Source organism: Paramacrobiotus metropolitanus, unplaced genomic scaffold (genome assembly GCF_019649055.1).
Source record: "Paramacrobiotus metropolitanus isolate TYO unplaced genomic scaffold, Prichtersi_v1.0 Parri_scaffold0000009, whole genome shotgun sequence".
In the NCBI taxonomy this organism is placed as follows: Eukaryota; Metazoa; Tardigrada; class Eutardigrada; order Parachela; family Macrobiotidae; genus Paramacrobiotus; species Paramacrobiotus metropolitanus.
In genome coordinates this window covers 1,364,608-1,421,452 of record NW_026570229.1, presented here as the reverse complement: position 1 = coordinate 1,421,452, position 56,845 = coordinate 1,364,608, and the positions used below count along the sequence as shown (strand labels likewise).

The 56,845-nt window shown below is 43.8% G+C and overlaps 6 protein-coding genes across 6 annotated transcripts; all 6 read right to left on the bottom strand.

Moving 5' to 3' along the window:
• Positions 1–1,241: 1,241 nt before the first annotated feature.
• Positions 1,242–1,834, bottom strand: LOC129583145 (uncharacterized). Its single transcript, XM_055474863.1, has 3 exons — positions 1,714–1,834; positions 1,479–1,637; positions 1,242–1,369 (listed from the first exon to the last, which is right to left on the bottom strand). Exons 1-3 carry the CDS (start codon positions 1,762–1,764, stop codon positions 1,265–1,267), a joined length of 315 nt encoding a protein of 104 aa, XP_055330838.1. The 5' UTR covers positions 1,765–1,834; the 3' UTR covers positions 1,242–1,264.
• A 3,536-nt stretch (positions 1,835–5,370) lies between these two features.
• Positions 5,371–9,204, bottom strand: LOC129582929 (serpin I2-like). Its single transcript, XM_055474560.1, has 4 exons — positions 8,106–9,204; positions 7,804–7,952; positions 6,255–6,410; positions 5,371–5,550 (listed from the first exon to the last, which is right to left on the bottom strand). Exons 1-4 carry the CDS (start codon positions 9,202–9,204, stop codon positions 5,371–5,373), a joined length of 1,584 nt encoding a protein of 527 aa, XP_055330535.1.
• A 4,510-nt stretch (positions 9,205–13,714) lies between these two features.
• On the bottom strand, positions 13,715–15,056 carry LOC129582928 (uncharacterized). The gene is made up of 2 exons (XM_055474558.1): positions 13,958–15,056; positions 13,715–13,884 (listed from the first exon to the last, which is right to left on the bottom strand). Exons 1-2 carry the CDS (start codon positions 15,054–15,056, stop codon positions 13,715–13,717), a joined length of 1,269 nt encoding a protein of 422 aa, XP_055330533.1.
• Positions 15,057–17,254: 2,198 nt separating this feature from the next.
• On the bottom strand, positions 17,255–18,241 carry LOC129582927 (G-protein coupled receptor 61-like). The gene has a single exon (XM_055474557.1). It carries the CDS (start codon positions 18,239–18,241, stop codon positions 17,255–17,257), a length of 987 nt encoding a protein of 328 aa, XP_055330532.1.
• Positions 18,242–20,249: 2,008 nt separating this feature from the next.
• LOC129582926 (serpin B10-like) lies at positions 20,250–21,534 on the bottom strand. Its single transcript, XM_055474556.1, has 3 exons — positions 21,511–21,534; positions 20,635–21,412; positions 20,250–20,422 (listed from the first exon to the last, which is right to left on the bottom strand). Exons 1-3 carry the CDS (start codon positions 21,532–21,534, stop codon positions 20,250–20,252), a joined length of 975 nt encoding a protein of 324 aa, XP_055330531.1.
• A 26,091-nt stretch (positions 21,535–47,625) lies between these two features.
• On the bottom strand, positions 47,626–50,661 carry LOC129583109 (uncharacterized). The gene is made up of 7 exons (XM_055474824.1): positions 50,540–50,661; positions 49,867–50,006; positions 49,770–49,791; positions 49,454–49,698; positions 49,225–49,364; positions 48,283–48,573; positions 47,626–48,190 (listed from the first exon to the last, which is right to left on the bottom strand). Exons 4-7 carry the CDS (start codon positions 49,533–49,535, stop codon positions 48,032–48,034), a joined length of 672 nt encoding a protein of 223 aa, XP_055330799.1. The 5' UTR covers positions 49,536–49,698; positions 49,770–49,791; positions 49,867–50,006; positions 50,540–50,661; the 3' UTR covers positions 47,626–48,031.
• Positions 50,662–56,845: the final 6,184 nt, after the last annotated feature.

Genomic DNA, 56,845 nt, shown 5'->3' with positions numbered 1-56,845 from the left:
GTTAGGTAAGTAACTCTTTATATATTACCTGCAGCAAATTAAACCGGGTTCATCGGATATCTGTCTGGACAAAGACGTTGGCTGCTTGACTGCCTCCCTTCTGCTTGCTGACGTGTTAATCCTAATTCTTACCCTGTCAGAAACCATAACTGTGATAATTGTTTTTGCCATTGAATCGGTTTTGCGGATTTATCCATGTTACGCAACTGAATTAAAGAGCAGAGACAGAACAGCTGTCGCGCTTGCTGCTCAGTAAGCGGCTATGGTGATGGATATGCGAAGCTCCATCGCAAGCGCTGAAGCCGACAGCGGCTAACGGTCCGATGTCAAATCAATTTTGACGTCCATTGTAATTGTATGTAATGGTATTATAATTGTATAAAATTGCATAATAATTGTAAGAAGATTAAACGACAGCTCATACCTCATCTTCCTGTGATGAAATTATTATGCAACTATTCTTTGACGACGGCGTATCGTCCTTATTGCTACAAACCTCGGCCTCCGGCCTCGGTTTGCATTAACATCGAATTGGTAGAAAATGTTAACTGGGAAAGGGGATTGAGAAATGAGATGAATTCGTACCTGTAGTCCACTGCAATTACAAGAAATTCTCACGTACAGACTGTACGTGATACGGCACAGCAATTGCATTTTTTCTTAACACTATGAAGCAGGTCTAGAAGTTGGAAACGGTTCATGATCTATCAGAAAAACGCGCGGTCACCTCGATTAATTAGAAAGAAAGTTTCCTTCGATTTGCTCGTGGATCGAGTCAGAACTGACGTCAGCCTACTATAATGGCATCCGTTCCACTGCGTTTTAAAATATTATAATTGATGCACGTATCTCAGTACAAGATGAGCGTGAATATCATGCACCAGATAATTAGCTTTTAATTAGTGGTTTCTGGAAATTTGAATATTGCATAATCCATTTCGTTTACAGCCGCATAATTGCATGGTTTCATTTAACTAATCTATGCACAACTGCACATAATTGGTGTCTTTCCTAAACGCGCTTTATAACGTAATGACAATCTCAGCCGGAATAAGGAATGGTAGACCGCGGTGGCCGCCATTCAGATACACCGCAGTCCAGTCGTTGGGTGTCCACTTCTTTGATTTCGAAAGATGATTTTGTGGAGCAGTTTAGACTTTAGATGTTGCGCAAATATGCAAAGTGTTACGCTTTTAGCAGACACAAACTTTAACATTCCCCTCTTCAAATACACTTAGCGAGTAATATACCAAGCTTGTAAAATTTACCGAGCATGGGTAACGTTCACAGGTGAACCCGTTCCAGAATCCGCGCTGGTTTTCCCGCTAGCCAATTCCGCAAAGACCAACAATGCACTTGCCGCAGTTGCCTGAAATGAATAGGATTTTTTTAGAGCTTCCTTTTTTCGTAATATCTCAGAAACTAGGATGGCTGGTGTCCTGGATTCATGTTTATAGAAGAATGTGAGCATACCCCACCTGGAAAGCGCTTTCGCGAGTAACGCTTACACCGGCTACAGTGAAACAATTCGTTTCCTCTCGTCTACGACGAACGTACATCGTGGTCCATTCCTCTCGTTTCCATTTGGTTTCTCCCAGCTGGAAGCATTTATCTGCGACCTCGGACAGCTTTTTTCCCTGGTATTAAATTTTATAACAATTATTTACAGAACAGCATCCGTAATGCAGTCAAAATTACAAAACTTAACCGAACCTGTTCAGAGGAGTACACGCACACACAAGTCAAGACGCCCAAATGCGCCATGTAAGTGAGTAAAGTGATGATCAGTCCCGGCTCAGGCAGATGACCCGGCGGACGCCAGCTAGCTTCGAACGTCTTGTTGATTGCGCCCACTAAAGCCACATAGTAGCAGATACCAGTTATCCACCTCAGACAGTTGTCCAGTTCGCCCACAATGCTGGTCAGCTGTGACTGGTTTACAAAATCATCCAGCGTCACAGACTCCGACTGGAAGAGCTGTTCACGCAGATGCAGCGCTGTCCTGTGAACGATTCTCCCGCTAATGAAAATGATGAAAATAATAAAGCCCAGGGAAAGATCGCGACCAAAAGAAGGTACAGTCCAGAACGGCCCAGTTGATCCGAATAAACCATTCCACAGCAGTGTTGGTGACCTGGGCACGGTGAAGAAAGACGGTGCTCCATGTGTTGATGTGGTCGCTTAGGTTCCAGGTAAATTGTTCAGTGTATAACCAATAAGCATTTCTGAACACCGCAACCGCCACGTAGATGACTATACCGATACTGATGCAAATATCGTAGTGCGTGAGCTCCGAGCCGTACATCCGGTCTAACTTGCCAAGCAATTCCCGAAGGCGTTCACTGCAGCACCACATGAGAACTATGCATAGCAGATTGGCCATCCGATCTGACAAGTTAATGAGCTGGATTAAGATGGCCGTGAACCAACTGGATGTCAGCATTACGGCGTCGAAATACATCCAGCCCTCGTATGTTACACAGGCCTCCACCCAGAGAATAAAGGCTATGTAAACGTACACGATACAGCGCAGGAAGCTGGAACATCGCGGATGGTTGGCAATCTCAGGGCGAAAATACCCACAGAACTGCAACAAGGTCATCCAGATAGCAGTGACCTTCCAAATAAAACCACGCTTAATTTGCGGAACGGCGATGTTTTGCACACAGGACGTAAAAATGGACCCTCTATCCAGGCGATCGCTCCGCTTCGGCATTCGCGCAGATTTATCAATTTCTGTTCCAATATTAAATCCACACGGTCAGAAAAAGCAATATGACGAGACAGTTGCTCTAGGCTCCGTTGTCAGGTTTTCCGCTGCTGCACATGTGTTTAATAAACACACAGAATTTATCTGAAGGCTCTTTTCCTTTGAACGTACGGTCTGATATTTGCAGTATTACATAATAACAGTATGTAAGCGAGATTGAACCAGCACGATGGCAGGGCTTTGACGCACACCCTGTGTGTACTTTGTCCGCTTTTGTACTCGGTGGATTGCTGATTCATGGGAAACACCCGTTATCTGTAAATTCTAGAGATTAACCGCGTTCTTCGGGAGGTGAAATAAACGTAAACGCTTTGACAAATATTATATGTTGACAAGAAATACGGTATCAGTAAACTGTACACCACGTACAGTAAATGCAACCGGAAAATATTCGTTAAACGTTAGTTATGATATGATATTCGTAAACATCATTAACTTATTTGTGAATTGAATTTTGTTTATTTTGTTTTTAACGCACATTAAAATCGGACTGGGGAAATACTCAGGGTTCAGGCCTAACTGACCAGGGACCGGTCAGAGGCTTTCCCCTAACTGGTCAGAAAAATTAAATATTTTGTTCACAATCTAAGACTAAACGGTTCATTATGCGAGTATGTAACCGTTCACTTAGTCCTGGATTGTAGGTAGTGAGAATACTAAAAAGGTAGTTTCATTGGCAGTGTTGCATTGGGCGTAGCCTTTATCAAAATTTAGAGGATACGGATATCGTATGCATTGCCAGTATTGGCAGTGTATTAATTACCCCTACAACCATCTGCAGACTGCCGTTATGGCGCATAATGCGGTCCGTTTTGCATCGCCATTCTGATCAGAATACAATAACTCGTAAAAAAACCGTTCACTTGCAGTCTACATTGGCAGGAGCGTCCGCGAGCCGAGCGCTGGCCGTAACAGCCAGACAAACTGGCGTAAACTGTCAGATCTGCATTATGCTTTCAAAATGCATTTTACGATGTGCCGCTTCACTGCCATCACGCTAGCACAACATCGGTAAACAATTGGTGCACAAACTTCATAAAGTTAGCCGTGTGACTTGTACGCTTCCCCTTCAAAACGGCATACCTGCCTCTAGCATTCATTTATGTGTATGTGCGCACTGCGCAGTGCGAGTATTTGATTCTGTGCTACGTAGTAAGTTTTTCCCATTATGGCAACGGTGAATGCGGTGCAGCGGCACTGAATCCATATTAATGCTACAATGGATCATTTTTAACGACTGCTTGGCCGATGTTGCCAGTTCTCGTGGTGATGTTGCTATTCTCCGGTACTGTCATGTGCCTCAATGTGGCTTAAGCAGTTGTGTTTGGAGATACCGTATCACCCGCATTCCCAGCGATAAGCAGCTTGGTCAGCGACAATTCCATTTCTGATGGCAGCTACAATATTGCGATGAGGATGTTAAACAGCGGCCTATTATCAAATTCCATCGGATGGTCCGACGGAATGTGGTAATACGCGGCTCTTTTGCATTACAGTGCAACCTATATATCGTTTTTGGATCTGGAGAGCTTCCGCCAGAATATTCCCTGCTATACACAAATAACAGGGAATGTTCGGGAGGAAGTTTTTCGGTATTCTGTTTGGAATACTTTATACATACGATACGATACAATACGATACCAATACGATACCAGCACCTATCGTAAGCTGAAAATCGTGCCGTATTTGTAGCTTCTTCCTGGTCCGGGGTTATTGCGGTACAAACAGCCAGACCAAAACAGGACTGCTCTGGCGATTGCGAATCCGTTTGGTGGCGGCTTGACGCCAATCGAGACGCGGTGTCAAACGCATTCACAACCGCCAGAACGGATGGCTATCGGTTATGCCGTTATGGTGCTGAAGGACGGACACTAACCGACAGCGATCCGTTCTGTCAGTTGTAACCACCGCAGCATCGGCCGGTTATACAAAAGCCTATTTCAAACTGTATCCGCTTACAAGAACAGCAAACAATGTCAGCAGAGATGAGATTTCGTATCCTTCTTGAAACAACACATTCTGCATGCCCGGCAAGTTTACCCTGGAGCGGAGCACTCTTGACAGTTGAAAGCGCCCTTACAATCATCGATCTACGCTAAGTACACCGGAAACACTTTGATCGAGGACACGTAGTCAGTAGCTTGCAAATTTAAAGCTCGGTTGTAGACCACACAAGCTGCAGAGTTGTGAGAAAACGTACAGGTGACTGCAAAGAAAATGCCAACCATCCACCGATATTGTAACGCTGCCGATGCTTTTAACGATAGAAGTATGCTGAGACTGTTGTCTTCCTTTTTATCGCATATACTTTGTTGTAACTGCTTATATGACATTTCCGAATGTGCTGTTTTGTGGCTGCACATACTATTCAGCACTATAGAACTGCTCCCACGATTCACTCTACCCTGTAGCTTGGTTATTGCACCGATCACTCTGACGTCGGCTTGGGGAAATCATTGGTGACAGAAACCGGTCATCAAGTTCTGCGGTCAACAAATTCCGCTCTGTGCGTGCAGTATAACTCTTTCTCGGCTTTCTAACCGCAACGCGGCTTGTAATGGACTGTTAGTAGCATACACGAAAGAACGCGGTTAGGTAGTTCAATGTCCGCCAAAACCAACAAGATGGACCACCATGATTGGACCAGATGGACTACTGACCACCACGATTTCACCACAAAGCCGCCGACTGTGAGCGAGAAAATAAAGACGGGTCCACTGTGGATGGCCACCGTTGTCTGGATCACGCTTCTCAGTCTCGGCGGCTACATCTTCTCGCCGCTGCAACAGCATTCGCGATTAACTGCGATTTTATTTATTTTTATGTATATTTATACTGCATTTATTTTCGGGACGAATCTGCTCTATCTATACGAATCTATTAAATTCTACTCAAAGACACAGTTTTCGAATTGGTTTACTTCCGTTGTGAATCGATTAATTACCGCATCGAACATTATCTGTGATTTGCTGTGCATGATCCTTGTTTGCACATCCAGTCGATCGTTTCTGCAGCTGCTGAAGAATCTCGATCAAATGACGTCCGGATTAATCACTCCGACGAAACTGTACGCTTATGTTCTCATCATGTTTCTACACATTTTGAGTGTATTTGCCAAATCAGGCTATTATATATACACGCTGCAATTTGATTTGTCCATTGCGCAGCAAATAACGGATTTTCGTCAGCGGTACTTTTCCAGTTTCCCGGTGTCATATTTAGAAGTGATGTTCCGGGTTTATTCACTGGGCTCATGTTTGCCGTACATCAGCCGCGAAATCGTACTGGGTTTTGTGCTATCCGTAATGTTCATCAGCAGTGAAACTCTCCGTGAGGCTGCACAGCGCTTAAATGGTTCCCTGCTCACAAGTGGAACGGTGTCGTTAAAAGAATATTCCCAAATGATTCAGCTGCGGAGGATAGTCAAAGATCTAGGTGGATGTTTTTCCCCAATGGTCGGCATAATGTGCTATGCATCTCTAACCGGTGCCATTGCTCTGACGCTGGACTGCAGCCGGTATACCGCCGACCAGCAGCCGCCGGTGGGAAACGTCGTCTCGTTAGTAACACACGTGTCTTCTTTCTGTGCCATCATTGCTGTCTGCGCGTACTCCACTGAACAGGTATCTCGAGGAATGAACTGTTAATAGTACGGTTTCATTAATGAAAACAGTGATGTTAATGGTACTATGTGTTTCTAACTGACCGTTTTAGAGTCAAAAACTCGCCAGCGTAGCTGAAATGTGTTTACGCATGGGAGAAAAGCACTGGAATAGCGATGAGTGGGCAGCCATGTATCTCCGTGGGAAGCAGACCGAACCTTGCGGCTTTACTGCAGGTGGCGTAGTGATTACGCGAGAAGGCGCTGTTCAGGTACTCGTACTCTGACAACAATCAGTGTTGGTTAGCAGGATAACACCCTGCTCTTAAATTCAACGGCAGAGCGCACTTTGTACGGTATTGCAAAAATTGTATTTCTTGGCGGAATCGTTTTACGAGAGCTCTTAGTTTGTGTAGGCAAATACGCATCCCGTGCTGTAAGGTCTTTGTTTGTCTCGTACAACAGGCCGGTGCCGCTTTGATCAGCACGTTGCTAGTGTTTGCGGAACTGGCTGGTGGCGGTAAAATTGGGGCAATGGCGAAGGAGTACGCAAACATCACACAGGTACGAAGTTCTTGCTAGAGGAATACTCGTATGGTGCGAATGTGTCTATTAGGTTTTTCAGGCCATCTAAAGCTGTCCAAAGGCCGCGTGAAGCATCTGAAACAAGCAACGTGTTACCCAGCGCTTCCGGGACAGAAGGAGCAAAACACAGTTTATGTGACCGGAACTCAGTGGACTCGTGTTGCTCATGGAACAGTCAGAGGATGAAAATTTTGCCGTACTTAGCGGGATTTGTATTGCTGTTTGGATTGCTCTGTAATCTAAATGCGGCCGATGTTCTCGGTACATTGAATATGTGGCCAATTAAGCGGGACAGCACTAATGATTTTGGTCGTTACCTTAACCTTTAAATTTAATTGTTTTTAAGGAGTGTAACTGATGTTATTGTTCTACGTTGCTTTGATGGCTGTTGCCGAATGAAGGTAATAAAAGGTCTAAAATTACTACTTTTTCACAATTTAAAGCGCTTAAATTAATTTATTAATTAGTACTTAATCAATTATATAGTTTAAATTAGTATATTTAAATAAACTTTATTGCAGCCGGACATTTCTGCTTGGTCGCATAGTGCACGGCGCCGCATGCCTTCGGAATGAATCTGCGGAGGGGCTGAAATGCTAACTTTCGGCGGTGAAATAATTGAAGCGTGTACGAAAATATATGTATATGGTATCTTTGACCATGTAGCCTGCTCTTGTTGTTGTACTCGTAAAAAATTAAATTTTTGCTCTTGTAAGAAAACCAGAATAATTTTTTGTATCAGACTGTCAGGCCACTCCCAAGAATCAAGAACACGCCACGCCACGAACCACAATAATCTACTACGAGTACCTATACGTAATGACAAGCACAGTTACAGTTTAGTGACTCTTCCCATGTGCGTAATGTATCCGGTCGGTTGAATTTGGATAATGAAGAGGAATGGGTGATCAAAAGTTTGAAGTTCAATCTTCATGACGGTTTTCCGGATAACCAGGGCACTCGTGGACAGTGCTTTCAATCCATATTCATTCGCTTCTGCCAAATGTCGAAGTATATTAGGGTAAACTGATGTAAAAATGAGTGCAAATTTACAGCGACTATTAAGAATAATAAAATACACGTATTAGTGATAACACATTTATAATGACGGCATACAAAATATTTAACCGCAAAATTCATTATTATTACCGATCATGGCGTGATGGTTCCATGCGTCAACCCCGATGGTCGCATTGGTCATGCGGGATAGATCCGCGGTTTTACTGAACAGCTGCTTCACTCCCATGTTCTCCAAAACACTCCTGAAATCGGTCGCCGAATTCAGGGTGAATTTGGGAATCTTTATGTCGATCGTCTCCCGGTTCATGCTCGCACCCACGGCTTTGTCAATGAGCTCGGGCGTCAACGCGTGCTCCAGTGCGGCAAAATCCTTGGCGTCTTTCGGCATGAGAAGCGACAACGAATACGTTCCCCATTTGCTGGACAACCGCACCGCCTGGAACGCCGGGATATTTTTTTCGGCATCGAATTTCTTATAGCCGACTTTCGCGCCCAGGCTCATAAACGGTACTTGCGATTTCGTCCCATCCGCATTGGTGAATCCACTCTTCTCCGTTTTCGCCGGGTCGAATACGTTGGCCCATTGAAACCGCAAGAAATCCCCATTCAACACGACCAACCGGTTGGACGCTGTGAGACTGCCCTGCACCAGGAATTCCTTGATATTTCCCTCCGTGATTTGGCTCACCCAGGTGTTGATGGCCTGCCGAGCGGCTTCCGGGTCCGCGGCAAAGTCCGTGGCTAACGGAGTCATGTTGAAATTTCTTACCAGGTTCTGCACGAACTTCTCGTGCAAGGAAATCTTCTTATCGACATACGCGCGATTCGCCGTGAAGTAGACGTCATTAAACTCCTGGTCCGACGCGTCGAATTCCAGTTCCCGGTGTGGCGCCGTGGTGTACATCTTGAAGAGGACCCCGAACAGATCCAGGCAGGAGGTGCTGTCGTCCAGTTTGAAGAGGGTTTTGATCTCCTTCTCCGTGGCACCGGCGGCCGCATTGCAGGACAGTAGTAGCGCCCCGATCAGCTGCAGTGCGTTGACGACGATGTTCCCGTTGTTTTTCGTGGCATCCCGAGTATGCTTGTATACGTCCACTTCGAACGCCGTCACCACGGGTTTATACTTAATTTCCTCCGCACCAGACTGCGCCTCGCCTGAGATCGGGTGGACGAGCGACGCGACCAAAAAGGTCAACGCGGTCATGCTCGGTGCGAGGAATAGCTTCATGTTTAAGCGATGGTTCGACAGAAAAAAACGTTGTTCATCTGCTTGGTGGGCTCGCGTTTTATACGTTTTTCTGTGAAAACACCGGTGCCAGTGAATGGTGGTGCTTCTCCGAACTAAGCAGATGTTGAGAATCATATTGCGGTGCCTAGATTGATGAATTGTTGTTCTTATGTTGACATGTCGGATAACCGCAAAAGCCACACAGCCCAATGTTACTTGGTTGAATATCGACCAGTGACAGGCATAATAAATCTTGTGGATGACTCATAATAAATTTTTATAATTACTTGTGTTGGAGCTGGTTTTTCCCCAGTTTTTAGTTGCTAACTGTTTTTATCGGTGCAAAAATTAATTCTTGTTGGTGATTTTATTAACCGAGAAAATTGGCATCGAACTTTGATAGTTGCGCAATAGATCAAGACAGTCTGTTAGAAAAACCGTTAGCGTTCAGAAACCGCTCCTGGGCCCACAAACGTTATGCTGCGCTGCTGCACAGCAAGAAATAGATAAATCAAAATGTCCGGCTGTCTGTTACGGAAGCGTAATAACAATTCCTTTTAACGGCATCACTTCCTTATCCCGTAATTTTTCTTAACACGCTATAAAAGTTATACTAACACGGTATAATAGCTATACCACGTTCATATTACCGAAACTAATAATTATTATTGGCTGAAGTCTGAACACCTTCATGGGCTGTTGTACGTGCAGCGGTGTACGTGAAGCGGTGTACGTGAAGCACAGGAGAACAAACAAAAAACCAAAGAAAATCCTAAAAACACGGAGAGTATTAGAAACCGGACCGATAAGCAAACTGTCGGGAAAAACATATACATAGATAGTTCTGCAAAAAGTTCAGACAGTCGAAAAGCGACTTGCCGGTCAGCAGATTGAGTTAATATTTTGTTATAAGTGAAGTGAAGTTTATTGTCCTTGCAACGGAGCGGTTGTCCCCTCTAGGCTTCAGACAGTAGAGAAAGAAAGTGAGTGTAACAACAATATCGCAAAATAGCAAGTCGGCCAGCAAATTGTCGGGAGGCAAAAGGGATTTCAGAGAATATATGTGATGAGAGGAAATGGCTGAAATTTAACTGTCATAAGCAGAATTATATTTTTTCAATAAAAATTTCGTGTGCCAAAGTGTAAAATGTACGGGTGTACATCGGCCTACGGAAGTGTCAATTCCAACAGGATAAACAGCTGCTGGAGCTTGGTGGAATTAGGTATACATAAGTATGTCGATACTTCCGAACTAATCTGTACAGCTTGGCTACAGCTCTTTAATATGTAATAACATTCACAAAATCACACACGTTGCGGAACTGTGCCCGCTAGAAATGGGCATCGGATGTATTCTGAAATCCAAACTGGAATTCACAATGTTGGATGCATTCTATTGACCATTGTGCAGATCTCTACAGATGATCTTAGCAGTTTCAGTGCCGTTAAATTTCATACACCAGGAGCAAATTAGTACTGGAGCAAATTTGATACACCAGGTTAAATGCATAAATAAAGCCATGGAATGAATTAAAGTTTACGTAAAATACGAGTGGTGTGAGAGAACATGTAACCCTCGTCAAAAAGTTTGTTATAAACTGTATCAACATACCTCAAATGTTAAGCCGTTTATCATAAAATGTGCCGACGGCATGATTTTGGCAACAGATCTTATGTAATAATTTATATCAATATGAAAACGTATCGAAGTTACAAAACTTATTCGAAACTCGTATCCGCGTCTTCGCAACTGTTTAACCAAAACGTTAAACAGAAGCAAACGTAATACAAGAAGAACAAAAGCTTTGTCGGTCGACCGACACGTAAACAATATCTCGCTCAGCAAGAAACAATTCCAGAAAAGTAAAAAAATAAACCAGCCAAATTCCAAGATCCACCACTATGAATCAATTCGTAGTGCCCCCTGTTAATTGCCAACAGTCCCGACGCCGTCGCGGTTCTGATTTATTGCAAATAACAATGTAAGATATTGCATCTAAAGCGAAAGCTTTGTCGGTCGACCGACATTGATTGCCTCGCCACGTAATCTAAAAAGCGATTTTGATCCACGTGTCGCCGTTATAGAGTATCAAAGCTTTTCTGCAGAACCTTGTTATCAAAAGCATAGTTTCTGTGCAGGCACATGATCGATCGACCGACAATAATTATCCTCAAAAGCAAAGTCGCGAAAACAAAAAGGAAAAAATCGCAAAAAAGAAGCAAAAGTCTTCGAAACAAAAAACAAACTGCTCCAATTTACTTAGTTGGAGGCAAAACATCAACGACAAAATTTTGAGTAATACCTGACACTGCCCGCGCGGTGGCTCCATTACTTTTGCTGCCGACTACGCTTACTATAGGCTACTTTCATGCTGCTTCTGATTAGCTGTATAGCAGTTCAGTGCTCACCGCAAGTTCACGTTCAGCGCCGTTGCGCCCAAGCTGATTTTGACAGCCAGTTTTGGTAACGGCAATTCTCGACTTTTTTATAACTGTGCTTTTGAAATGGTTTCTGCTATTTTGTTTAAATTTTTGACGTTTTTTTGTTTTATGGCTGTCGACAGCCAAATTTTATTTCAAAACATTTAAAAAAACACTGCTAGTAGTGATATTTATGCGTGGTACTGTCACGCACGGCATGCTTTTGGGAAAAAGTGCAACATTCGACGCAGTCTGCAGTGATGCGAGGACCCACAGCAATTTTGGACCAGTTCGAGGGTAAGAGCTTATCGAACAGTTTCCAGTTTAAACGTCATAAAGATAGCACTTGTTGAATTATTGTGTGCGTTTTTATTTCCAGATCCTTAGGAGGCGCTGTTTGGATGGACAAATGTGCATGAAGACATGCAGTAAAGCAACAGGTAATCCGATTGTGTAGGAGAGCGCTATTTATAGCTACAAAACGATAAAACGAATTTCTACTTAAGGGGAATTTTAGTCCTTTTTGTTACCTTAAACTTAAGAAGCGAGCAGAAACTAGATTGTTCACTAAAGAAATTTTCTTCAAGTATTTTAAAGTGCATCACGGACAAGTTCAACGCATTAAAATTTTAGTTGATTTAAGTTTATTTTATCGCTTATTAGCATGTCGACATGCCTTATTCAAAAGTTGCAGTTATTGCGTAATTGGTGGTGCGTATATGAAGTGTCCATAACTTGTTTTTCCCATTTTTCTGATTTTTTTTAAATAGTAATTTTCTAAAAAATAATAAATATTGAATTTAATGCGTTTCGCTGCACTGTGCTGACCATTGCAGTTGGCTCATAAAAGCAATATAGAATGTTTATGTCAGAGTGTCGATTTTTCCATTTGCTTTATTTTATTGGCCAAATGCTCCGTTGACAAAAGCAATAATTTCTAATTTAAGATTTTTTGTTTGAAAACTGCATGTCGACCTGCACAGCAATTTTATTGCTGGTGTATTAAAAGTCCTAAGACACAGCGCTTTTCTATAACGGATGACCGTTCTTGAATGCAGTAAATCTGAAATGCAGCATCTGTTGCGTTCAAGTAAAACTTGAATGCAATTGTTGTGCATCTGAAAATATCATACTGTAAGTAAGTTTACCATGCTGATGGTTCAAAATTTAAATGTTTTGCAGGGGAGATGAAGTATTGCTCTTCAGGCCCTTTGCCAGACGCGAAATTAACCGGGAAGTGCGTGGATGTCGACATCCATGATTGTCCTTGCCATCGTGGCGATAATTAATTTCTTATGCATTTAGAAGTCGCTAATGCTATCCATGCTGGCTCTTTTGCAGTTTCTATTGCTCTTGTCAGTTTTCCGTTTATGCTTCTGGCGCATTATCCAAATCGATTTTTTTACTTAATTATGTTGGTGTTTTCATGAGAAAGTATGTCTCGGATGTTGGTTTTTTTGTGCAAAACTAGTTATGTGGTATATTGCAAAATAAATACAAAATGATCTCTGATATCCATATCTAAATGTTTCATATTCGTAAGTATTATAAAACAAAGAGATGGTCTGTTATATCTAAGCCTAATTCAAAAGTTGTCATTAAACTATATGATATTTCTGACGAGGGTAAGCAGCCATCCGAATTCTGGGATCCATTGAGCGGTCTGCTTGATCTTTTAGGAAAAAAAACAGAATTATGTTGAATCTCAACAGAACTTTATAAAGGCTACTTTTTTGGCTATTTGATTGTTAATTGTGTAGCCAAGCCGGGTACAATTTGCCACTATCACATAATATACTTATTCACGAAGAACATCCAATGTACTACGGCTAGTTAAGTCATCACACTCCGTTAAATACCAATAACTCGTACTCTACAGATGCAGCACGGTCCCTATCTGTAATCGTGGTCATGCGTAAAGGTTCCAGTACAGCAAAGTTATTAGGTATGTTCCTAAACTCCAGTACCTTTAATAAGTATATCACGGAACAAGTACACACTCACTAGTAGAAAATATTTATAACAGAAATACTTCCTCAATGTTATCCTGATCGAGAATCGTACTCATCGGTTACGTTCCTGAATTCAGTTACAATTTAGTGACTCTTCCAATATGTGTGATGTATCCAGTCTGTTCAATTTGGACAATAAAAAGGAACGGGTGATCAAATGACTGAGGTAACGCACCCCTTGCGAGTACGAGTTTCCCGATGGCACTGGCACTCGTGGACAGTGCTTTCAACCCAAATTCATTGGCCTCTGTCGAATAAAAAAAATTGTTAGGATGAAATAAATAAAGTATCACTAATAAAGAAGCCCAAAAATTCATTACCGATCATGGCGTGATGGGTCCATGCGTCCACACTGACCGTCGCTGTCGTCATGCGGGATAGATCGGCCGTTTTACTGAACAGCTGTTTTACACCCATACTCTCCAAAACATTCTTGTAATCGGTTGTGACATCCAGGTCGAATTTTGGTATTTTTATGCTAACCGTCTGACGAGGCATATTCGCACCCACGACACTGTCGATAAACTCCGGCGTCAGGGCGTTCTCCAGTGCCGCGAAATCCTTGGGGTTGTCGGGCATGAGAAGGGACAGGGAATACGTGGAGTACTTGCTGTGCAGCTTCACTGCCGTGAACGCCGGGATATTCCTGGCGGCATCGAAGCTCTTGAAGCCGACATTAGCGTTCAGGCTCATATACGGCGTCTGCGATTTCGACCCATCCGCGCTAACGAACGTAGACTTCTCCGTTTTGGTAGGATCGAACGTGGACGCCCACTGCAAGCGGAGGAAGTCCCCGTTGAGAATGATCAACCGCTCGGACCCTGTCACGCTTCCCGCCGGCAAAAACTCTTTGATATTGCCCTCCGTGATTTTGTTCACCCAGGTGTTGATGGCCTGGCGAGCGGCTTCCGGGTTCCCGGCGAAGTCGGCGACCACCGGTGTCATGTTGAACTTACTGCCAATGCCCTGCATGAACTTGTCGTTTAACAGGACCGTCTTGTCAACGTACGCGCGGTTCGCCGTGAAGTATTTCTCATTCAGTAGGTTCACCATAGGCCCGGATTCGAATTCCCGATGCGGCGCGGCGGTATACATCTTGAAAATAACCCCGAACAGATCGAGGCATGAGGCGTTGTCGGTCAGCTTGAAGAGGGCTTTGATCTCCTTCTCGGTGGCACCATTGGCGGCATTGCAGGCCATCATTAGCGCGGCGTTGAGCTGCAGGGCGTTGACGACGATGTTGCCGTTGTCTTTCGTGGCATCACGCGTATGCTTGTACACGTCCACGTCGAATGCCGTCACGACGGGATTGTACTTGATTTCGTCCGGGCCAAGTTTCGCATCGCCGGAGACTGGGTGAAAGAGCGGTGCGAAAAAGAAAGTCACCGCTGCGATGCTTAATGTAAGGAAGTGCGTCATACTGAAAAATTTCGATCGTATACGGTACAACAGATGTGAACGGAAACAAAAAATGTGTATTATGGGTTTCTACTACAAGCTTTTACGCTTTTATACCTTTCTTGTCAATGCCAGTAGGCCCGGCACTAATTAATCATGAGGATATTTCTGTAGACTAGTAATAAATTAGAAGAAACAGTTACTCGTGCCTGGAGAAGATGAAATTAATTTTGTTCCGGCATTAACCTTCCCTATATGTCGCGCTCGCTGACTGGTGGTGTTGACTGGTATCGACAGACCAGTGAATCCACTGCAGTAATAAAAACTTTAGTGATAGCTTAAAATTTATTTGGACGTTTCCGGGTCTTTGTCAGCTTTAGGCGGTGTACGCTTGTTGTCGTTAAAATGCGCACAAGCCGGTTGCTGAATAAAAGACGTACCTCGTACCTAGTGACTTCAGACTGGACTTCCGCAGTTGTGCACTAAATGACCGCTCATCAAAATCTCGCAAAACTTTGTAAACGCATCCAAGGCCTACAAACGTGTAATGCTGGAGATATCCTTTAGGCAAACTTTGTGCTGGTTTTGGTGCCTCATGTGAACAGGCTGCAATTTATTAACGATAATCATGCACATTAAACAGCCGTCGTTCTGGGTAACTGTGTAACCAGGAAACAGCAATGTTTTATGACGCGAGCGGTGTTCGATCCACCAGACTCGGGTACGCCTAAGCAAATGTTAAAGCTGGCATCTGCAAAGTTGCTTAGGAAGACCAATAATATTAAGTATTCTTTCTTATTTCTTCCGGGTGGGTGCCAAGTTCAACCAACCCAGCACTAGTGTAGACAGCGCTGCTTTCACATACGCGTTGCTCCAGATACATATTCTATTTAAGCACAGCTACGTCACGTTATGCCTCTTTCGGCGAGTTGGTGGGACAATTTTAAAAGAGCGAGAAAACGTTTGCGGTGGAAATCTTGATTATTTTTAGAGCAAGCAATTTTGCATAAACTTCGGAATACATACTTTGGAAATACTTTTCAAAGCAGATATCACAAAAGTTGGTTATGAAAATGCCGGAATTCGTGTTTCTAACGTTTTTCCTACACCCTTTTTTAAAAATTCCCTTCCGTTTTCATGATCATAGAAATCTTTTTCTACTTAGATTCTTTTCAGATTCTCACCGTTTCTTTTTAACTGTGACTGCCTTTTTATCCTGACCATGGGTGCACCACACGGGTGGGTATCTGGTGCATGTGTGCCCTGAAGAGATGTAACCTGGATGAACCCGGATCTTTTAGTACAGTAATCATGCACGCGAAGCTGTAATAACTCATAGGCTGGCAAAGGTTGCCTTCAGCGCTATAAAATCTCCTTTCTGCATAGTGCATTCTCATGCCGCAGTTACCGGCGAATACAGTATCTTCGCATTATATTTTAATGTACAAGATTTCTGAAGAAAGATAGCATATTCACAGTCTAACTCTCTGATGTCCTGTCCAACACGAAGATTAAAAAAAGAATTTCGTCGAAATCCATTTCCCACATTATACCAGTGTGAGGAGAGAAGCGGCTCACGTTCAGCGACAAAATCTTTCAAATGATTTCAACGTATTGCGCCGTGGTGCAGTGGTACTGCCTACGCGGATCTAACGACGTAGCCGGGGTTCGATTCCCCCATCGGCGCCTTTTTCAGCCGTTTCTCAGTTTCCAGTGGATAGCGCCCTGCTTATTCCAGTAAAAAATCGTTGTTGTTTGCCGTGGCTTAATGTTGTTTGCCGTGGCTTAATTTTAATAAAGAAAATGCCACAAAACGCCAAACATCACAACCAGCTTCCTTTAAGCAGTAATAGCTTACCCACATAGTAACTGTATTGGGTACACTGTCACCGTACACATACAGTACAACGGTGCGCTAAGCGGTGGTTAAAGTAGAAATCTCACAAACACACTTAGGAGTCAGACTTAATTGCGTCAAAAATTCATTTGGATAATATGTGGGATATCGCCATTTAAGACGTAATCGATGCAATGCGTTTATGTAACCGTAATGTAAATTATAAAAATGACTTAGTTTAATAGGAATGTTGAAGCCGTTTTCGGCTTCGGATAGTCCTCACAGCGACAAATTAAAGCGGTTCAGCGATTTCTAGCTGCTAACTTGGTAGCAGTGTTTGAAGCACTAAAAGGAAAAAGCCGAATGAATGCAGTTTGCAGTTCTATGTCTTGCGAAGGCTGAAAAACCACGTCATCGGATCCAAGAGCATCTGCAGGGAGTACAGAATCGATACGACATCATAGTCCAGTTTGACGATGCCGAAATGGTAGGTGAACGCCGGCAGCCAGCACACCAGCACGCTGACCGCCGTCAGCGTCAAAACGACAAACGGCTTAACGATCCGATGCGGCGGCTTCTGCGACAGCGCGCGCGCCACTGCATTCCCGTGACCTTTAACATCTTCCATGGGAATGGGCGATGCGATGCGACTGCCTCTTGCGTTGCGGCGCTGACTCCGATGAATAAGAATAAAAACATACGCCGTTAAGATGAAGACCAGCGGGAATATGCGATTCAAATACATCTCCACATGGTTCCACAGCAGCATCTTCCCTGAAACATGCTGACACGCTCGGAAATTCCTTGGCACGTGATAATGCATGTCGACCAAAAACGGGGGCAGATCTAGCGCGTGCACGTACCCCACCATCCCCACGCACAACAGCGCCACCATGACCTTTGTATGCTTTTCCCGATACGAAAAAGGGAATATGACCGCCCACAATCGGTTGACCGAGATCAGCAGGTGACCGTAAATCGGCACAACGGTCAAGACCCGGTTGCAGTAGTTGTAGAAAACGCAGGCTGGATGATTCCACAACCATATGCCGTAGAATTCTGCCAGTAAGGCCAACGGGCGCACGGTGATCAGGTATACAGTGTTGGCGATGAACAGCGCCAGTAAGTAGACGGTGAAGGGTGTGATCTGGACCGGGTACAAAACATGATACGTTAATGCGGCAATATTCAACAGCAGGGAGACGATGGAGCAGCCGGTTTTCCCGCCCAGCAGCAGCGTCCATCCGTGCTGGACATGTGTGGCGTTGTTGATGCTGAAGAGGACGCTGCTACGGTTGACCGCTACAATATAGTGCAGCTCCCAGTACGTGATGCTGACGCTGGTGTTGATAGCAGCTTCGGTAATCATGGCGGATTCTAAACCTGGCTACGTTTGGAGCGCAATATAAAAAGAAGAATAAATTGCGGAGAGTGCACCAACTAAAAAAAGCGAGCGTTTATATTATTGTTTGCAAGAATGCAGTAATAGTCTCTCGTTCGCCGTACTTCGATTCTCTTGGCAGTAGGTCACTTGTACTTGACGGTTCAAAGACGGCATTTCATCACCAAAAACACGAGTGAACATATCGTACTAGTATTTGAACCGTTGATGTACCAGTGACGAGAAGTGATAACTAAAGACTGTATAGGAAAGCGTCTACCCAGCTTTTTCAGGAATGCCGGTTGATTTGTCGTCTTGCATGTCAAAATTGTGTCATTAACACCGTATGGACATTTCAGATTGATCTACACATGGAATACGAATATAATAAATGACTAATACCCGTTTCGGAGAGACAATGCGCACTTTTATTATTTCGCGATACACTGGGGAAGACTCTGTTGTGGGGCGTGTCAATAATGCTCTATATGTTTTCGCCAGCATTCATCATCAGTACGTGGAAGGAGTTGCTAGTAACATCCGCCGGAATAAAAACAACAGGTCACCGCAAATCCTATGTTATAGCGCTCGCACCCACACAATTCCTTGCTGATGGCATTATTGTTCCTATTTTCACCTCTGGACAACCTTATTTACATCCTTAGGGGCTTTGAGTGACGTTCCAATTCTTTCTTTTATAGTCGGCATCTGAAAATAACCTCTGACCTAATCGTTGCAGTGTTATTTATCCTGACTCGAGGAAATTAAAATTTTTATCCGCGACAAAGTTTGTTTTGCGATCGGCCTTCCCTTAAAACTTTCAACCGCGCGAACCGAGAAATAAAACTGATTCATGACGCCACTGACTGCAGCGTGGTGGCAATCCATGGGTCTGCGTTATTTGTTTTTGAGATAGTGTTTTAGAAGACGCCACGGGTGGTACAATAGGGATTTGCATGTTGTCCATGGGAACACTATACACCTCATGTTCTCTTTCCTGTTTTCTACTATTACAGAACTTTTGCCTTTTCACCCGCGGGCGGATAGAGATTTTGGTTGTTTTTTTAATGTTTAAATTTTAACTGTAAAGTAGTGTGCCCGCGCTTGCACTTTTTGTTGTTATGGCGGCTATTGCCCAATAAACTCATCTATTACAGAACCCCATGTTTCTGTATGTTGTTACGGTTGTTTTGGTTTCTTTCTTCGCTTTATTTGCACTGAGCGCGAAGCGCGAGGTGCTGCAATCACTGCAATTAACTGATCGTCAAGAGCATAAATCCGTCTGACGCCACGAAGAGCGTCACGGCTCACTTTTCCAATTCCACAAACCCAGTACCACTACTCAGTGGTACTGGCGCTCGCGCTCATGCGATAATGTGGTTAACAACCACCGCTAGTTTCTATTTTAACCCTATGTACTGAATCTCCGATCCGCAAACGTTATAGCGCCTACTACTGTATTCAGCCAATCAGCCATAATACTCGTAATTCCGGCATTATGCACACACCATATCATAAGTGATAAGACGATCGATGTATTATGACATAAAGACTATATCTTCAAAAAGTATTTCAGCTTATGCGAAGATAAAATTTCAGGGAACGTTTAGTATGCAAAATCGGCACCACGTCATTGGTCATTTTCTTTCAAACCATCCCAAACTAGGAAGTTCCATGGCTCTCTGAAAATTAGTCAAACCGACTTTATTGCATATACAGGAAGAACAATGAATGAACAATTTGCTTTCACATAAATTCGCACAATTCCGTGCTCAGTAGAGATTTTAATAAGCTTGTATTAGGTGAAAGGTCATGGCATTTTGTAAACGCGCTAACATTCGCACCGTCACAATACTTCACGTTATCCTGCTTGCAAGCTTGAGCCATACTCAAAACCATCATCGTGCTAACAGAACTTTTAAAACGGAAAGATGGTACTTTGCACCAAGCAGGATGCTCCGGTAAGACACGCTCCTCGGTACATCGACGCAGCAGCTTACACCGAGGGATCGGAGACATGGCCCATAAACAAAATCGTATCGGTAGCGACATGTCGAATGAGGAAGAGGAAAGGCCGATCGGCAATAAATTCGGCTGCATCATAACCTCCCATATTGCTTAATACTACCACTGTTGAGACCGATGCTTCCATTCCTTCTTCGTTCAAATCTGTAAGAAAGGGAGGGTTAAGACTTTCGAATTGCGTTGATCAAGTCACTGACGACCGAAGAAAATAATATTGCACATTCTCTTGATCGCACTGGAGGCGACTGTTAGTCAAAGATGCGGATGGCAGTAATAAAATCATTAAATAAAATCCGGTATTCTGTTCTGTAAAGGTACTTATAATTTGCGTTACTGATTTTACGAATTCGGCTTACCAATGCAGGCCTTCTGTTTCACCGCATGAATATGCAGTCGATCGTGGAACAGATTGCAGATGCCGGAAAAGTCTGCTTTTCGTTCATCAAACGCTGTCGGCATGCCCAGCGCGATCAGCATGTGTTTCATATCCACACTCTGTTCTACACGGAAGCGTGGCAGTTGCACCGTTACGAGCGCACAGGACAACTGCTCCAGTGCGTGGTTAAGCTTTTCCGCGGTCAGCATATTAATCAGTTCAGCCAAGCCTTGATCGGGAGATGCAGGTTCTTCGTGCTTCTTTTTCCACGGCAGTTGGTAGTGTTTCTCCACTTTCTTCTTCCCCGGCAGAATAAACACCGCGCTGCAGTATTTCGACGTAAAAGGTAATTCCAGGAACATAGCTCCGCCCAGTTCCTTGCTCTCGTGATATTTATAGTTAATGAACTTTTTATGCATCGTTTCCACTGGAACTGAAATTCCTTCGGCGGTTGTGAACGGTTTTAGTGACGTTTTACTCGGACTGAACTGCTGCTCCCAGCAAGCTCTGAAGTACAATGCGTTGACCAAAATCACTTTGGTACGGTACGGTATCACATCCACTGGCAACAAGAGATCGTGCACGTTGTCTTTCGTATGAGCTTCGACAAACGCGTTGACACTGCGAATTGCGTTGTCCCGGTCCTCATTAAAATCGACGGTTTGACATGCGCATTGGAAGAGCTTCTCCAAATCTTCGGTGTAATTTCTTTTTATTTGGAAACCTTCTTGAACGAAAATCCACTCCCGGATCCAAGCCTATCCATCAGTCTTTTATGGATGCCGATGGAATGCTGTTCCATCAGTGTACACTGACGGCCAGTGCATTTTGTCTGGATTGTTATAGTACAGCGCACCTTCTGTCGGGTCTGGCTCGTCATAGATGTTAACCAGCCAACTATCGAATTTCGGCTGTCTGTACCCATTTCCGATAGCATTTTGGTTACTCCGTGCTATAATATCTCGACACACCTCATAAATACTGCAGCCCCAATGATCCGCCCGGTTCTTAATCATCCAGGCTATCGCTTTTTGCACCTCGGTCGAACCAGCCTGACGCTTTATGGTTGCGAAAAGCCACAAAAAATCCTCTGATGTCGGATCCAAGCCTATGATCGAGATAATTGACAACAGAATGTTAATCTTTGAGTACATTTTCACTCAAATTTGTTATGCCACAATTACGGAATTATTATTTTCATTCCGCTAGCCAGTCGACCTCTTTACGGTTCAGCTATTAGATTAGTACTCAAGGCAAGATATTAGATCAACAGATACGTAACTCACGCGTCACGTCGGGTGTTGGCGTTGAACTTGCTAACTTGACACTGCGCGCGAAAGTGCGAAACCAGTATATTGGTCACCAACCGCCATATGTGGCACGGTACATACCGCCCTCGGTGTGCTAGATGATTACCGGTATACAACTGACTCATCGAAGCGTAGTGAAGGTCTTCCACGTTCAGCAGTAAAGGAAAATGTGGAGTTCAGGCATCGGTTACTGCCATTAAACGCTCATATGCACCGTAGCTCTGCTACCAAGTAGAAAGTGCACTGGTACTGCTGCCACTGCATGACCGGGCACTGCATGACTGAACATCGAAAAGAAGACTCAGTCAGCACTTTACGAGTGTACGACAGCTGCAACCTCTCGGGTAGGTTATGAAGCTCACAAAGAGTGTTATTCGATCTGCTTAAAAGACCGATCACTATGATTATACTGTCGAATACACTGGTTACTAATGACAGACGCTCCCCGGTGATTCGTGTTACGCACCACACGGGGGCAGGGGAGCCAACCGATTACTACATAGCCGGCTTACCCGGGGTAACTCCCAGTACGCTCCACTCAAACCACTGCTGAATCTTAGGATCCTGGAACCTCCGACCAGTAACCGTGCTGCCAAAAAAAAACTGGAGCCATTCAGGCTTCAGCTCACGGAATCGTACAGTGGAAAGCCAATCAGGAATCTCAGTGTATCGAACCGGAGACACCCCCAGCTGGCCGGCACGCCGGCCGCCTTCGTGATCAATTCGCAATTCTAGCTTGCAATGCCGTTGTTCACACAAGTTTCGAGTATTTAGCTCCACTCTCTTGTAATATCCATCTTCCACGTTTGTTCCTGGTCGTAACAGGCTGCCGGTTATCTGGAGGCCTTCGATGGGCGGAAACGCTTCCTCGATTGACAGTCGCGTCCAGTTCTCGCCAAGGTCAGGATTATGCATAATTGTATAATTCCGTCTTTTCCAGAAGACGGCGACAGACTGCTGTCGACAACCGGAGAGTGCATACTGATACTGTCGTCGACAGAGTAGTAAACCATAATGGCATCCGGATGCGATGATGCGATGCGTCGGCTTATCGACCGCATTGGGTGTAGCCCAAGATGTTAAGATTTTGGAGTGCACGGATTCGGCAAGGAAAACATGGTCAGCTCGCCCAAAGCACTTTACCGCAATATTTCGCATTTTACCCATTTGATTTGCGTAAACCACCACCATCCAGTTCATCCAAGAATACTTCTCATTCAGCAATTGCTCAAATTCTTTAGCGCAGTCTTCATTGACGGCAGTTTCTTTCTCACAAACAGTAATAAAAAACCCATCCACCACTTTCATCAAAGCTGACTGGTCTCCTTGTAAGAATTTGCAACTAGACGTAATTTTCGCCTCCTCGAGAGCATTCGCAATTCCCGCCGCCCTGCGCGCTGCATTCTCCACATCCTCCTTCATTATCTGGGCGTTGGCCTGGAATCTTGCATCGATTTCCGCTGCGATGTCACAGTAAGTAATCATGCAGATGCACATCTTCATCACGTCCAGCATAATGCACTCGCACCATTTCTCAAACACTGGATAATCACAGCTGTTAATTATTCCGTTCAATAATTGCCGATTGACTCCGGTTTGGGTGATATCCTTAAATAAGATGCTCAGCAGTTGTTCCGGCTTATTCTCGCGGTATATTTGACAGAATTGATCGCGTCGCCCTAGGAATGTCGCCTCGTCGGCTGTCCCCATTTTGCGTAATGCTTCCCACAGCAAATGCAGTCGGTCATCAATCCGTTGGTACATGAGAACTGTCTGCAGTTTAGCGATTTCAGTCCCCAGGGAATTTGTAGCATCATGAATCGCCACCTCTAGACGGTTCTCAATATTCCGTAACTCAACTCTCTGGTCGTACGTTATATAGTACCACGCAGCGATTTCCCTGGCATCTTTGGAATCGGGGTCGTTCTTGTTCAGCTTGTCATTCAACTGCTCCACTGCCACTTTACCCAACTGGTGTGCCACCGACCCGCCGATTTTGGTTATGACGGGAATAAGTAACCCGGACATCTTCGGTCTATAAGATATCTTAATACAAATCCCAAAACAGCAGTATAGTCAGATCTTGTGCAAATTGCTTTTAAAAGTACAATGCCGTACAATGCTGAAAATGTTTTGCCTACGCCACCGAAATTGGAGAATATGTAGCTTATTCAAGTAGTAAGGGGTTGTTCGTGCAATAGTTTGTCGACAACAGGCTGTTTCACGCAGAACATGAATCATGCATACGGCGCGACCGGAAATGATGCCGGTTACGCTTAGTCAATAGGAGTAATGTTATGTAAGCAACATGGGCAAAAAATTTACTAGTGTTAACAATCACGTGGCAAGTTTCAACTACATGCGCTAATCTTTATTTGGTAGAATCCGAATGATACAAATCGCACGCCTCAAAAACCGGCTGGGGATATCTACCAATACATAGTCCTGCAGTAACGTACGTAACTACGTATGTGACAACAAAAAATAATAGCGTGCATGTGCAATGGTGTTTGGAAAGGATTAGGCGGGGCTGCTGCTATTATTCTAAACTGGCTTTTACGAAACACTATTACGACGCAGAAGGCTTCTGCGTCCGAATGCATTGTTTCAGCTGCAGCGTATCGCTATCAACTTGCTAGTTGCGAGCAGTATAAAATGTTCATAAATGTGGACTTTATTTCTCAATATGTACAAAGCGAGCTTCACTCAACAAATCAGATCATAAATTATTACAGTTACTCGATTTCGCACATTCCTGCAACTACATGGATTTGGATTTGCTTTGCGCCTATTCTATCCCTGTAGTGAGGAACTGCTTTATAGCAGCCGGCCGCAACTTCAAGAAATTCATATTCCGGTTCCTTTTAGCATTGTGGCAGTTAATTCGGCTCCCGGACTGTGGTATATGTACGTACAGCAGTGGACTGTACAATGTCGCTGTACTCTATACCTAGCAACCGATGTACAAGTTCTCATTGTCTTACTTAGTAACACATTTTAATCTTCCGATATGTATACAGCGAGCTTCGCTCAATGATACCAATCAAATGACGAATTTGTCCCAATTAACATTAGAAGGGACTATGCACAACACACTCATCCATAGAATACCTGAGTTTGAGACACTCATAGCATTACCACGCATAATCTCTAAGCTTAAACGCTGAAAAAAAACAATTAGAGCGACTCTCGCCCGACTACACACTTTACACACTTTTTTTCCCAGTCTCCTTTAACGAAACAATGCCGGCCTCACCAAGTGCCAAAAGTCTCGCATGCAAACGGGACAAAATAGCAGCGATCAATAAGCGACTTGTACTTTCCCCTCTTCTCTCTGAAAGCCAGTTCGGCGACGGCGCCAGCACACTTCGAGGTCGCGTCGATGTACGAATCCGCCATAGTGTCTCTGCAGGTCACGTCCCATACTAAAGGCTGTCCTCCATCCGGGCGCTTTCCATTTTCGCGCAAAAAGCCAATAGGCTCCGGATACGACTCAATGCCGGCAATGCATAACGCTCGAATTATGATTTCGTTTATGCCGTTATGGCGTTCCCTTCTCCCAATACACTTTTTACAGGCTAGCCCATGGTATCCGTTTTCCGCAACTTCTTTACCACATCTCGTACAGGACTGCCGCTCCACGATCTTTGCGCCAAGCCACAGGCCTACAGAAATACGGAAAGTCTGGTCATCTAGGAAGTTGCCGAATACCTTCGCGGGAAGGGCGTTAAGCCAGGCCCCAGCGTACTTCGTGCTGAATGCTCTCAGACGCGCTTCAGTTCTCTTATCGTTGCCAACATGGTTCCACAAAGTGTCAACATCCTTTTGTATTACAGCGTTATCCCATAAGGACTGGTGAACACGTGCCAGCTTCAAAGACAACTTACTTAATTATTGTTATTAGTTATTAGTCATACTACTACTACTACTACTACTATCACTACTTCACTACTACTACTACACTACTACTACTCACTACTACTACTACTTCACTACTGCTACTACTAACTACTACTACTACTACTACTACTACTACTACTACTGGCTCACTACTACTACTTCACCACTACTACTACTACTACTTCACTACTTACTAATAATACTACTACTACTACTACTACTACTACTACTACTACTACTACTTACTTACTACTTACTACTACTATTTCACTACTACCACTACTACTACACTACTACTACTAACCTACTACTACTACTACTACTACTACTACTACTTACTACTTACTAGTTTCACTACTACTACTACTACTACTACTACTACTTACTACTACTACTACTACTACTACTACTACTACTATCACTTTTCACTACTACTACTACTACTCATCACTTACTACTACTACCACTACTACTACTACTACTACTACTACTACTACTACTACTACTACTACTACTTCACTACTACTACTACCACTACTACTACTACTACTACTACTACTACTACTACTACTACTACTACTACTACTACTACTACTACTACTACTACTACTACTACTACTACTACTACTACTACTACTACTACTACTACTACTACTACTACTACTACTAATACTACTACTACTACACTACTACTACTACTACTACTACTACTACTACTTACTACTACTACTACTACTACTACTACTACTACTACTACTACTACTACTACTACTTACTACTACTACTACTATTACTACTACTACTACTACACTACTACTACTACTACTACTACTACTACTACTTACTACTACTACTACTACTACTACTACTACTACTACGCTATTAGTCACGCTTTAGTAATGGCTATTAGTTTTTTAGTGTAAAAACACTCTATATTCATTTATATAAATAGTCTACTGACAAAAAAACTTTAAATAAAAAATAAAATAATAAAAAAAAATAAAATAAAATAAAAAAGAAAATGAAAATCAATACCAAAACATTTTCCTAGTTCTTTCTAATATTATATACAACCCTTGAGGACCTAACATTTTTTCCAAAAAACCTTGATCATTTTTCTTTATTAAAAAAGAAAAAAAAAATTTTTTTCTCGATACCATTAATTTATTTAAAAAAAATATTTTTCTAAAGAAAAATCTACTACTACTACTACTACTACTACTACTACTACTACTACTACTACTACTACTACTATTACTACTACTACTACTACTAGCCGCAAGTTGGTTATTATTATTAACTACATCCGTAACAGCCGTGACGGCCTTTGCTAAGAAAATTATGTTTGGACGAACGGGTAGACCGATTTCGACGCGGTAAAGTGCGCCAGAATCGTCGCAACGACTCGGGTGATGTTGCGCTGTTGCCGTCCCGATGCGCCTCAAGGGGAAAGCAGGTGCCCCAAAAAAAAATTGTTGCCATGGGCCTGTCAGCCTCGGCTTCAGACATCGATTCCATCTGGTTAAAGCAATGTATTGTAAACAATGTTAAATACTTACTATATCCGTGTGGGAAGTACAGGATGCACCTCGGCCGCCGCCCTCGATGCGTAAAAAAAGCAAAATTTATCCAAAAACCTCCACAAATTAAGGCGCCGTAATGCCACACAATTGGTGACGGATGTAGTCCTCGTAAACTGGTTAACTACATCCGTAACAACCGTGACGGCATAGGCTAATGTTCCTATGTTTGACCGAATGGGAAGACCAATTTTGACGCGGTCAAGTGCGCCAGAATCGTCGCAACCACGCGGGTAATCTTGCACTATTGCCAACCGGGTGAGCCTCAAGGGGGGAAAAGGAGCCTCAAAAAACAAATTGTTGCCATGGGCCTGCACGTCTCGGCTTCGGACCTCGCTCGAAACACAGTACTATTTACTGTATTTAGTACAGTAGTTAATGCAAATTGTTAAGAACAATTCTCAGTGACGAAAAGCACATTAGCGGCCTCGGCACGGACAGAAACGAATATGAATCGCCGAAATACGAAACCGATTAGGAAACCTCACGCCGCGGAATTAGTTACGGATGTAGTCCTCCGTAAACTGGTTACTTACATCCGTAACTCCGTACACATGATTGACGATGGGCGCGATTATCGGGCGAACCGCTGGACCGATTTCAACGCGGCCAAGTGCGTTAGAACCGTCGCAACGGCGCGAAAGTTCATACGCAACAGCGGAATCGATTCGCCCCAAAGGGGAAGCAGGAACCCCAAAAAACAAGCTGTTGCCATGGGCCGCCATAGGCGAACATAGGCTAATGCGGAGCGAAAGAGGCAGACCGCGCCATTCGGCATCGCTTCGCTTACAATTCGTGAAAAATTGCGGAAAATGAGTCGAAATAAAATAAAATTAATCATCCTGAGGATTAACGTGATCTATATTTTTCTTAGGTTTTTTAGGTTTCTTCGGTCTCTTAGGTTTCTTAAGTTTCTTAGATTGCTTAGATTTCTTAGGTTTCTTGGGTCTCTTAGGCATCTTAGGTTTCTTAGGCTTCTTAGATTTTCTCCGATTTATTATTTTCAGATTCTTAAGTTTTTCACGTTTTTTTGGTTTTTCTTAGGTTTCTTAGATTTTCTCAGATTCTCATGTTTCTTAGGTTTGCTATGGTTTCTGAGGTTTCCTCTGATTTATTATATTTTTAAGTTTGCTTGAGTGGCCGAAATAAACCTGCGTCGAAACTAGTGTACGCCACGAAATCTGGTGCGGATGTAAGTTCCGTAAACTGGTTATATGAATACTAACTACGTGACAAGGGTCCTCGACACTTTGCCGTTGGAGTGAATGTTCTCCCGTTCCACACATCCAATCTGCACGCTCTAAAGTGCTACAGAATCCTCTCAGTGTCGAAAGTGTTCCTGCATCATCAATTTTCTGGAAACCCCACTACCCACAATCCAGTGGTCACTCAAAAGCTTGTTACCATGGTGGCCATTAGCTTAACATGGGCTATTTGTATATCCCCAGATTATATTGCAATTATTGTTATTACATCGAATTGTCACTGAAATTAGCGAACTGCGAATAAGCAAAATAACAGATTCTGCTCATGCCTGTTTATTTTGTTCGTGTAATAAACATCGTGCCATTATTTATTACATATGTAATTAACCTTTTAACATGCTCGAAATCTTGAGACGTTATTCATCCGTGCTGGGCTTGTTAATAAAATATATTATTGGGCCTAACTCCAATGTATTACATCGGTAAAACATTGCCGCGCATTGGGGGTGGATTTTATTAAGAAAATCCCTGGTGGACGAATCTGCCCACCGGAAACGAACAAACAACTGCACTGAAACATGAAAATACATCGCGTAATCGACCAAACAACGCCTGCACAGGGCAGGTAAGCCTCCAAACCCCCAAATCACAGATGCGACCCGATTGCTGCCATACACTGCGCGAATTCCTCTCGTCTCTGTTTATCCAGAACGACATATTTCTTGTAACAACTGCTGCGCCAATTGCTTTGCGCTTTGTTGCCGAAGCACCCAGTTTGGCTGCTGACGTGGCCCCTCCTCGACGAAACGAATGCGTCGACAATTTCCTGCCGTCGATACCGGCCTCTGCAAGGGTTTGCTTTAAACAACGGTTAAATTCTTGAGACGTCATGGCCACAATCTGCCCGGCTGACCGGTACGATAGGAGCGGGTCAGTCCTTTCGGCTTTCGTTGCCGCTAACAATGCTTCCACGGCGGTCACCGGACACAAAACACTGCTGCTGCTCAGTTTTGGCACAACTACCTGCACTTCCGCGCCTTTATAGCGGTTGCTTTTTAGCGCTGATGCTGATATCTGTAGACTGTAGTTAGGGATGGCAAAAACTTGGCGAAGTCGACTTTTCAAGTTAAAAACTTGAGTTATTGCGAAAAACTTGGGGGAAAAGTCAAGTAATATACTTGGAACTTATCCTTTCAAACCAAGTTACTCAAGTCGACTTGGAAAGTGAAACCAAGTCTCCAAGTTCTGCTTCAAGTCGACTTGAGAGTTTTTTTTGTAATAATTCGAAAATATTCAAGCAAACCGATAAGGCTCAGAATACTTTTGTTAGAAAAACCCCCTCTTCTCGATCACCTTTGCAACTTTTTTGCCCTATTGCGCGCGGCAGCACCGGCAATTACATTGATATCTGTGCAGCCTAACTGAGCCTATCGATGATGGACCGCGCACTAGGGTAAAAAGATGTGACCGGCTGACTGTTATCGAGTAAGCACACTAATATCAGCACGTACAGTAAAGAAAATTTGCAAATCGACTCAAGTCGGTTTGAAGTCGACTTCAAGTTAATAACTTGGTTTGGACTCACAAGTTAAGTATTGAAAGCTGACTTGAATTTTTAAGTATTTTGAAAAATTTTACTTGTCGAAAAAACCGAGTCGAAAGTCAAGTCAAGTAGAAAACTCAAGTTTTTGCCATCCCTATCTGTAGTCCACCTTGGATGCGTTGCACATTCAAAACTTTAAAATGCGTACTGCTTCTTCTGGACGAACAATACAAATTAGATGCCCGCAATAAGGAAAAGAATGCCAATAAGCAAGCGGCCCAGAAGGCCTTCCTGCGCGCTCACTGCACTGCATGCAAATGCTTGTGGATAGTTAACAACAGATCCACATCTACTGCTGCTCGCCTGTTCGGCAACTCCTCGCAGAGACGCTGAACACCTGCTAAAGCTTCCTTTACTGCCAAATGCGTGAGATCTGACGCCGCCATGTTGTGCTTATGGTGAAGAGGAATTAAACTGCTGACATAATTCTGAATTGTTGTATGCTGTAAGCTGTGCGCAAGCTCTGCTATATTATACAGACTGACGGTACGTACTATGTACCGACGCTGGTAATGCTTCTAGGTTATACGCCGCGCAGAACATCATGTACCGGCTCCATTGCGCCTTTCTCGTTTTCTGTGATGCAATGGCTGTGGCAGACTGACGCAAACTTTTCAGCCGTTTCTCCAGATCCATCAAGCGGGTTTGCTTGTCCTGCGATTGCCGGTAACAGCGCTCCGGGAAAACTGCGAAATACAGACCTGAATTTATCCGCGTTAGTGACGTCCAGTGTTAAACGGCTCAAGGCATCAGACGCTACGTTTGTTACTCCCGGAAGATGAACTGCGGTTACGTAAAGGTCATAGCGTAATGACGCATAAAACAGAATCTTCAACCACTGCAGTACGAAAATATTTTTGGTAGTTCCGCGCGCTAAAAACGCAACTGTCGCGCTGTTGTCGGAGGCGACAACAATATGCTTGCCTGCGAGGTATGGTACCCATACCAAAACTGCGATGCATGCTGCAGTAAGCTCAAGTTAATTAATGGGAAAGATTATGGCAGTAATCTGTATATTATTGGACCTGGTGACGGTGGGCGGAACGCAGTGGTCTGTTTTGTCTATTAGTATTCTGATGGTCAGCGTGGAGTATATGGTAGGAGTATATATAGCCGCCGTTCGCAGTGTATGCGCACACACTTGGCACTGCGTCCGGCAACGATCGGGATTTGAAATAATTTTTTGCAGAGGTTGTTCCCGCTTGTACGCGGGTGTGTTTGTCAGTAAATAATAGAGCACCCCCCATTTGTGTATTGCATTGTTTGTGTGTACAGTAACAGAACCAGGGAACAATAATATCTTTTAATGAGCTGTCCACTGCTGGCGACGGAAGCCAGCTGCCTGCTAACCAAGCGGTTTCCATGCGCGCTCCTAAGCCGCCGATAAAACCACCGATTACATCGATAAAAGCATCCAAAGCATCCGATTACATGCAAAGCCGCCGATTACATCGATAAAACATTGCCGCGCATGGGGTGGATTTTATTAAGAAAATCCCTGGTGGACGAATCTGTCCACCGGAAACGAACAAACAACTGCACTGAAACATGAAAATGCATCGCGTAATCTACCAAACAACGCCTGCACAGGGCAGGTAAGCCTCCAAACCCCCAAATCACAGATGCGACCCGATTGCTGCTGCTGCATGCATCTGGAAGTTGCCGGTGCGCCGTGCTGTTATATACGCTCCACCGATGACCGGTGGCTAGCCGATAGGAGGAGTGGCTATCCGTGTCGGCCAATAATAAACAGATTCTCGACCGAGAGAATCTTACTAATTAACCGCTAAGTACGCCACACGGACGGAATGAACATTTGCACTCCGAAATGCATAATTATATCAGCTGCCCTCGATCCACCGGCTTTTCAAATTTTTTTATTAGTCGGCGTAACAGCTTGTACGAGTTACTACGACTCGCACAACTCTGTTCATTTTAACGTGAGCGCAAGGACAATTTAACTAGCCAGGAGCTGGAATATATTGTATTCAAACTTCAAAGGGAGCCGGAATATATATCTCGTGGAAGTGATGCGTCTAACTAATAAAAGCTGGATGTTATTAAATTTTTCAGTTCGCTTGTGTTTGTACTCATCAATGAGCAGTTTTCTGGTTTAATAATGGACACCGGAACCGACCGAAAGCCGTAAGGCACCCTTTTAGTCAGCGCTGCCATCTGGGTCCATCTCCAGATTACGATGCACATTGCTCCTGAATAGGAGCTAAGACTACATTATTATGCGCTATCTCTCATGAATGCAGCTATCCCAGACTTTCCAAAGCCAGGTTCGGGCAGTCGCAAAAAATAATTAAGAAAATAATCCCGTACGCAGTTTTGTTTATGTTTTTGCACTTTTCTTATGTAATTTCAGCGGATTCAGTAGTATAAAAACTGGAATCTTTCGATATATCAGCAAGTAGCCAACTCTATTGCAAGTTCCAATAGAGTTCCATACGTTCCGCTGGTATCACTCAGCCAGACAAGCGAACTGCGGTTCCAGTAGTTCCAGTGAGTTCCAGTAGAGTTCCATGCGTTCCGGTTTACCAACGTGCTCGATCGCGTAATACTCTGTTTCGGTGAAGTACAGGGAATTCATGACATAAATACCCTAAACTGTCATGCTTATCTTGATGAATTGGCGCGGCGGCGCAAGCACGTACAAGATGTTCACTGCTCGATCGTTAACTTACTATGTACTCGTACTGCGCTCAAGGGTGTATCTCGCTAACAGCATTTATTTCAGCTTATTAATACTGTAATATTAATATGTTATTTTAACATTCTAACTACAGAGTAGAGTAGTGTTCTTTGACCGGACAATTTCATCATTCGTCATGTCGAGAATAATGTTTTTGTTTTTGTCTCTATTTGAATGCGGTAGAATGAGCCCAAAATTCGCTGCGCTCTGCGAGTCTGCGTGTTTCCTGATTGTGAGGAAATTTTTCTGCCGCTACATGTATAAATTCCCACCCAGTGCTGCGCTTCTGACTCCCGGAAGAAATTCATAGCAACCAACTGATCAGCAATATTCACGTAATATACAACCCGTGAATCTTGCTTTCTTCGAGAGTTTAGTAAAAAAATCATTTGAAAATAATTGCAGAACTGCAGCGATCTTTGTTGATAAATTGTTCAGAGTCGTGGTACGATATCGAAATACATAATACAAACGAATAATAAATGAACAAAAATCGGCAGAAACGACCCTATTTCACTTTTGTTTAGTACGTGTTGTCGAGTCAACTTGGCACCTTTTTTTACAGTGAGTCGTGTCCGCTTAGCGTATAGCTCACTGTACGAAAAGGTACCAAGTTGACTCGACAACACAGTAATTCATGAGAATCTTTCGTTTCCGCCGCAGATGGGCTATTGGTTGGGTGGTTCGACGAAAAACTGCGCATGCTCGTAAATCTTACGAATTCCCTGGCTTTTTGCAGATTGTTTTATGCAGTTGCCAATGCAGCTTCTGGCATGCCTCGCTGCAGTATTTTGCTATCTTGCACCTTGAGCAGGTTAATAATTTCAGATTATCACTCCCGCATCCATGGCAGCTTACAGTTTCCTGGCTGTTTTCCGACTGCTGTTTCCTTGACTCACACAAGTCACTGTCTATGAGGACATACTCTACATGCTCTTTGGGACCAAAGCCATCGGGAATTGGCTGAAAACAGGACAGCCGTCGCGCGTCCGCTTCACATGCTTTCTTGTAATATTCTCGGGCTTTCCTCAAATCTCTCCTGTTCACGGCGACGTACATTGATGCAATACAGAACAATGCCGCTGGTACTTCGCGGGCATCATCCTCGTTCTCATCAAGGTATCGCTGATATGCATCAATGATTTTTAGAAAATCTTCCTGTGTAACGTCTTGACTTCCTTTTCGCTCATCCAGTATCATTCGCGTGGCGGTAGCAATCGTGTACAGCCAAGTAGGTTGCGGGTCCAGTTCGTAAGCACGCTGGGCACTGGCTAACGACAGGCTGTACCTCTTGGCCAATCCATAATTATTTGCTAAAAGAATATGGAAATCGGCTTCCATGGGATGAAAGCGAATGCACCGCACCAGGTATTCGATTGCACCTGTTAACAGCAAAAAGTTAATGAAAAAAGATTAACTGACAACACAGTTCAACTGCGCCAACCGTCTCAAAGTGGACCGTAGGAATCGACCGTTGCGAGGGCGGAAACTAAGAATGCTTATGAAAACTTATGAAACAGACCTCTAAACGCGCAGGACAACAAACCATAATACTGCAGTCGTTGAGGGCAAGGTTATAGCGGTCACCATACACCCCAGAAATAATTCTGAAAATATAATTTCGTTGCTTCCGTATACGGAAGGCAACTGCTATCAACATACAGTAACTAATTGGAATAAGTGCAATTAACAGAGAGTTCAAGTCAAAACTTACGCTTTGGTTTGAAATCTACGGCCCACAAAAAACTTTAGAATTCCGAAATGTGAAAAACGTATCATCGCGGTCATCACAATTTTTATGTACGCCTGGTGTTTGTTAACCTTGGTTACTGATTCCAGTTTCTATTTCAAACTGCATGACTAACCAGTAGTGCGATTTTTAACGACCGCATGATGGCAATTTTTTCAGTAAAAATCGCTCCAACCTCCGTTAAAATTACAAGTACCGTTAGCGCCGTAAGGGTGCGCAGTTTTCGAACCGGCGCAGTGCCGGCTAAACTGATTTAAGTTTCTTAATTTTTCGTGCCTCAGTTGCGTTCCGACAAAGTGGAAGCAAAATCGTATTGTACGAACACCGGACATTTTCGGCATAAGGAAATTAGTAAAATAAAATTCATCGAAACTGCAGACCTACCGGTAACGTCCTTTCCGAATTGGCGGGCTTTAGCGAACAGAGCATCGGTCGTGTTGATCCCATTAGCTTCAATGTACGACACTATCTCTGGAATCTGTATCAGGATTTTATCGTTATACCGAAACAACTGGCGGATTAAGGCCAGCGTCCCATGGTGGTTCCCTAGATTCCAGTTTTGCACGGCATATTCACTCATTACTGCAGCTGTAACGATATTGTTTGCGGTGATAGAACCACGCTTCGCAGCCAGTTCAACATCCCGATTGCAGGAGCTGCTTACTGTGACGGAACTGCCAGCCGGCAGTGGGTCGTGCGGCTGCGAAAGTTTATGGAAACGCTGATAGTGTTCTGCGATTGCGGTGTTTCCCTGGACTTCCAGGCGCGATTGTACATACCGTTGTTTTCGCTCCTCCCATTTCAGTTCTTCGGTTGGTAAGCTCTTCTCCGCTTCAAACGCACATATTGTCTCCGCAATTGTCAAGATTTCCTTTAACTGCTCTGGTGTATAGTAACTGTCGGAAACATTTACAACACGGGTGTAGGCGCGGTCGAACCATTTCTTTGCGGCGCTGGGGTCACGCTGGCATCCAGTTCCTGTAGCGTAAAGAAAGGCCAATGTAAGCTGTGATTTAGCGTCGCCCGTCTGGCTGGCCGCAAGACAGTGCGCAAACGCTTCTGAGTTCCGAATTTTCTCGCTGAGCAAAATTCGCCAAAGTGCAATTTTTGATTCAGTATCTCCGAGTTTAGCCGCTTCCTCCCAAAACGTTACTGCTGTATCATAGTTGCGCAAATCGTAGTTACGCTGACCCTAAAAAACACATTACCAAATACATACGCGCGTAAAACATCACATGATGTAGTGGGCACATATCACAACACAGTGTGCAGCACAAATGAAATTAGTGGGTTATCCTTAAGTTTTACCATTAGGCGTAATGCATCCACGTCTTTTTTTGCGAGAGAGCTTTGGAGGACTTTGTCGAAACCTGCTTTCTGTATAGTGTCTGCTGCGCCGCTGAGCGCCATCTTCTGCAAGGAAGCGAGAGCATCTTGGCATCCTTGTTTCGCGGCTTTTGTGTAATAGCCAAACGCTGCTTCTTCGTCCTGTGGCCCGCCTATACCGGCCAATAGAAAATCCGCATAATTCATTTGCGCTTCCGCGATGCCTTGCTCAGCAGCCCGCCGATAGTAGCTGCGGGCATATTCGTCATTTTGTGCAACACCGCGCCCGGTGCCGAGGCACCAGCCCATGTTGTTTTCTCCTTCCGGCTGACCCCAACTGGCCGCCTTCTTGTAATGGCCATACGCTTTCACCATGTCAACATCGACGCCTCTACCGTCGCGATGCGCAGTGCCAAGGGCGTTCTCAGCATCTGCTACCCCTGTTGCAAAGCGATGATTTTCAGTACAAGAAGCTCGAAAAAAGAAAGTACTCTGTATGTATTTCAGTTTGACAGTACTTCAGTAGCATAGTTAGCGTTACGGTAAGTACTGCAGCGCAAAGTAGTGAACAATGCGTCTGGCACGAAGCGCATGAATAAACAGTGGGATAAATACAAACCGCATAAATGGTTGCTGTTTATGTAATGGGTGCACCGTACGCGTTTATCTGAAGCTTTCAAGGGAAGTGTCACGACTCGAAGGTGGCGGCATAATACAATTATTATGACCGCCACTGAGGGGTGCAAAAACCAACTGATTTTTGTCCTGTTGAGAACATGGACATACTGCTATCGCAGTTGGCAGTTGCCATGCTAGATGGACAACACACAGAGGTCACTGAAGGACAACACATTCTCGTGACATCAGACTCAGAGCCACTGCACTACGCCGAAGGAAGTGAGCCGGTAAATGGTGTCAAACTGAAGTACATGCGTACACAATAACTTTCGCTTTCGCGCTGTTTCTCTCTCTAACACCTTTTTTGCATTGATTTTTGGCATCGTGTGGCCAAGTGCTAACAACACCCAACTGTTGAGTTACCGGTGAATAAAATTCCATCAGTTTAAACACACGTGATGTGTACTTCGTACCAAAACTGTCATTTGCAACCGATCACTTTGGAATTTTGTAGAATACGCACATTTGCAGTTTTGCTTGATGATTGCTATGTATTACACTGAATCAGGTCTCCACCAGTGTTTTTGAAATTTTAAAATGAATCTTAAAAATTGTAAAAGCTATTTTAAGTTTAAACAAAATGGTAGTAACCTGGTTCGATGAAAAGATGATCTTCAGGCTAATGTGCATTTCCGTTAAAAGTTCGAAAACGATCGGTCCATAACGAGACTTTTAGCACATCAGTACATCTAACTAAAAGCATTTACTTTTTGGAATTTCCTGACAGCCCTAACTCCATAATCGGATGCTGTAAACACGGCTTTCCCGCCAATCATTGGCGGGAAATTATCTGGCTACATGCCATAAGTTAGTGCAAAACAGGGAATTTGAATGCGAGAAAGCAAACGTTTTCATGCAATAACATGAATTTGGTATCATGTACCGGGTCACTTCCCTTAATACGTAAAATCGGTTGGAGTTTTCTCAAAAGAGAGCACGGCGTCTACCTAGTTTTCATTGAACAACGCCTGTGGCACCCATTCGGACTACTCTAGAGCGTTAAGGGGGATCTTACCCAGTTCGGGTAGGATATGACCGTGCCATTTGACAAATGGTTGGTGTGCCGCAGCCAGTTTATAATACTTCAGCGCAAGCGCGTAATCCACATTTGTTCCCAATCCGCTGTCGTACAATAGAGCCAGGTTGTATTGACCCTCCGCAAATCCCAAGTCAGCAGCTTCCTTGTATAGTTGGAAAGCCCGTTTGTAATCTTGAGGGCGGCCTCGTATTCCGTGGTAATAACTGTGGGCATCGCCCACGAACACTCCCAGACGATGGTGCTCATTCATCTGCTTGTCGTTCAGTATCAGGATATCCTTCGGATCTAATTTCAACGCTTCGTATTTCTTCTCCATCATTTCTTGATTCTCCATAGCTGATTTTGCTGCGTTTTCGGCAACCTGATGCGGGTCCGGTCTGGGATACTGATTGCTTCTCAGTCCAGCTTGGTGTCCCTGGATATCCCGTTGGCGAATCGTCAACTTTGCGTTGTGTGGCTGGATTTCCAATCCTTGTTGACACACGTGGAGAGCCTCGTCCAAAAGTTGCATTTCTACCAGCGCTTCCGATAGTGTTTCGTAGTACGCTACGGTTTTGTTATCGAGATTAATAGCATCCTCGGCATCGTTACGCGCATCTTCGAATCGACGAAGACGCAATTCGCACAGCGCGCGGTTAAAGTAAAGATTAGGCTCGGCCGGGTTCTCTTGGAGTGCTTCCGTGTAGGCCAGCATAGCTTCTGTAAAACGACCTTCCTGGTAGTGCTGTTTGCCGAATTCTTGTAGTTGTTCCCATGATGACGTCACCTTCGTCGGTGGCTCGTAGAAATGGCGTATACTTTCAGAAATCCCGTTTCTGTCATTAAATGGCACAGTGTTTCAATTGATCGGTCGGTTTTATCGCTAAACATTTGATGAGACGCTTTATTGCGAATATCTTTACAACGGCGCAAATATGATTTCAGAATTTTTTTACAGTTCGTTGCAAACCCTCCATTGTTCCAGTTATAATATTTCAAAATGAAATAGACCGTGTTGTTGAAGTCCAGCTGCATGGCTTTAAAGTTGGAAACCTCGTCGACGGAGAGCATGGAATCTTTTCCCTCAATCATATTGAGTGCAAACTGTTGCAGCCGCGAATGGGCCAGGGTGATGCCATAATAGACGCGAGCAACTGCGGCTGCATGGGGGTCCACAAAATGCTTTTTATTATTTCCAGAACTGGAAGCCATGGTAGCAGCAGGGAAAGTAGGAAAGCGTTGTGTTAGATAAATGTACGGAAAAACGGTCCAAGGAGAACCACAACCGCTGTTACGACACCGATAATGGCGAACGTTTGCTCAAGCAAAAACGACTGCGAAACGACTGCGAAACGACTGCAGAATGCATACTAGCAGAGCACATGAAATTTCAGCCTTCGGGTATTAGTTCCCCTGATCGCCTGACAAGTCCTGGATAAAACCTGACGCAAAGTACTGTATGGGATGTTTAGTAAGCGTATGTACAACTGTGTTTAGCACCTTTAATAAGTATCATGTCACAAGTACAAACTTAGTACTAGAAAACATTAATCTCATAACAGAAACACTTCCTCAATGCTTTCCTGATCGGGAATTGTACAACTTACAACCGGTTCTGGTAGATGGTGATTATTGTTGCCCGTAACAATTTACGTAGTTAGCACCCTGTACTCAAAAAGCGACGTTAGAAAATATCTGTAATTTCATGATCGGCTTGTCTACCTTGTGTATAACGCAACTGTGCTTATACGGTACTTCAAATGCGTATAATGTTCAACATGTAAGGTCCATGAAAGATGTACTTACAATTTTTTATTAATCACTGCACCTCGCACATAAACGTAGAGTCAAACTGAATCCATTTTTTTAACCATGTTCAGAATTAAAAAAAAACATAATTTTATTTGGTACATTATTACTCCAGTATGCCCAAACCGTTAGAATTTATTGTTTTGAATTTTTGATAGGAGTATTGTCGCGCAGAGCAGTCACCTGTCATTGTGCTGCTGCAACCTGCATCCTACAGAATGATATCGAAAGCCGAACAAGTTAGTGCAACGAGTAGATTAGGTGTGCATACGCACAAGTGACATGACAATCACTGACTTCGTTTATGTACCATCCATGCAACAACACTGGATCACATAAATCGCAATGAAATTTATATTGAAACACTGGATATCATTAGAGAGTGCACGACTTTTATTATCTCAGCACAACCTGTGCAGTGTGTATAAGAGCCCGAAGAATAAATAAAACTTATTGGTGTCTGAAATAGGGAAGTCGATAATTAAGAATTTACAGAGGAGACAGAAAAGAACAGAGATCATCTCATTTGCCTAGCCTTATAGACATTTCCGGCACTTGTGCGTTAACATAAATAAATAGATTAAAATTAAGAAGCAAGGATGGTGAACACCCTCCTGCAGCAGCTAGCGAAGTAAATTCTTAGGTAAGAACCTTGATAACAATGGACAGTGCCGAAATCCCGGTGACCATGGCATCCACCAGCAGCACGCTGACCACTTGTAGCCGCGCCAGCGCTTTGCCCGAGTACGTCTTCACGTTCTTCATCACGGCACTCTCGCTGATATCCGCCGGATAATAATCATCGTTCTCCATGAACAACGGATACTGCCGCATTATTCGTGGACACTGCGATAACATATACATGGGACTCTTCTTCTCCATCACGCCGAAAGAGCGGACACGCGGACCATTCCGGCAATTTTGCTTGCTCGATAAACAGCGTCCCATGATTGCTAAATAATATCAGCTAAAATAATTAATTAGCTATGTTCTGTACTAGACTGCGATAAAATGATGTGATGTTACGGTTGATTCGTGGGTTGGTTTATATGTGCACTGAGGTGTTAGACAACAAGATAAAAGTCCGCGCGTGATCTGCGCTTGTTGACGACCGTGCATTATAGCCATTACAGCAAGCCGGCATTGTCTATACATTCTTCGATCAGGTGTAGTAATTTCCGCCAGTCAAAATACGAAGCGCAACATGATAATGGCATTGTAAATGTGTCTGGTATGCGGCGCTCAGTGTGTACACGAGATGTGTTCTTTAACCTTTGCTCTATTGATCACTGGTTAATTAGTGAGTGATTATTTATTATGGTGCCATTACATGATCGCAGAATATGATTTGCAGTTGTAGTACTATCCATAAAATATGAGATATGACTGTAATATCAGCACAGTCATACATGTACAATTTGAACTATGGCTCAATTTTGACCTTGTTGTTTAATCTGACTGAAAAACAGGTTGATAAACTGATAAATAAATAAGATACTGGCATTCCAGAGACATGCGGTAAACAGATTAATGCACATAATTAATTACCGCTTATCAATTGATTTGTACGTAATTTTGGACTATTTGTACACGTAGCGGCAAAAAACGCTTCCTCCATACATTGCATATCGGTAACTACATATCTTCGTGTGTGATTCAAATGCTGGTTTCCCCTATAGCTGCGAATGGGATGGGTCTATATACATTATACATTTGTTTAATAGTTTAATAATTTCGTCTCGGTAGCAGGTAACCCATTAACCTGCTGTGTTTTGCATACACAGCATGTCTGGAGTATACACATATATTTGGAGTTTCCGCTATAGCTACGAATGGTATGAGTATTTACACTGTATATACATGTATCTGGAGTATACTGTGCATGTGCTATTGATTAACAAAAAATTTTTCGTCATTAATTTTGCATAGACTATTGCATTTCCAATGCAACCGTAGCTTTTAATACTGGAAGTGCCGGTTAACCACCTCGTTATACAGGTTGTTTGCTCATGCGACGAGTAAGTATTGTTCACACGCTGCTACTCGTATTAATTGCTACCGTAATAACTACCAACGCGCAGCTTCCGCCGACCGTATGTTTTCGTAATCATGCGTTCGTACCTGTACACAAGTGCATGGAAGTAGGTAGTATGAAATCGTCAACGACTGATTACGTTATTTTAATTAAAACGTGACTTTCTGCTCGAGGTTCATCACAACAGTACGTAAGCATGAAATACGTAAGCGTCGTTTTGCTGCACGTTCTTGAGAATAACATACGTACTCTGTACTTAACAAATATTTGATTAATTTTCATTCTGACTTCAGATACGTATACGTGTATCTGAAGCACATAATATCTATATTATATAGAAAATACAAGGTAAGCCTCGCGCTCCGCGCTCGGCAAGTGTGTATTGGAAAGGTCAGGCTTGAATTTATGGATTATCTCAGACCACTCGGTCACTCACTCGCGTAACAGATTTTGCTCAAGGAACAGTTGTGGTAGATCGGTCTCTTACTCATCTACAGAATTTGCTCACGGGACAGTAGTGGTAGCTCGGTCACGCCCTCACCTACAGATTTTGCTCAAGGGACAGTGGTGGTAGCTCGTTTACTCGGTCATATGGAGATTTCGCTCATGAGTCGTGGTAGCTCGGTCACTCACTCATCTACAGATTTCGCTCACCGCTCAAGGGATAGTGGTGGTAGCTCGTTTCGCCCTCACCTACAGATTTTGCTCAAAGGACGGTGTTGGTAGCTCTTTTACTCGCTCATCTAGAGATTTTGATGATGAGTCGTGGTAGATCGGTCGGTCACTCATCTACAGATTTCGCTCACGGGATAGTTGTGGTAGCTCGGTCGCTCACTCATCTACAGATTTCGTTTGGACGCCTAATGGACGGTAAGACTGTGTGAATGATGCTGCAAGGGTACAAAAGCCTTTCGCATCTGCGCTGACTAGGTTAGGTCCTCCTATAAACCTTTTTTAACGTTAAGTACTTTAATTTTGTACTGTACGTAACAGTAAATAATAATTTAGTACAGTATATTCTCAGATCCATAGTTACGGTTTTCTGTATCTGTACTTTACTTCACCTATATCTGTAAGTACTTATCGTTAAAATAAAACGTGCTGTACAGATGTAAGCACATAATATCTATATTATATGGAAGATATATACATACATATATATGTACATCCATATTATTATACTAGCATTCTATGTACAGATACATATACATGTGTTTGAAGTATGCTGTACATGTGTCTAGCATTAAATGCTAAAATTTTTAATTAAAATTTTTAACTTCAGATACAGATACACATAGGTACATAACGATGTCTGTGCCACAGCGATTAGAAACGAGGTCTTTCATGAGTTCGCGGCAAATTTCTTATCCAGATAAAGAATAATTCACGATTTGCGAAGTTGCTGTTTTTCAGTTTTCGGTCCCTGGACACACGTCATACTACCATAGCACCGGTAAATAATACGTGAATGTCCTAAACAATACCGTCCTAAATCATGATAAATACGTATACCGATGAACTTTACTTTTCCTCTTTATAATTAACTTTAAGTGCCGCCAGCAGCACACAACGAGATTAAAAGAACATAATAGTACATGTACTCAACACAGGGATAAGAGGTTAAACTGATAATTAAAGACAATGGACAAATGATGACATCACATCTTTGAGAAAGCTGTCGATCATCCGGCGATCACAATTATAAAATATCTTTGGCACGCTGCAATGATTCCGTTCGGTGCGTCCCGTAAACGCAGCCCGTCTTCCTGGTCCTCCATAATGCAAATTCTGCTGGCGGAAGATCCCGCGAATCCACCGATTCGAATGGGAAATAACATTTAACCAATCAGCATAAGAATGGACGCGGAGACCGCGGCACACGCAGATAACGCCGCGGCTAGATTCCTTACAGTGACCAGTTCCGACAACCAGGAAGTGGACGTCACTTGCGCCGTCTTCATTATAAACCGCTGCTGGTCAGAGAAATCGGGGGTCTCCAAAGCCGACGCACTGAATCGGGGCTCGGATAATGACCGACGATAGTGGAACGGTGAACAGCGGTCGTCGGTTAAGACGGACGCGGAAATCGAGGCACCCGGATTGCCATACGACGGTAACGAGAGCCGGCGTACTTCCCGCCCGGTTTTGCAGCGACGTCGAATTACAGAGATCTTCATCGTGATTCCCAACAATTTCCGGTCGAAGCAAAATTCCAACAGATTGACGTTCGAGTGTCGTTTATTGCTCGCAGAACGAATTCAGAATTCAGTTAATAAACTGCCTCGATCGTCGATTAGCGTAATCACGCTTATATAACACCGGTACAAATCACGATTGTTCAGTCGCTGATAAGTTCTGGCGTCTCTGCTGATAAAGTGATAAATCCGCTGAACAATATTTCGCAAAAACGGCTTTCTAAAATTCTTATTTATCAAGAAAGCAGATATTATTATAAATACAGAACGCTAAAACATTTCTGTGCTGATAAGACGGTAAATCCACTGGACAATATTTCGCACAAGCAGCTTTTTTAAAATGATTGCTCAGGAATGTAGACGCTGGTATTAAGTACAACAGGCAAACGCTAAAAGCGTCTCTGATGATAAAGCGATAAATCCAGACAATATTCGAGAAAACAGCTTTTTTAAGCGATTAATCAGGAATGCGTACACGAACTGTTCGTGTAAGTAGAAAACACGCACGCTAATCAGCAATCAAAGTCGATGTCGTTTCTCGAAGCTGATGGACAGATTAATCGAGACAACGATTCTCACGTCAGATTAACGATATGTTACCTGTATAATAAACCAGCGCTTGCGTGATGTGTATGCTGAGTACGAGAAAAGTGCTCTTATCTTTCTCCGCTTGTGCGCTGGTAATATGCGAAGTGTGAATCGCCCTTCGGTAAACAGGTACACATTCTACGATGTGCACTTGTGTACAAAGGAAACGGTTGTGTATACGGCGAATGGCTGACTGAATACGGGCGATAAGACGAGAATGTGTTAATGCGTCTCTGAATCAGATGCGCCTGCGGCATTCCCATATTTTCATAATTCGCCAGTGTTTTTATACCAAATAAAATATACGGTGTGAGTACATTTGCCTCATTATCAACATGTTGCGAAGCCGGAACGACGACCGTGGCGGATTGATTTTGTGCACGGTGGTGTTCGTCGTGAGAAATGTTCAACGTCATTTGTGTCGGAAATCCGGATAGGAAATCAAGCCACGCGTGGCGGTTCATATTGCGCCGAACAATATTGGAATTATGTAATCCTATTTATATAAATAACGTCTTTATCTTCGTTAGTTGTTAAATTTCCTCTTTAAACCAGCATTCGTGCTTGGCTTTGGAAATTAAAGCGGAAGTAATGCCGCATTGTCCTATATTGAACAATTTTCTTATATGCTCGATTGACAAACAAATTAAGTTTCATATAGTAAAATACTGGTTTACTATTAATATAAACACCCACATATATCTGTACAAAAATTAATTAGAAATAAATAAGTACAATTAATCCAGAAATGCAGTAAATACTGTGATAAATGTGAATATCTGTATTTATAGAAATAAAATACGAACTTCTTGAATCTAGTTCATACACGTAATAAAAATAATATTGATGTCGGTAGGCAATGTATTAATATCTCTGGTGCATCGTACGAAAACACACAAGTAAAGTATGTGTCAATTTTGTACTTCGGGCAATTTTCGCACGTAATAAATTCAAAATTATTGAATTGTTATTCACAAATGGCCACAATATCTGCTGACAAATAAGACATATTATCAGCTGCATACAAGCAACGCTTAAATGTCTATAAGACATAAATAACTGTTACATAAAACAGACTGGAAAGAAAGCCTTATCTGCTATCACAAAATGTACAAAAGTGCCGCATGCACAAGCTTATATCAGAGATCAGCCACAACTGCTGGATAAATAAGTTATGCAACGTTGTTAATAAATTATACTGGAGGCACTTGCAAAAATGGAATGGAATGTCGGAGCAATATTCCTTGGGAATCACCACCAGTACCATAAGGCAAAGGCAATCCCGGCGTATGCCACAATTTTCAACACACGGCCGACTATTGCAAATTTCTCTGTATAAAGCGTATTGGTATTCCGGCCAAGCAGCGCTAAAAATCCTGGACTATTCGCGGCCGCGTCCCGTTCCAGGCTGCATCCAGGATAGGTATCATTGTGGTCCAGTCGGGCAGTGGACAGATTTCCCGATCCGCTGCGATGGGTCCGTCGAATCACGGAGATTTTTGTCATCTTGAGCAGTGAGCATGAATTATAACGATCAGTTTAAAAAAATTTGACGGACGGGATTGTCGTGTTAGTACACTATTGGTTTGTATCTCGGAGAATAATATTCTTGTCACTAAAACCCGCTAGCTCCATCGTTAAGGCGCCAGGGGACACGTCGTTCAGTGAAATGAAAAAGTCTGGGTGTTCTGGTGCAGATGAGAATACTTTATTTTCTACCGTTTAGAAATGGTAGGTTTTGTTTACGGACCCGTGGCGGAAAACAGATTACGGTCGACACGTCAGTCGGCTGATGTTTAGCACGCTGTTTGTGGTTATCAGCGCTAGCGGCTGTCGCGCATGTGCTACTCAGTGACTCATCCATGCTTCCGGTTGGTGCTGCATCGGCTGCTGCTTTTCATAAATTAAATTTTTATCGTGATTTTCGCGCCGGTAAAGAAATTGTTTCGTTTCTTTATGTACATATATGCCGGTTGACTTCCGCATCCTTAAAAAAAATCGCCACGTATTTCTGACAGATCTGATGTAAAGACGCTAACGATTACGGATGTTTTTTAAAAGTCTGAACTTGATAAATTCAATTCCTTTAAATCCGCGCGGGTATATTTGTAGACTGTATGGGCGCTGGAAATTGCCGAATAAAACTTCTGTACAGCTTATGTAAATAGGTGTTATATGTACATAATAGGTGTTGTATGTAACTTATATATACTATATGTGTTATATGTAACAGGCATTTCATAGAAGTTTAATTTCTGTATAGACCTTAATTTGACTTTAAACTGCAAAAAATAATAATGGGGCTAGGATAAGCTCTTGTTTTCTTGGGAGTTGAATCTTTGCCAACCAAGGCATGAGCTTATTAGAAGAGCCAACACCGGTCACTCGTTACAGCAAAGTAACTAGTACGTACTACGTAGTTAACTGCGCGTTTAACGTACAATACAAAGCGTAGATTTATGCAGATTGTACAATACAATACCTGCAGCCAGATAATATTTTAGCACTGCCCAGCTTGCTGTGGGATGTGTGGAATACCGAAGGATACGTTAGGATGCTATGGCTTTCCAAGGTGGTACGCAACTACGCATGCAACCATTATTAGTGTTCGGCAATCTGTAGACTGCAAATATCTGTTACTGTAATACAGCCATTAATAATAATTATTTTTAGTTTTAACAAGCGTATCCACCATTATCCTCACAGCATCCTTACTTCGTGCATTCTCCCTTGAGTCCCATTAATTTTCTTAGGTTTCTAAGGTTGTCTAAGGCTTTTTTTACTGCAGCAAGCAAAAGTAAGTCAAAAAATTGTGAGGATACAATCATGAACTATACGTAGAGAATACCATGGCATATGGCGGGATACTGCGGATACAAGCAAAACAAAGCATGCCTCGAAAAATTTAACGTTTACGAAGTCGCCCATACCTACGCCGTTATCTTAACATTCTGATTTAACACTAGTTCATTCCTTTGCCTTTACAATCTCTGCTGTATAAGAACACCACCCAGTACTAACTATTGAGTACCATGGTATTGTATATTGTCGATTGGGTCACTTTTGCCGGACGGTTTTGCGCTAGTCATTCCATTACATTAGCAGACGAATAGATAAACGAAAAGTTGTGAAAAAAAACTGAATCACCTTAATTTTCTACCAGCGCAGAATTATCGTGAAGTGAAATCTTTAACTGAATGGGCCATTGCGAAATCAACATTCTGACATGCTATACGGAAGTCGCACCGACTACCGTACTCGATGACCAACCATACACAGTCGGTACAGTGGGAATAAACTCTGGACTCCGATAAGTGGTCGTACACAACAAAACTACTTCCGCTAGGTACAGCGGATGTGCCTAACGAAAGTTACCGAAACCCAAACACTCAGGAACTTCCCAAATGTTTAATCAACAGAACAGAACACCTTCTACCAGAAGGTCACACCAACATTCTAGTAAAAGCTAACTTCTTCACAGTCTTCAGACTCTTCTCCCTCGACAAGCCAAAGACTCGAACACTCTCCCCAACACACTGAACATGCAATGAGAATCGCTAATGGAATTAGTGATCAAATGCGTTAGATAAGAACAGCAATCGTACGTAACAGAACAGATAACACGTACGTCACAGCACGTACGTACGCAATACACGCTTTCTACGCATAGCGTGTTAATTCACTAGACATTATGACCATTTTTGAACTCAGTTTCATCCAGTGTGCCGTCGCTATTGGTATCCATATCGCGGAAGACCTGAGCAACGCGTTCGTTTGTCGTATTCGTCCCGCGAACATTTTTTGGCGCTTGATTAAGGTTGTCTACCACTTGTTGAACCGTCTATAAAATCAGGGAAAACGAACAGCAGGTTAAGTTTCTCCCAGAAAATATTAATTTGATCGAAGACGTTCTGATGACCAAGGAACGCTTACCGGAGTCTGGCCGCGGTAAAAGAGTTTCAGAGGAAAATTCCTGACCGACTGCCGATTGCAGTTAATGCCGTTTTTGCAGTACTGTACCGTGCCGGCGCGTACGTTCCCATTTGGCCCTGGTGCGGAAAACGAGCGAACCTTGGTGTACGCGTCGTCGCTGCTGGTGTCGACCTCCTCCAGCTTGTCCTCGCTATCACATAGGCGAACGTTGCCTAAAGCGCTGGGAACATCCTTGCAGGCCACCGGTCCACAACCGCGCCAAACCGTCGGCACGGTGCCATCGTCTTCCGCCTGATAGTGCCGAAAAAAATGTTTTCGCTTCCCGCATACGCGAAGTGACCGAAATATAAAAATACTAATAGCAATACTTCTGAAATACCGTAATTATCGGATTTGGGGCCACCCCCGCAATAAGAGCCCCCCCCCCCCGTAATAAGCCCCCCTCCCCGACCCTGTTTAAAAAATAAGACCACCCCCCGAAATTACGCCCCAGGGGGCCGTTAATAAATGTCGAGCGCCGCAAAATGATAGGTATACCGCAAAATTTAGCCGCAAAAGTTGTTGTAATTTAATGAGAAACAGTTAACGGACATCAATATAATGCGGTGTTCGTTGGCAAACAGCTGTATAAGGAGATATACACTCCAAAATGTTGCTCCCAAGGTAGTGCAGTTGCATATACCGCCGATAATACCGGTAACTACTGCGTTCAGTTTCGCTAGAACACGATGCGCAGTTGTTTGAAAAATAATTCCCCTCTCCAAAATGTACCGTTTGAAAAATAGTGCCACCCCCCGAAATTGCGCCCCCTCCCCGAAATAAGCCCCCCTCCGCCATGGCATTCGAACTATTTGCACCCCAGGGCCACAAATTCGATAATTACGGTAAGCTAATTCTAAAATAAGCGAAGCACGTAACGTGGGCCGCCGTGTCGGTCCTTACCCAGACGTATGTAAAGCAAAAGCCGGGAACGCATTGCTTCCTCTCGGACGGAAATCCCTCTCCGGCTCCTAACAGACCACACGACCCATTGATAGGGCCTTTGCAGGTGATGCACAAATCGGGACATTCCTCATTGGCTACTGTCAAACCGTACACGAATTTAATCATCACTTTATTAAGTGAGTGGCACATGTACCGTCCCCTTATGGCCTCCATACATACAACTGACGTTCTGTTTCCAGAGCGAAGTGCACGGGCTCTTTGTTGCAGCGGTCGGAATCGCAGTACTGCAGTCGACCGGTCTGCGGCATCTCCTCGGCTGTGAAAGTGTACAGTTGATTAAATGGCGGACCAGACGGAAGATTCTTGTCTGTCCGGTGATAATTGCTGTCTACGTCACACAGTGCAGAAATGTTGCCTTTGTAGGAAGATCGTCACACGGCAGCCGGCCGCAGCCGCGCTGAATTCTAAAGTCTGCAAAGAAAGGGATACTGTATTTCCAGACGTAACCTAACCAGAGGAACATGTGATAGGACGCTACTCACTTTTCCCTCCAAAAACGTCACTCTAGCATAACAACAATAGCAGATTAAATACCGTCCGTTGGGAGTGCACTATATACAATAAGGATGTCATTCTTACACTTTCGTATGTATAGCAGAAACCGTCCGCGCACGGTTTAACACGCTTTTCCAGATCGGACACGCTCCAGTCGGCAGTTAGTCCACACGCCATGCCGGCATGGCTGTTACAGTGGTAGCAGGACACTGTCGCTCCCAGTGCTACGGAAAAAAAAACATGGAAGTTTGAGAGTGTACAAGGTTTAGGACGGAAACGAATGCTGTGTTGCTAAGCACACTGCGCAAACAACCAGTTCTTCTGCTCGTACTTCGCACCGGCCAGCGCTGGCGATTTATGCACACTGGATTGGCTGCCGTCTGCGCGTTTTTTATCGATTTAATTTTCGAAGTTTCGAGCCGCCGACCGGCTGACCATTTTCTAGTGATTATTTTTACTCTTCCCGTCTAAAGTTATGTTATGTAATACGTACTGCTTTTTCTATAAAAAATCGAAAGCTTTTGATTAGTAAGCTGAGGTTAGTAACTTTGAATGCTTACGATTATGAGCAAAATTCTGGCAAAGAACATGAGTAGTCCGGGTGCAGTGTGATATTTAGTGTATGTACTCCATTTTTGACGTTATGCACCGGGCCATTTTCCTTAAGCAGTTTCTTTACTACTGATTTCAGTATGCCGATATTTGATGTCATACTCCTATACTCGTGCGCTTGATTTCGTTACCGTGTAATTCTCACCTGTCGGAAAATGGACAGCAAGGGCAAATAGGCAAAGAAACGTCAAAAACGTACTTTCCATGTTTGCGGCTTTAGTTAACGGTTTACGTAAAACAAATCACAGACGCTTGGCTGTATCAAAGCATAAATCCATAAAATCAGTCAGAAAGATTTTTGCGTTAACCAGTTTCCTTACCAGGCTAACTTATCGCAATGGCAATCAGCCGTTAGCGTTTTTGCAGCAGCATAGTAATCGGTGACAAGAAGTGATACAACAATCTGTAAAATGTCAATACGCTTACATATTATATAACATGCTACAATTCCTGTTGGATGTTCGCTGATATTACCGGTCCTGAGAAATTGCCAGTTATAAGCCCGTGTACGGTACGCTTAACGGAGTACAGCGTGTACAACAGCAGCTCGGATCGAGCGGATGTTTCGGTCGTCAAACCGACTGAAAATTATGCACTGAAATGTGTTGAATTGTCTTTATTCAACTCAGATTGCGGTACAAGGCCACGATCGCGAGTTGGTGAAAAAATTGGGGCAGAGTCAAAAGGAGGAAACAATTAAAGGAAGGGATTTTGGGGTGGTCAAAAAAAGGGAGGGTGACTCTATGGTCAAAAATGAAAGGGAAATTTTTCTCAAAAGTGAAAGGAAAATTCTTGGTCAAAAAGATAAAGGTAGTGGTCAAAACGAAAAGACAAGTTTTCATGGGACAAATTGTTCAAAAAAAAAGACAAATTGTTCAAAAAAAGTGGGATGTGCACGCGATGGTTCAAATACGGTTGCTATAAAACGTGAAGGATTTCTCTGGCAGGGAGAAATCTGCTTATTATTGACAACCGGATCGTGACCTAACAGTTTCAGTATTCCGGATACGGGTCACCATATAAGCAACAGCGGCAATCGGCGGAGCCTTCACTTCAACGCATTTTTTATTTTTTGAAATTTTATAAATTTTGATTTCGAATCAGCAGACGTTTGATTAGTTAGCATACTTCACCTCTATCCGTATAATTGGCAGTTCTCAGATTGCACCCCTACTCAGCAGTCTAGCATTATGGAGTCACGCGATACCCTTTTTAAGAATTATACGGTGGAGGGACTAAAATCACGTTTGAAGGAACTGGGCATACTTGACCTTAACGGAGAAAAGGATGCGCTTGCAGACAGACTCCATGCAGTCTTGACAGAAAGGCAGGAGTTTGAGAAGAGCAACGAAGCTACCAGTGGGCAGAAGAGTGTCACCGATCAGTTTACGGTATTTATGGCAGAGCTCGAAATCTCCCAAGCCGGCTCAGAAGCACTCCGGGCAAACGGCTTCCAGTCACCGGCAGACTTTCGGCACATGAAGGAGGTATCTGACTTGGAAAAGGTCATGAAACCCGGATTGGATTTCTACAAACTCCGCAATGCCCTATTCCCGCAGCCGGCAACCACGAATGACGCACGCGCAATCATTCAGCGGAAGCAGTTGGAGCAGCACAAGATCCGTTTCCTCGACACTCAGCAGCCTTTGGATCCTCGCGACGGCCAGCAGGACTGGGATAACCGGGACGGACAGAGGGACGCACCGGCAAGGGGCGGAAGGTCGCTGCGAGGCTCGGACCGGAACGATTCGGGTGAGTACAGCAGTAGTGATTCGAGCGATGACGAGGATAAGGATTCAGCACGTCGCGAGTTGCCAATAAGAGCGAGAGACCTTGATAGACCGCATACATTTATTTTGCCAAAGGGTTTATTTAAGAAAAAGAAAAATTTGGTAGCGACGGATATAAATTGTCACGAGCTATTTCTGGGTAATTTGAGAACGGCAGTACGTTTGGCGAAGCATGTATCAGGGCGGTATGCAGCAACATTGGTCGAATTCTTAGAGTATCAAGAATTTCTCGCAGGAAGACGATGCAGATACGAAGATGAGGCAGTATTGTTATTCGACGACGAGTTCCGACGATATGCAGATAGTGATCATTTTTCGCTAAATGACAAGCAGCAGCAGTTATGCATTGCAGACAACCGCATGAATTCCGAAACACGCCGCACAGATACACGTCGAGCGGAACCATACCGGAACAGCAGAGGGCTTCAGCAGCAGAAGCAGAAGAGCAGTAATTCAGGGAGGCAGCCATTTCGGATCACCAATGTGTGTTTCGACTACAACTACACTACCTGCCGGCGTGAAAACTGCGGATACCGGCACATATGCGGAGAATGCGGAAAGAAGCATCCCTTCTCCAAGTGCATCAACGTGGGACAGGGATAGCAGAACGGGCAGTAAAGGGAAGACGGAGGAACGCAGCATTACTAACGGAAGTTTTTCCATTTTAAACGTTTCTACTAATGTTCCCTCAGATTCTTTCGATAACGCAGCTATGAGAAGTAGTTTTACCAATGCTTTCCTTGTTTGTGATCCTGATTTATTAAGCAGATGCAATTTAACTAAACATTTCGATGCCTGGCAGAATATGTTGGTTAATGACCCTGATTGTGAGTTTATTTTAACCGGAATTGCGTACGGGTTTCGCATTGTTGAGAACGCGGATGTTATAGATCCTGTTGATTGTGTGAATTATAGAAGTGCAAATGAACCAGCAGCAAAGTGTTATCTCGATAAATTGTTCGCAGAAGAAATTTCACTCGGCAGAATCACACAGCAGACAGAAAAACCAAAACGTATTCACGCTATCGGCGCAGTTTCGAAGTCCGGGTCAGATGCCTTTAGACCCATAACTGATTGTTCACGACCAGCAGGCAATTCGCTAAATCAGCACATCAACCCGGAACCTTTTAAATTTGACACAATTGATTCAGTTCTCGCAATTAGCAAAAGGGGATCATATTTTGCAGTTGTGGATATACAGTCGGCTTATCGGTGGGTACCAGTATATCCACCGCACCGGCAGTTGCAGGGGTTTCGTTGGCAATTTAAGGACAGCAAGGAGCAGTTTTTTGTGGATAACTTTTTATGCTTCGGGCTTGCAAATGCTCCTTATATTTTTCAGACGATATCGGCAGCAATTACACGGGCAATGCGCAGAAGGGGTTTTAAAATCGTATGCTACCTTGACGATTTTATCCTTATCGCAGAAAGCGAAGAGGAATGCAGAATAGCCCAGCAAGCGCTCATCGCGCTTCTTGTGCAGCTAGGTTTTGCAGTAAAATGGGATAAACTAATCAGCCCATCGCAGAAAGTGAAGTTTTTAGGGATCATCATTGATTCTGTAGCAGAGTGTTTAGCAGTCCCGCAAGAAAAAATGCACGAATTAAGCAGTTTAGCGTTGCAGTTTAGCAAACGGTTAAAGGTCACCAAACGAGAGTTGCAGTCTATTGCAGGTTTAATGTCGTTTGTATCTCGTGCCGTATACGGTGCGCGGACATTTTCAAGGCTATTTTTCGACCGCATACAGGAATTGGACGCTCCCTCACATCGAACGCGAGTGACGGCAGTCCTAGCAGATACTTTAAAATGGTGGCATTGTTTCGCAGGGAGAGTGAACGGCTTGGTACGATGGCCTAATCTGAAAGCAGATGCAGTAAAAATTTACACGGACGCGTCGCTTCAAGGTTTCGGCGCGGTATGTGAGAACCGGTATATGGCGGGCAGTTGGAAGCAGCAGGAAAACAGGTCAACACCCGCATGGCAGCCAACTGGGCGACGACCCCTTATGTGTCAGATTCCTTGAGGGACAACATTAACTTCTTAGAGTTAATAGCAGCATGCATGGCAGTTTTAATCTGGTCCGAGGAATTAAAAGATAAGCAGATCATTGTTGTTTCTGATAATGCAGCAACAGTATCGTTCCTGAATAGAGGGACAACTCGCAACGCGGAAGCGCTGCAGTGGTTGAAGATAGTCTTCTACCAGTCTCTCAGGCATAATTTCCGCTTGACAGCAGAACACCAACCGGGACTGGATAACACGGCTGCAGATGCACTGAGCCGTGTTGCCATTTCTGACAATGAAGTTAGCAGATTTTTCTCTGTATTTTGCAGGTCACAGTATGCAAGCCTTCCACTTACCCACGCAGAGCAGTATCCAACTCGAACGACTGGAGAAACAGCTTGCAATTTTGCAGAGCGCAGCTATCGCAGATACCTCGAAGAAGACCAGAGTGTCTCAGTGGAAACGGTACCTCGTGTTTTGCAGTGAATTCAATTTCCCACCGCTTCCGGCGGATACGCATACTATTTGTTTGTACATTGCATACCTAGCAGAGACCCTGGAATTTGCCACAGTGCAGAATTACGTGTCGAGTTTGAGTTTACTGCATAATATAAATGGCATGGAAGCACCTGACCTTTCGCATTTTTCAATCAGGCAAGCACTGACAGGCTTGCAGCGCAGCAGACTTGAACGACCTTTCCAGCGTTTGCCAATCACGGCTGATCACCTTCATGCATTGTACGCCGCTTTAGCAGCCATCGAACCGCACGCCAGGCTGTGTTTCTGGACAGCTTGCGTTGTGGCATTTTATTCACTTCTTCGGCAGGCAAATTTGTTTGTAAAGCAGAAGCAGACTGCACAGCACCTGACTTGGCAGCGTGTGGAGTTTTCCGGCAGAGGCAGTGTAATTCTCACAGTCCCCGTTATGAAAACGGCTAAATTTAAAGCTCAAGACATGACAATCACATTGCATCCGAATGAAAGCAGCGTTTATCTGTGTCCCGTTACGAATTTGCGTCTACTGCAGGATGAGCAAAGAACCACATGTCCTCAGGATTCAGTATTTCGTTTTCGCACTGGCCGGGACTGGGTGTCGTTGTCAGCACACAGCTTCAACAGGCAGTTAAAGCGGTTGTTGGACAAGGCCAACATAGATGCATCACTCTTTTCCGCCCACTCCTTTCGCAGGGGTGGTGCAACGTTTGCAGATCAAGCCGGAGTATCGGAAGCAGCCATTAAGGCACAGGGCAACTGGCGCAGCGACTGCTATAAGCGCTATATTGCACGCGACAATGAGCTACGTGAGCAGTTCGGTCAGATTCTTTCCAGTGGGTTGTTATGACGAGGCGTTGGGGTTATGGGTCAGACTGCCCAGCATCCGATTGTGTTTTGTCAGTTTCTGTTGGATGGTAGTACTGCTGCCCATGGGATTAATAAATCCATACCCCCCACGACTTCGTCTGTTTGTTGGTTGCTTACGTTAGGAGCAGAAGCACGTTGGCAATAATGTGAAGGATTTCTCTGGCAGGGAGAAATCTGCTTATTATTGACAACCGGATCGTGACCTAACAGTTTCAGTATTCCGGATACGGGTCACCATATAAGCAACAGCGGCAATCGGCGGAGCCTTCACTTCAACGCATTTTTTATTTCCGCCCACCCGCCCTGCAAGTTCCATGCTTTTCGATAATTGCTGTTGTTTTCGGTCTGATGTGATGCGTCTTTGCTACGATTATTTTGATTCATTAGCGGATATTTCCTTGCTTTTTTTTTCCGTTGTTGTTTTTCCTGTGAAGGGTCAGACTGCCCAGCATCCGATTGTGTTTTGTCAGTTTCTGTTGGATGGTAGTACTGCTGCCCATGGGATTAATAAATCCATACCCCCCACGACTTCGTCTGTTTGTTGGTTGCTTACGTTAGGAGCAGAAGCACGTTGGCAATAATCGCGAACGAAACGACTATGGGATCAAGCGTTGTGCGCAGGTTAGAGCCAACTGTGCGAGTTCAGTCCCAACGGACTCTGGTCGAAGATTTTGCAAAACGGCTGTCGCTGGCTGACCATCCGGAGAGGATAGTCAGCGTCAGCGCGGACTGTACTGAATGGCGTGTACGTTTCTTCGCGGTTTTTTTTCCCCACATGGCGTGTACGTTTCTGGGGCGTAGCAACGCCAGCTGAAGTATTAGGAGCGCTTGTTGTTTTGGTCAGTCAGTGAGTGTACGAGGTCGTGACAACTTGGCGTGAAGGATTTGTGGTACTCGCAGCGTGGTTGTACGTTGTGTGTGGTATTTAACAAGTAAGGTTGTGTTGTGCTGTGCGTGTTGAGGTGTGCACAAATTACAGTGGCGGCGGACGAAATCCTCCAATTTACGCACTCTATGGGTTGACCTTTCCCTAACGAACTGCAAAATGTGGGCATCCAAAATTACCTATCTAATCTGCCCTTATAGCCGTACGCGCTTCTAATGGAAGCTGCAATTTTATTCGATGTTTACGCAGGCAGTCATTGTTTACAGACAAGCTACGTTTGATGAAATTTTGCTGTTGTGAATAATATCGCGTGTTGTTTTATTCTTTTACCAGATGTGTGCACTGATTACATATAAATAAAATCTGCAGCCACTTGGTAGCCTTAATATGATCATAATATTACTATATT

Bases quoted from the DNA above. Each gene is read 5' to 3' on its own strand.
- LOC129583145 (XM_055474863.1), bottom strand. From the start codon at position 1,764: ATGGCGCATTTGGGCGTCTTGACTTGTGTGTGCGTGTACTCCTCTGAA. The intron at 1,638-1,713 runs GTTCGGTTAAGT...ATTTAATACCAG, and splicing joins GCGTGTACTCCTCTGAACAG to GGAAAAAAGCTGTCCGAGGT. The intron at 1,370-1,478 runs GTGGGGTATGCT...TATTCATTTCAG, and splicing joins CTCGCGAAAGCGCTTTCCAG to GCAACTGCGGCAAGTGCATT.
- LOC129582929 (XM_055474560.1), bottom strand. From the start codon at position 9,204: ATGAAGCTATTCCTCGCACCGAGCATGACCGCGTTGACCTTTTTGGTC. The intron at 6,411-7,803 runs GTCACTAAACTG...TACTATTAACAG, and splicing joins ACATTACGCACATGGGAAGA to TTCATTCCTCGAGATACCTG. The intron at 5,551-6,254 runs GTTAGAGATGCA...ATGCTGTTGCAG, and splicing joins GCGTCAGAGCAATGGCACCG to CGGCGAGAAGATGTAGCCGC.
- LOC129582928 (XM_055474558.1), bottom strand. From the start codon at position 15,056: ATGACGCACTTCCTTACATTAAGCATCGCAGCGGTGACTTTCTTTTTC. The intron at 13,885-13,957 runs GTAATGAATTTT...TTTATTCGACAG, and splicing joins GACCCATCACGCCATGATCG to AGGCCAATGAATTTGGGTTG.
- LOC129582927 (XM_055474557.1), bottom strand. From the start codon at position 18,241: ATGATTACCGAAGCTGCTATCAACACCAGCGTCAGCATCACGTACTGG.
- LOC129582926 (XM_055474556.1), bottom strand. From the start codon at position 21,534: ATGACGAGCCAGACCCGACAGAAG. The intron at 21,413-21,510 runs GTGCGCTGTACT...ACTGATGGATAG, and splicing joins CGAGCCAGACCCGACAGAAG to GCTTGGATCCGGGAGTGGAT. The intron at 20,423-20,634 runs GTAAGCCGAATT...CCTTTCTTACAG, and splicing joins GAAACAGAAGGCCTGCATTG to ATTTGAACGAAGAAGGAATG.
- LOC129583109 (XM_055474824.1), bottom strand. From the start codon at position 49,535: ATGCCGCAGACCGGTCGACTGCAGTACTGCGATTCCGACCGCTGCAAC. The intron at 49,365-49,453 runs GTCAGTTGTATG...ACGGTTTGACAG, and splicing joins CTTCGCTCTGGAAACAGAAC to TAGCCAATGAGGAATGTCCC. The intron at 48,191-48,282 runs GTAAGCGTTCCT...CTGATTTTATAG, and splicing joins TTTACCGCGGCCAGACTCCG to ACGGTTCAACAAGTGGTAGA.